The sequence below is a fragment of the Phaseolus vulgaris genome, chromosome 1 (genome assembly GCF_051622355.1).
Source record: "Phaseolus vulgaris cultivar YP4 chromosome 1, ASM5162235v1, whole genome shotgun sequence".
Taxonomy (NCBI): domain Eukaryota; kingdom Viridiplantae; phylum Streptophyta; class Magnoliopsida; order Fabales; family Fabaceae; genus Phaseolus; species Phaseolus vulgaris.
The window spans coordinates 40,409,972-40,482,060 of NC_143498.1; the positions used below are offsets into that span (position 1 = coordinate 40,409,972).

General features: G+C 33.3%; 6 protein-coding genes across 8 annotated transcripts; 3 read left to right on the forward strand and 3 right to left on the reverse strand.

Moving 5' to 3' along the window:
* Positions 1-1,790: 1,790 nt before the first annotated feature.
* On the forward strand, positions 1,791-4,535 carry LOC137816166 (DNA N(6)-methyladenine demethylase ALKBH1D). Its single transcript, XM_068619247.2, has 4 exons — positions 1,791-2,040; positions 2,193-2,816; positions 3,462-3,806; positions 4,122-4,535. The coding sequence occupies exons 1-4, from the start codon at positions 1,834-1,836 to the stop codon at positions 4,395-4,397; spliced, it is 1,452 nt and encodes a 483-aa protein (XP_068475348.1). The 5' UTR covers positions 1,791-1,833; the 3' UTR covers positions 4,398-4,535.
* A 5,623-nt stretch (positions 4,536-10,158) lies between these two features.
* Positions 10,159-18,961, reverse strand: LOC137814036 (folate synthesis bifunctional protein, mitochondrial-like). Of its 2 annotated transcripts, XM_090302371.1 has the most exons (4): positions 18,729-18,961; positions 18,572-18,622; positions 12,507-12,573; positions 10,159-11,667 (listed from the first exon to the last, which is right to left on the reverse strand). In XM_090302371.1, the coding sequence occupies exons 3-4, from the start codon at positions 12,571-12,573 to the stop codon at positions 10,190-10,192; spliced, it is 1,545 nt and encodes a 514-aa protein (XP_090158497.1). In that variant the 5' UTR covers positions 18,572-18,622; positions 18,729-18,961; the 3' UTR covers positions 10,159-10,189. The 2 variants fall into 2 exon arrangements, with proteins under 2 accessions (XP_090158497.1, XP_090158499.1); XM_090302373.1 differs by lacking the exons at positions 18,572-18,622; positions 18,729-18,961 and adding an exon at positions 12,845-12,975.
* On the forward strand, positions 14,289-17,184 carry LOC137815331 (protein MAIN-LIKE 1). The gene is made up of 4 exons (XM_068618476.2): positions 14,289-14,431; positions 15,424-15,704; positions 15,800-17,026; positions 17,101-17,184. Exons 1-4 carry the CDS (start codon positions 14,314-14,316, stop codon positions 17,182-17,184), a joined length of 1,710 nt encoding a protein of 569 aa, XP_068474577.2. The 5' UTR covers positions 14,289-14,313.
* A 1,297-nt stretch (positions 18,962-20,258) lies between the features above and the next one.
* Positions 20,259-27,897, reverse strand: EMB2654 (Tetratricopeptide repeat (TPR)-like superfamily protein). 2 transcript variants are annotated; one of them, XM_068616564.2, is made up of 10 exons: positions 27,442-27,897; positions 27,176-27,348; positions 26,671-26,776; positions 24,935-26,044; positions 24,737-24,842; positions 24,455-24,659; positions 23,631-23,763; positions 23,414-23,518; positions 21,930-22,050; positions 20,259-20,762 (listed from the first exon to the last, which is right to left on the reverse strand). In XM_068616564.2, the coding sequence occupies exons 1-10, from the start codon at positions 27,799-27,801 to the stop codon at positions 20,692-20,694; spliced, it is 2,490 nt and encodes an 829-aa protein (XP_068472665.1). In that variant the 5' UTR covers positions 27,802-27,897; the 3' UTR covers positions 20,259-20,691. The 2 variants fall into 2 exon arrangements, with proteins under 2 accessions (XP_068472665.1, XP_090158506.1); XM_090302380.1 differs by having other exon boundaries at positions 26,634-26,776; positions 27,442-27,886.
* A 2,627-nt stretch (positions 27,898-30,524) lies between these two features.
* On the forward strand, positions 30,525-31,943 carry LOC137815973 (uncharacterized). The gene is made up of 3 exons (XM_068619079.1): positions 30,525-31,337; positions 31,533-31,724; positions 31,797-31,943. Exons 1-3 carry the CDS (start codon positions 30,525-30,527, stop codon positions 31,941-31,943), a joined length of 1,152 nt encoding a protein of 383 aa, XP_068475180.1.
* Positions 31,944-57,284: 25,341 nt separating this feature from the next.
* Positions 57,285-57,818, reverse strand: LOC137815978 (uncharacterized). Its single transcript, XM_068619084.1, has one exon. It carries the CDS (start codon positions 57,816-57,818, stop codon positions 57,285-57,287), a length of 534 nt encoding a protein of 177 aa, XP_068475185.1.
* Positions 57,819-72,089: the final 14,271 nt, after the last annotated feature.

A 72,089-nucleotide genomic window follows, 5' to 3' on the forward strand; every position in this document is an offset into this window, starting at 1 on the left:
TCAAAACACACCGTTATGAATAAACAAGATAACAAAATATAATATAAGTAACCTTTTAACTCATTTATAATTTGATTTTAATATACACAGTCGTTTTTTTTTCCGTAATGTGAGTATATATATATATATTAATTCTTTAGATTTTAACCTTTATATTTTAAAATATTATGCAAATAAATTTGAATTTAAAAGTAATTCATATTTAAAATAATAAATTAATAAAGATAATTATAAATCAGAAATTTAATTTGAATTTCATATGATAGAAAGGGTTACATCATTTATGTTTAAATTTGATATAATAATATTGTGATATGATTAGCTGAAATTTAAAGTAAATATGTTAATATTATAGTAAGAAAAAAAAATAGGAAGTAAACAATCTCACAAAATTTGAATTAAAAACAATAAACAAATTTGTATAAATAAACATGTAATTGAAAAAACATTAGAAAAAAATTAATATGTCTAGAAATTGCTATAACATATAAGTTTTAATACAATAAGAACATTATATAGTATAAATATGCACATGTACATCTCCTACGCTTCCATCCCAATGACATTACTAATACAATATTTAAAAACACATGGAAGATAAAAGACAAATATAATCAAATAAAATTTACTGATATAAATTTTTATACAATAATATAATATTTATATTGTCAACTAATTGATGGTATATTTGACAAAATTAATTTATAAGCTAGTTGATCAATGATAACTTAATTTCTATATTTATAACTTAAAATGCATATTAGTATAAAATTGTAAATCTTCTTTCATCTCATTGTGGACAAAATATACTAATCAAACTATTATAAAATTTAACCAAACGGTATGAAAGAAATAAGTTAAATTATATAATGATTTAAAAGAATTATTGAATTTAATTATAGTCTAGTTTGAATGAATTAAGCCATATTAACATATATCATAAATATAAAATAACATTATACACAGATATCTATGATGAATATGAATAATCTAACGTACATTTGAAAATTGTGCCAATTTTGTACAGGTTGAAAATTTTAAATCATCATAACTTTCAATATTGAATCTTTAACTTTGAATTTGATATGTTTTTTAGTGACAGGGTAGATATACACTATACTGAAATGCACAAAAATGTAAAACTATTGAATATTATTTTAATGAACATAAATTCAGAATAAGTGTGCTTCTTGGAAACAAAAAAAAAAGATCATTTATTTTCCTAACTCCTTGAATTATAAGTAAACACAACATCACATAACGTGTAGGGTGACTGAAGAGTTACTTAGATTTTGCAAAATATAGTATCACACTTAGCATTCAAACTTTTCCCCCAAGATAAATTTAAATATTCAATACAAAGATTTTAAAACAACCAATATTGATAAATTAAATTATCTAATAAATTGCACTCTCTTGGTAGGAAATAAACTCAATGAATTATACTGATAAATTAATTGAAAAGGATTAGAAGAGTGAACGAACTCAAACTTTAAATTGTTTTTAGTTTTGAAGTGCTCTTGGATTGAAAGGTTATAGTGGAAGTGTGTAATCAAGAGGTGTAACTGCAATTCATTTGAATCATCACCATCAAACCAAAGTCGATAAGTTCCTTATTTCAATGTCCACTTCCTCAATTCCTGTGAGGAAACACACTATTAATTAGAATACAAATTTATCTAAGGTGTATGTTACTAACCTTATATTTTCCCAAAAAAACTATTGGTATTTACAATCTCAATTAACTCACTATCACATATTATTGGGTGTATCAAGATCTCATAGGAATCAAAACCAAAGGTGTTTTATGACTTGTTGTTTTAATTAGCATCCATGCTTGTTTCACACCCCATTCCTTTTAAGTTACTCTTTCACTCTCTACCTCCTCCTCTGTCACCAATCTGCCACCACTTCTTTCTCCAAATATCATTCATCATTTTGGGTTCCAACAAGATGGGAAAAATGTTCAAATCTACTACCAAGTCTTCACCACCTGTTGCAGACTCTGCTGTTCCTGACTCTGCTGTTCGCAAAGACCATGTATGATTCAATAGTTTTATGATTTGGCTTTGTAGGTTTGTGGGATTCAATAAAAGTTGTAGTATTAGGCTTTCTCTTCTGTATTTGAGATTACATTCTTTTTAACAATAACCATTTTCTGTTTTTGATTTCCATGATTTTGATGATTGCAGGTTGTGGCTGATCATGACACTGATAAATGTATCATGATTGGTAGTATTCCAGTATTGCTATCTAAAAAGTCACCTAGTTGCAATTCAATTGGTGACAAACAACACCCTGAGTCAATGTCTAATTCTAATCATTCAATTTCCTCGTCAAGGAACGCCACTAATGTTTTTAACCCAAGAAATTCCAAGAGGAAAACTCGAGTTCATTTAGAATCTGCCTTCAGTGGAGAAAAATACAGTGTACCAAGCTCCAATTTTGAAATTTCTAAGTTACCACTTCCAAACAAAGTTTCCGAGACTAACTTGTCAACTCCCCAAGATGAATCACTTCAAAGTAGTAAATATTGGTGGAAGAAACCTGATTCTTTTAATAGACCTCATAATAGTAACACCAATTCAAACTACGCTGCAGTTGGTGCTCCCAAGTTGAATTCTTCAGTTAACAAGCTACAGTTCAGACCATATGACATTTGCACTCATGGAAGAAGAAATCATGTTTTAATAGGAGCTACTTTGCCTGGAGAAAACAAGGAAGGTAGATTTGAGATGCAGGAGGAAAAGACAGAAGGGTTTGTGTTGAGGCCTGGGATGGTTCTCTTGAAAAATTTCATAAGCCATGATGATCAGGTACTTCATTTTCACTTGCTTCAGCATGTAGGATACTGTTTTCTAATTCCTTTTAACATAGAATAAGTAGAAATTTCAATTTATAACAAAAATTATTTTGCAGCAACCATTGTGTTAAATAAGACTCTTGTCATTATTACTATTACTATTTTAGGCAGAGAAGATGGTTTAACATGTTAAATTCTTGAATCAATAAGATAAACACATTAAACTGACTTTGCTAGTATAAACTTTTGATTCAATAGATCAAATTACTGATTTTTAAATCAATTGTATTTTGTTTCTCAACTTTAACTGCAGTTACAGTGCTTGGTGCATCACACACACTGTTTTCTTGGACACCAATTGCACAGTTTGATCAAACTTTATCTGATTTCGAGAGTAGGAAGAGGTTGACTACTTTGACAGCAACAAATAGGACAATAAGAAGAGACATATTTTTGGAAATCAGCTAATTGTGTTTAATATGATGCATAACATGCAACTAATTTGTTCTACTATCTTTTGTTGGATTGTTGCATAATGCATTTCATTCATAAAAGTTTCCCATGTATTCATTATGTTGCAATGTAATTTTATTACCATTTGCTGAAAAGTTGTTAATCATATCTTGTAACTTTAATTAATTTACTGTAACATTTTTAGGTGGGGATAGTGAAAGTTTGTCGGAAACTTGGTCTAGGCCCTGGAGGATTCTATCAACCAGGATATGCAAATGGAGCAAAACTTCGATTAAAGATGATGTGTCTTGGTATGGATTGGGATCCTCAGACCTATAAATATGGAACCAAACGAGCATTTGATGATAGCACCCCACCAAGTATTCCCAATCAATTCAGTGAACTAGTAGCACGATCAATCCAAAAAGCTCAATCTCTAACTAAAGAGGAATATAGAGTTCATGATGTGAACGATGTTCTTCCTTCAATGACTCCTGACATCTGCATAGTAAATTTTTATACAAACTATGGAAAGCTTGGTCTTCATCAAGTTAGCACCTAACTTCCTACACTACTTTGATTTGCTTCTCATTGTGGAAACTGATGAAATACATTGTTATTTATTGACTTACTCTTACATTTCTATTTTTCACTTGTGCTAATAGTAACTTTTCTGAATAAGTTTTTGGATTATTGATATGATTTTTGGTTGTTCTAGTCAAATCTAGTCTGAATTGTCTTATTGGTCTATTTTCACACTGCTAAATACTATAAAGCATTAAGCTTTACATTTTTATGTTAGTTGTTTTATGTTATAGTATAGACAAACTCCCTCATGCATCTAACATGAAACTGCTTAATGCAGGATCGTGATGAAAGCAAAGAAAGTCTTCGAAAAGGGTTGCCTGTTGTGTCCTTCTCTATTGGTGATTCTGCAGATTTTCTTTATGGGGATGAGAGGAATGAAGAGGAGGCAGAGGCTGTAATTCTAGATTCTGGAGATGTGTTGATATTTGGTGGTGAATCTCGACATGTTTTCCATGGTGTGCCATCAGTTTTACCAAAGTCAGCTCCAAAACAATTGTTGAGAGATTCTAATCTTTCTCCTGGTCGACTCAATCTTACATTCAGACAATATTAATGTTCTTCAAAGAATTGCTATTTATGTTGTTACAGACATCTTTTTTACACTCATTTCTTATTATTGTCCAAGTGAAATAGTTTAATGTTACATTGCTACCTTGAATGTCACTTCTTTATAATTATCATAGTTACATATGAAGTTAGCTAGTTGAATTTAGTTTACTATTTGATGTTGTGAGCACAGAAAAAAAAAATCTTGATGAGTTAATTTTAATGTCATGTTTCACCAAAATTATATGTTTTTTATGTTTTTCTTCTTTATTCAAGACCTCTGATGAAGATTCTGTTAGCATGAACTGTCCAAATAACTTATGGAATCGCATTCTACAGAACTTTGTTTGAATGTTTATACATGAAATTTTTTGAATATTTTGCTTGAATGAAGGTAAACAGTTATGTCTAGACTAACCCATTTCACTTTGTAAATTAAAATTTTACATTAACGTTTTAAGTTTTTATAAAAAATAAATAACCTTTCTTTTGTTATAAAGGTAAATATGTAAAGGCAGGTTCGTTTCATAATTTTGTTTTTATACATATTCTTTTATAAGCATTCTTCAAAACTAATATATTCTAATATTTTTAAAATTAGTTTGTCTTTGAACCAATAGAGTGTTACTTTAAAGTTTGGCTGACAATGAATATCTGATTTATCCAGATTTACTACTCACTTAATAAAAATTAATCTAATTCATTTTAAATTAATATTTGAAATTCTGGTAGACAAAAGGATTATTTCTGCTTGTGTTTTTGAGATTGGTAGTATTTGTTAATACTTTATATCTTGAATGATTGTTTTCAGTTTTTTATTAGGTTTTTACTGTTGGTTTTGGTTGCACTTTGAGAATTTACGAATCAATTTTGTCGTGATTGGATCACATGTTTATAGGAAAATATATCAATCTATATATATATTAGCTTCAAATCTTAATAATTATTGAAGATAAATAATAATAATAATCATCTCTTATAATTAGTGAATTTAAGTAAAAATTTATAAATAATAAATAATACTTTTTAAGTTAATAATAATAATAATAATAAAGAAGATTATTAGTTATCGATGTTATAGACAGAGTTTAAATATATGTAAAGTCAATTTTTTTTTCTGATATATTTACACCGTATAAAACATATACTTCACATTGTAATAAATAAATATTTTTATTTTTTTTAATTTAAATTATTATTATAATATTATAATGGTTTGTGAAGTGTATGTCTTTTAATTTTTTAGTTGTTAAAGATTTTTTTTTTGTTTAGTTAATATTACCGTAAATGTAAGGATTGCTGTGAGTGATCTTCATAAGATGTAGAAGGCAGTTGCTTCCTCCACTGGCGCCGACAAAATTTTTAAAATCTTATTATGTCCTTTTATTTTTTTATTTTGAAAAACGGTCTAGGGTAAGGTGCAGAGAAACTTGATTTATTTTTGTGATGGTTTGAGCTGTAGAGGAGGTGCTTTTAGTGTGGTTATGGAGGGACGTTTTCACTCTGAGGTCCGATTGACATTGTTGTGAGGTAAGAACATATTTAAACTGGTTTTTCGCATTTTGTTTGAGCTAAGGTGGTCCTAATTATCGTTATCCAGAAGCCTGGTTATTACCTTACGGATGCAAGTGTTCGAAATTCATTATTAGTCACTCCAGATATAGAAATCCGTAAGCAATTAACATTTGCAGTTGAAGCTTCCGGACACCCATGTCTGTAGTAGAAAAATGACTTAAGGATATGATTATCCGGAGTACGGTTCTGCATCTGGATGTACATATCCGGAATAGTTAAATGTGTTTCGGATTTGGGGATGTGGAAGAATATTTTTTGAGTTATGGATTTATATATCCAGAAGCTAAGTGATATTTTTTTTCCAGCTTGTCAATGGATACAACGGACTCATACATGGGAATTTCAGGGGAGATTGATGTGTGGGATGAATTAGATGATGTTGATATGGAGCAGTCAATAACTTATAATGGGTTAGATAATGAACATAGGGCACATGAGTGTAGTGAGGCATTTACTACAAATGAGGTATGGTAAATGTTAGGCTTGTGAATGTTATTTTTATGAATGATTTTAAAATTTGGCATATGTTATTGTAGGTATTTCGTGATCGAGATGAGCTGTTAGAGTGGGCGAGAAGTGTTGGCTATGGTTATGAGTTTGTTATTGCTATATTAAGGTCGGATACATGGACGGGGCAATGAGGAAGGATGACCTACGTATTATTAGGTTCTGAGAGAGGAGGTAAATACAGACGATATAAAAAATACTTAGATATCAGTCGAACGGGAAGTAGGGAGTGTGAGTGTCATTTCAGATTGCGAGGCAAACCAGTCAAAGGTGGTCAATGGTGGATGATTGAATTAATTTGTGGTTCTCACAATCATGATTTGGCAGAGACAATGGTGGGTCATCCGTATGATGGAAGGTTAAATGTAGAGGAAAAGGTTATGGTTGAGGATATGACTAAAACTTCAATGAAGCCAGTAAATATTTTACTAACCATGAAAGAGAGAAATGAGAAGAATGTCACAACGATAAAGCAAGTTTATAATGCAATGAGTGTTCACCAAAAGACCACAACGATGTCACAAAACAAAAATGCAACAGTTCATGTTGTTACTGGAGCAAAACATGTACGTGCATTGGTGTAGGTGTGAAGATGTGTCAAATGTTGTGCAAGATATATTTTGGACACACCCAGATTCAGTAAAGCTAGTGAACTCATTTAATATTTTCATATTGATGGATAATACGTACAAAATGAACAAGTACAGGATGTCGTTACTTGAGGTTGTTGGGATTACATCAACTGGTTTAACTTTTTCCGTTGCATTTTGTTTACTAGCAGTAGAAAAGGAAAATAATTTTTTATGGGCCCTTGACAAACTTAAAGGGTTGTTTTTGAGAGTTGATTCATACCCTAGGGTGGTGGTATGTGATAGAGATGCTTCCTTAATGAATGCAATTAGAATCGTGTTTCCTTAAACTTATAATTTGCTCTATCGATTTCACAATGATAAAATTGTGAAAGCAAAATGTAAAATGTTGGTGCATCCAAGAGAGGAATGGGATCAAGTAATGCAAGCTTGGGGATCTGTTGTGGATTGTGATATTGTTGAGGCCTTTGAAGATTGTGTCAATGCTCTTCAAGTTGTATGTTCTTCATGGCCTATATTTGTTGATTATGTGATGGTTACATGGTTACGTCCACACAAAGAAAAATTTGTGAAGGCATAGACAAATAAGGTCATGCACTTAGGAAACACAACAAGTAACAGGGTTGAGGCGGCACACTAGAGCCTAAAGAGAATTCTTCAGAATACCATGGGCGATTTATGTTTCTGCTGGGATTCAATCAATAAGATGATTATTTTACAACATAATGCAATCAAAGCTTCATTCCCAAAGAGTCTGCATGTGGTCGGACATCGGTTTAAGGTTACAGCTTACAAAAAATTGTTAGGTTTTGTGTCAAAATATGTTTTGAACCTTATTGTCGAAGAGCTTGATAGGATTAAATTAGTGGGATTGTATAAAAGGTATAAATGTACTCTTACATGTACTCATGGTCTTCCGTGTGCGTGTGAATTGGCTTCGTTTGGTGTGGGTAGCATACCACTTAAATTAGTAGATGTCATGTGGACTCAATTAAGCTTTGAAGATATTGCAACTGAACAATGTTCATTTGAGTTGTCAATTGACATAGAGTTTGAGGTGATCGCAAAGCGGTTCAAAGACTTGGACGTTGCAGGTAAGGTTAACATCAAACTAAATTGCAAGAAATTGCCTTTCCAGAGAAGACATCTATTTACGCACCACATGCTAAGGTCAAAACAAAAGGTGCTGTAAAGATTACTCGTCTACCAAATTCATGAGATCAACTAAGCGAATCCCTTCTTATTTTGAACATGTGGATTTCTTACACTCACAACATGATAGTTGTTCGAGTAAAAAATCTAATGAAGGACACTTACCACAAATTCTACCACCAAAATCTAGTCCTCACCATCTTACTATTCATAAATCCAATCAAAAATTAAAATGGAACACTATAAAAGAACAAATAAAAAATACCATATTACTAAGTGCCCTAATATTATAACACAAATTTTAAGGGCAGAGATAGTAGAAACATCAATGATCATAAAAAACCACTGCAAAAAAGCCTTCTAGATCCCTTCATCCGCAGTAAATACGAATATTAATATCTGAAATTAATTAATACACAAAACCTTTCACACGAAGTCATCCGCAACACATAAATCACTTGCGGATAATAATATCCGAAAGTCAAAAATCACTTTCGCCTAAAACTATCTTAAACGCACAGGGCATGTTAAAACTGACCTTGTCTTCTCCGGTGGCTTCGTTCACTGTCGTCGTCGAACTCCCTCACAAACGATGTTTCAATGACCACAACCATGGATGTCCTTCGCTCCTGGGTTTGTGTTCATTGAAGGACTCGTTCAAGTGAAGCTTTTGCTGCCTCAGAGGAGAAATGCAAACAGAAATGAAGGTGGCGATGGCGGCTGCTGCGTTGGCTGCGAAAATGAAAGAGATTGGGGGTTGTGATTGGGTGCAAATTTCACTTAACCTAATTTCAATTTCATTAACGACATTTTATTATTTTCGCATAATTAAATTATTTAGACGGGGTGCAGGGAGAATCAGCCGATGTAGGAATCACTTCATAGATCACAAAACAGATATAGTTGGCTTATAAAGAGAAGATGGCCCATAAGGGATTTGTCTTCTGGTGACTGCAACAGCAAACAAAATACCTATCACAATCCTAAACCAGAGATAAAGCTTTGTGATTATCTTTGTTACAATTTTAATGGTAGATTAAATCAATCTCTCCCATGGTTGCTGTCCTCCGGGGACCTACTGAGTAATTAAGCTGCTGAAAGCACTATTTGATAGGAAGCTAACTAAACCCTACTTACTCTTGGATTCCTAAATAAACATAATCAGAAATATTTTTTATTGTTACTTGATCATGATGACCCTACAATATCATCATCCAACAAAAATATAAACCACAAATATTATAAATATTAATTTTAATTTGCAAACAGAAGGAACTAAAATAAAAACAAAATATTATAAATATTATTTTTAATATTCTATTATAATCTTGTAAAATCCTTAAGCCACTTAATTTTCCTTCTCTTGGGCGTATTTAACCCGTAAGGTGGAGGAAGAAATAACCTTACATATATTTAGTGGGTCAATTCTTCCTTCTACCCTGCACTTTATTCTCCTACTAATATATTTACTAAAATACATTTTTCTATTACTAGAAAAAAATTCCTCGCTACTTTTAAAATATGTCAAACATCTTTCGAATTGTATGTTTTGTAAACTGAAACGATTTTCTACATTAAAGTATTCAGAATTATATTTCAAATTCTAAATAATGCAATTTGAAATATTTGTAATCCAAATATTCTAATACCATATTCCAAATTCCAAATTCTCAGATTAAACTACAATTCCAAATTCCATTATTTTTTATAACAAAATATACGAGAGAGGTAAGAAGAAAAGAGAGAAAAGTATAAAATAATTTTATTAATGTAATAAAACATAGTCTAGCTAAAAATGTTATAATATTTTACTGTGTAAACATTAGGTCTTTATTATATTAAGAAAGTTGAAACCATTTTTGTACTATATCAAGGGCCATGAGACTGGATCGAAATTCGTTCTTTATGAATTATGATTAATGTATATTTCTTAACAGAAGCAAATAAACAAATTGAAGCTCGCATAAATCCAAATTCAATGTCGAGATTTCATGTAAGAACTCTTCTGTCTTAGAATTGCATCACATACGTTCACTGCATCTAGATTATCTTTGACATTATGCACCCTAACAATATTAGCCCCTCCTAAAATACCAGCTGTGACAGAAGCGATTGTAGCAGGATCCCTCTCGGCTGCAGGACGAGGGCAAATTTCACCTAAAAACCTCTTTCTCGAGGGTCCAATTAGCATGGGAGCATGAGAGATGGACAAACTTCTTGTGCCAATCTCTTTTCTGATATCAGGTAGTCCCCAGAGGATTTCCAAATTGTGTTCTGTTTTCTTTGAGAACCCAATGCCAGGGTCAATGATAATCCTCCATGCTGGTATTCCTGACATCTCTGCCTCTCTGACCCGTGAGTATAATTCTGATGATATTTCTTTACAGACATTATCATACTTCAGGTTTTCACTATTTTGCATTGTAGATGGGTCCCCCCTCATGTGCATTGCAACATAAGGAACATCAAGATCTGCCATGACCTTAAACATGTTACTATCTAACTGCCCAGCAGATACATCATTTATAAGATGAGCCCCGTTACTCACTGCTTCTAAGGCAACTTCAGAGTAGAAAGTATCCACAGATATGAGCTTTCCTTCAACCTCGGGCATAGACACTACAGCTTCCAGGATTGGTATTAATCTACCTAATTCTTCTTCAACAGAGATCCTACTTGCCATCGGCCGAGTAGATTGTGCCCCAATATCAATCATATCTGCTCCTTCTGAAATCATTAACCGAACCTGAGAAACAGCAGACTCCACAGACAGGAAATTTCCACCATCACTAAAACTATCCGGAGTCACATTAAGGATCCCCATGACAGAGGTTCTCTGCGACCAATCAAGTAAACCATTTGCAACAGGAATTACCCTGTACATACCTTCCTCTCCAATAAGGGACTCACTGCCTAAATCTTCCCACAATCCAGAGAGTCCACCAGAATGGCCTGAAAATGAATGCCAGGCAGCAACTGTGTCACTATCAATAGCTGATCCCAATAAATCCATCAAGGGAGCCATAACAAACGGCCTTTCCCAAATTCTTTCATGAGGTACAGTGAGGATATCAGATCTGATTTTATATTTACCATAGAATAAAATGTCTAAGTCAATTGGCCTTGGACCATACCTTATACCATCTGTTCGGCCCAAGTCCTTCTCAATTCTTTTTAGCGTGGACAATAATTCATGTGGACCAAGTTTAGTAACAGCTCTAACTGCAGAGTTGATAAAGCGAGGTTGATCAGTAACATATGCCGGCGCTGTCTCATATAGGCAAGCATGTCTTGTGATGTTAATGCCTGAGTTCTTCATCAATTTCAAGGCTTCCTTAAAGTTATGCAGCCTGTCACCTACATTACTTCCCAAAGCAATTACTACTTCCTCTTCTTGTGAGTGAAGTTCCACGGAGGAATTTGGAGTTGTGTGGAAAGTGGAAAAACTGAGTACTGCAATGAAAATAAAAACAATATGGTAACTGGGTTTAATTGATTATCCAAAAATAACGAGCTGTAATTATTGTTCTTACTTTCACACACAAGTAATGATATACATGGATGCTTCAAAATTCTGTATAAAAGCTTGATTGCATTTTCTTCGAACTATGTATATTTTTTCTTTAAAAAATAAAAGGATCATAATCAGAACTTACATTTAACTTTTTTTTTTATTTAAATTTTATTACAGTTGTGCTTTTACGATAAACTTTTCAAGAGAATAGAGGCCTATAATCAATAATCAAGGTTCTTAGAGAGAGTCTATAGACTCGTGCAAACTCCCCAGACTTGTAAGGCTGAACTTCATATAAAAAATAGATATAATATCTCTAAATAATATAACAGTCTCACTTTCACACATTTCAAATTTTCAGCCAAAATGGAATGACATACCCAGAACGGAATGACAGACCCAGAGTAGACAAACCCATAACAGAATGACGAACTAGAACGAACAACGAACCCAAAGGAGACAAACCCAAAACAGATCGATGGATCTGGGAAACGAGAAACCCTTACCGTGAATCTGTTTGGGAGAACTGCTGAAAGAATTTATCTCGGCATTACTAAAATGTATAATATTCTAGGGGTAATTCCATTAACTTTCTACATTTCCATCCAAGTATAAGTTGATGGTGATCTTTGGGTTTAAGAATCTTCATCTAACGAAAAACCAATTCACTAACATAGGCATATAATTGTTTACTACTATAACAGCTTCATCCTCAGTTGCTTTCAGTATCAGATCATAGGAAATTCAGTTCACACGAGTTCAATTAGTTTACATTTACCTTTAGGATACTTTCCTGCAGCAAAAAGCTTATGCCTGGACGTCCCCAGATACTTCAAAATACTCATCTGAGGATAGACAAAGTGTATATTAAGGCAGTAGCCCAGCCATTGGTCACAAGGGTAAAACAATACCATAAAGAGTTCACATTCTGCTAGAAAATCAAACATCTACAGAAATTTCATACAACAGCAGTTAAATGCAGCCAAGAAACATCATAGTCATTAAAATTGCTTACTTCCGTTAAGATGTAACATCGAAAAACAAGATCCGAAAGTCTATGAGACATATCATCAAACAGCTTCCATTAAATAAGCAAAAAGTGATAACCATGCCTACCTCGCAAACACCCTTATGAATCTCTAAGGTCTGTTGCAATGAAATCTAACGGATGCGGTCACAGTCTCCAAAAACTTTAATTAATGTTGTTGAGTGCAATTTAGAACCGTTAGCAAAGAAAACTTGTTTCTGCAAGATATTAATTTGATGGTTATTTTGTGACTCTTAATTACTAAACAGTATTTACAATTTAAAAAAAAGGTAAATATCATTTTAACTACAAACATGAATATTGAATTATCTTTTTTGAGTAATGTACCAGACAGTCCGGAATGATTCAATCATGCGGTATCCAAAGTTGTCCAACCAGATAGAATTAATGTATTAAAATAAGATAAACTCACTACAATTTCCATTTCCAGTAATATGTGATAAATTTGGCAATGTTTAAGTAAAGATGTGATAAATTTGATAATGTTTAAGTAAAGATATATATTGAGTACGATTCATAAACAAAATAATCTACTATAAATACCATAAATAAGCATCATTATTATATAAGAATAAGATATGCTTTCATTAATACACCATTCATTCTAGTACAACTACAATACTTATTTGATTGTCGGGTAACCTTTTATATAGTCTGAAAGTCACTTCCAATCGAATTTGTTAAACGAGACAGCAGGATTTTTCAGGGTTTATGCAGAACGGAATGGCGATGACTCAACGTAGGGTTTACCAGTAAGCTCAACAAGAGAGGTTTTCTCATTTGCTCTTCTCCCTTTCTCGTTTCACTGATTCTCCATTCTCTCTTGGCAGGAATGTTTTGGACGGAATCAAGGGGAAAGCTTCTTTGGTTAGACTTTTCTTTTCGATGGAACTTTCTTATTGTCATATAAATTTGATTTGATATTCTGTTCTGACTTGTGTAATACCTCAAATTAATAAATTAAGACATGATACTGTAACTAGAACCTCATTGCCTTTAGAGGACTGTTTCTTCCTGCACCTCCATATCTTCTTCTCGTACCTCCATACACAACATGAAAATACATTTTTATCCTTCTTGTGCCACCCCAAAGAATAACTTCCGGATTATGTAATCCGAAAACGCATTTAAAAAAAGACTTCCGGATTACATAATCCGGAAGTTAAAAAAGACTTCCGGATTATGTAATCCGGAAAGTAATCATGCATTTGAAAAAAGACTTTCAGATTATATAATCCGGAAGCTAATTACAAATTTGAAAAATAACTTCCGGATTATGTAATCCAGAATATTACAGAGGGGCATTTTTGGAAATACGAAAAATCTATGGAGGTGAGAGAAGAAGGTATGGAGGTGCAGGAAGAAGCAGCCCGACAAGATTGTTATTATTGTCATATTTAATATTAGGGTGTTTCTTCCTGCACCCCCACATTTTTCTTCCTGCACCCCCACAGTCTTGTGCAAAGACAAAATTGCCCTTTAAAATTTTTGAAATTACAAAATTACCCTTGATGTAATAAAACCCTAAAAAGTTAAAATGATGGTCATTTGTGCGTGGTGGCCGGCCGTCTTCTTCGATAGCACAGGTCTTCTTCAGCAGCAATCTCTTGCAATAGCTTCTTCTTCCAAATCTCATCCATCTCTCATTCATAAAGGTACATTCATGTGTTTCGGATTTTGGTATCCGTTTTTTTCATGGATTGTTGTTTCCGTAAATATTATTTCACATTCCAAATCACAGAATCCGGTAAGTTTTCGAATTTGGGGATCCGGTAGTTTCCCGGATTTGTGGATCCGTTAGTTTCCCGGATGTAAGGATCCGGTAGTGTTCCGGATTTAGGAATCCGGTAGTGTTCCGGATTTAGGTGAAGTTTAACACCCTTTTTTCTTTCATTTTCACCCATGTCACTCCTTAGTACTAATTCTTCAAGCTGTAAGAGAGGCATCCACTAGTCTTGGAGTTGAAATTAGTAAAGTCTTGTAGTTATTGTTATAACATCTTTACCATATATGCTTATTCCTTGTATATTTTTCTCTGGTTAGTTTGAAGTTTTAATATTTATTTCACTTTCCAGTTTTTATATTCCTTTCAAGGAATGAATCTGTGTTATTTTTAACTTCTTTCACTCCCTCATTGTTAAGTCTTCCGATGTGCTCCAAGGATGCTTCCATCACTCATTCTTTTTTATTTCTCTACAACATAATATATTTTCCTGAAATTGTTATACTCTGGGTGTTTGTGTTGATCTTAATTGCAAGTATTTAATGCTAATTCTGTAAAGTATATTCAATGGCAAGATGTGAATTCGTGGTTATCAGTTTTACAATTTGAATGCAAATTGGAATCTGATGCATCAAAACCACTAATTAATAGTTGTACAAAATGTTATTTCACATTGATACAGAATCCGTAAATGACGATACCGGACTACCCTGAGCTTCATTAACTGTAATAACATTTAGGAATCCGGTAGTGTTTTTTGCTTCATTTTCGGCAACCAAGGAAAGGTTCATCAAATGTTCATGTATACTTTATAAAAGATTAGAATTAGATGACATGTACACTGTTAGTGCAAGGTACCACATGCAAATTTCTGCAGGTTTATTAATATAAGTTGAATCTAACTTGAATGGTGTAATTGAACAGAAATGGTGAAGACTAGGGGAGGAGGTTCACAAGGTGATCGTCTACGTCCCACAGCCTCTGTTAGAAGAAGAAGAAGACATGTTAATGAAGATGAAGAACATGTTGAACATGAAGATGGAGAAAATGTTGATGTTGAACTTGAAGAAGCTGAACCCCAAATGGAGGTGGAGGATGAAGGCGCACCTGAAATAGAAGGTGAAGGTTATCCTGGAGGTCCACGGGATGGGACACTATTGACAGGTTTTGAAGACCATGTGGCCATGCAATTATGGAATGGTGTGGTAAGTAAATATGTTGTAATATGATACTTGTTCATTGTTAATTTGATATGACTTTCGTTCATTAAACTGTATATGATTTTGGTTGGTTAAATTAGGATCGAGGAGAGTTAAAATTGGTGTCTCATGGCCGAAAAATGAGTAAGATGGGTGCTCCTCATCCTCGGATACTACCTGCAGTGGAGTTGTCAGGTTTAGCTGCACTTATTGGGACAAGCTATGACACGATAGACAAAGGACTGTTGTGTGCCTTTGTAGAAAGGTGGCACCCAGAGACAAATTCATTTCATCTGCCTGTAGGTGAGTTGACCATCACATTGGATGATGTGTCGAATTTGTTGCACCTCCCAATTATGGGGCAATTCTACACGTATCCGAGCTTGGATACAGCTACGGCGACCGATTTGCTTGTTGATTCACTTCGTGTAGATCGGGGAGTAGCAGCTGCTGAGACTCGTCATTGTCGGGGTGGACATGTGCGTCTAAGCTGGTTGAGGGAGATGTATGAGGACGCATGTACCAGGAGACAATGGACTGTTGCTGCACGGGCATATTTGCTCCACCTAGTAGGTTGCACCATCTTTGCAGATAAGAGTGCTACGTCGGTTAGTGTATCCTACTTGGGATTATTTGTAGATTTAAGGCACACCGGAGGATACTCGTGGGCAGCAGCTACTTTGACACACATGTATGAGCAGTTGGGAGATGGTTCCTATGCAAATACTAGACAGTTAGCTGGGTATGTCACGTTATTTTCATCATGGATATATGAGCACTTTCCGAGTATTGGACACCGACAGCTTCGGGATGCCTATGTTGAGGATGAGCCGCGGTGTATGAAATATGTGGTCGGGAGTAGGTTGTCCACACTTGCCTCAGTTCGAATGCAATTAGATAGCCTCTGTGTTGGTGCTGTTCAATGGATGCCCTATGAAGAGCATAGAGCGGTGCGTCCTTTTGAGTGGATTTCATTATTTTCAGGGTACATTCGGTTGAGGGGTTGTAGGCAGATGCATTTGCCTGAACGTGTACTCAGACAGTTTGGATATATACAGTGTATCCCTAGTCACCCAACCACCGTTCATCATGGCGATCCATCCACATCTGATATCGACCATCGATGGTTAGATTATAATGCTAACCTCGTACAAGGTGTAGTATTAGCAGCTGATGTTGGAACTTGTGTTCCTGCATATTTGGAGTGGTTCCGGTCTATATCACACCCATATATCATCCAGATGGCTGAGGATGATCGACCTCCGGTGATTACCCATTATGGACGACGTCAGGGCGGGAATGATACTATCTCTGAGCATCCCGCAGTGGTAAGAACTTATTACTTGCTTATTTAAATAATACATGCTCAATTGCAATTAATGTAATTTGTTTATAATTGTAGGGTCTTTGTAGAAGAATAGCATCCACCTTGCAGTTGATTGCAATTAATTGTAGAAGAATAACATTTTGTACAACTATTAATTAGTGGCTTTGATGCATCAGATTCCAATTTGCATTCAAATTGTAAAACTGATAACCACGAATTCACATCTTGCCATTGAATATACTTTACAGAATTAGCATTAAATACTTGCAATTAAGATCAACACAAACACCCAGAGTATACAATTTCAGGAAAATATATTATGTGGTAGAGAAATAAAAAAGAATGAGTGATGGAAGCATCCTTGGAGCACATCGGAAGACTTAACAATGAGGGAGTGAAAGAAGTTAAAAAGAACACAGATTCATTCCTTGAAAGGAATATAAAAACTGGAAAGTGAAATAAATATTAAAACTTCAAACTAACCAGAGAAAAATATACAAGGAATAAGCATATATGGTAAAGATGTTATAACAATAACTACAAGACTTTACTAATTTCAACTCCAAGACTAGTGAATGCCTCTCTTACAGCTTGAAGAATTAGTACTAAGGAGTGACATGGGTGAAAATGAAAGAAAAAAGGGTGTTAAACTTCACCTAAATCCGGAACACTACTGGATTCCTGAACACTACCGGATTCCTAAATCCGGAATACTACCGGATTTCTAAATCCGGAATACTACCGGATCCTTACATCCGGGAAACTAACGGATCCACAAATCCGGGAAACTACCGGATCCCCAAATTCGAAAACTTACCGGATTCTGTGATTTGGAAAGTGAAATAATATTTACAGAAACAACAATCCATGAAAAAAACGGATACCAAAATCCGAAACACATGAATGTACCTTTATGAATGAGAGATGGATGAGATTTGGAAGAAGAAGCTATTGCAAGAGATTGCTGCTGAAGAAGACCTGTGCTATCGAAGAAGACGGCCGGCCACCACGCACAAATGACCATCATTTTAACTTTTTAGGGTTTTATTACATCAAGGGTAATTTTGTAATTTCAAAAATTTTAAAGGACAATTTTGTCTTTGCACAAGACTGTGAGGGTGCAGGAAGAAAAATGTGGGGGTGCAGGAAGAAACACCCCGCAAAATGGGGCTGGTTTTCATGACCCGCACTGCGGGTTGGCCCGCAATAATGATAGATAAAAGGGGGACAACTACAATAACTACTGTGACTAACTAGTATTAGGGTAAAATTTCTCCCTTTTATTTCCAACATTACTCACTTATATATGTGACTGTTTTAGGTTAAGAGTTATGCGCCGACAGAGACCAATTACGTTCACATTTACTAACTGCCCTACCTATTCTATTGTGTAATCCTTTAGAATAAGATTATGTAATTTGGAAAAATATTCTAGTTTGTGTATTTACATAATATTTAGAATAACCTCAATTGAATTAGAATATTAAAATCAATATTGTAATACGATAACCTCTAAGCGGACCCAATAGGGAAGGGAGGAACTTACCACAGCAGTGGCGTCGTGCAAGACGGGAGTGATGGTCCACTCGCCTCTTTCCTGATCGCAAAACAAAGACAATTTGGTTGAGTCAATTCATCGAACACGTTAAGCGCAGTTAGAGACAAAAAACGTTGAGGACAAAGAGAGTGAGAAAAATACTAACGGAATTAGGGTTGAGGAGAGAGAGAACGCGGACATCGAGGGGAACAGAGGCCAGGGTTGAGGGTGGGATCGTGGTCCAGATTTCCGGTCCTTAGTTTCTCTTCGTAGACCTCTCGAGTACCCATTCCTCTCTCTCTGTCCTACTTCGATCTGCGTTAGTCACTGAAAAAAGGTTTGGAAAGAAGAAGAAGAATGAATATTCTCATTTTATTATCTTTTAGATCATTGTTTTCCATTTTATGAGATAGACATAAAAAGATGTTATAACTGACTATTCTTTAATATTATTTTTTTTGTAGTTGAATCATTTCCGGATCCTTACATACAAAAAATCCCCCCAATTTCCACCTAGGACTATATTGGAAAAAATAATAAATAATATAAAAAAAGTGTTCGTAAGTAAAAAAAATGAGAGATTATATAGGTGGGATGAGAGACCATTCGAAGATATTATTCTTAATGGCTTTCGAGCTAGAAAGCAAGGGATAGACAAACTCCCTCATGCATCTAACATGAAACTGCTTAATGCAGGATCGTGAATATCCTTCTGGTGACTGTAACTGCAAACAAAATACCTATCACAATCCTATACCAGAGATAAAGCTTTCTTTGTTACAATTTTAATGGTAGATTACAGGCATTGTAGAGTATGTAGCTTTTAGCTTCCTATAAAAATGTATCATTGGTTTCAGGATTCCAGCAGTAGAATAAATAAACCAATCTCTCCCATGGTTGCTATCCTCCAGAGGACCTACTCAGTAATTAAGCTGCTGAAACCACTATTTGATAGGAAGCTAATTAAACCCTACTTACTCTTGGATTCCTAAATAAACACAGGAATATTTTTTATTGTTGCTTCATCATGATGACCCTAAAGTATCATCATCCAACTAAAATATAAACCACAAATATTATAAATATTAATTTTAATTTGAAAACAGAGGGAACTAAAATAAAAAAAAAATATTATAAATATTACTTTTAATATTCTATTATAATCTTGTAAAATCCTTAAGCCACTTAATTTTCCTTCTCTTGGGCGTATTCAACCCGTAAAGGTGGAGGAAGAAATAACCTTACATATATTTAGTGGGTCAATTCCTCCTTCTACCCTGCACTTTCTTCTCCTACTAATAATATATTTACTAAAATACATTTTTCTATAACTTGAAAAAAATTCCTCGCTACTTTTAAAATATGTCAAACATCTTTCGAATTGTATGTTTCTAAACTGAAACGATTTTCTACATTAAAATATTCAGAATTGTATTTCAAATTCTAAATAATGCAATTTGAAATATTTGTAATCCGAATATTCTAATACCATATTCCAAATTCCAAATTCTCAGATTAAAGAATCCGAAATATAATTACGAATTATGAATTACTAAATCCAAAACTATATTCCAACTTATATAATCCAACAATCACAACAATATTCCACATTAAGTAATTTAATATATAACTTCAAATGACAAAGATAAAGACACGTGTTATGGGAGTGGAAAAGAAAATATGGGAGTGAAGGAAGAACTAGAAGAGTGATCCCAGTGGAGCTTACATTTACAGTACAGTCCAAACGTATTACTAGTATACATAGAGGAGCAAAACATGGTATTGTTTACAAATTGCAGCCTAAAATGAACAAAATGTCTTTGGAAAATGCTAGGAACACAATCATTTACACACCCTTCTGAACATTTTTCTATTACTCAGTAAAATTTATTGATATCACAATTTTTGTAAATATCACTTATTTAATGAGATCTTGTGGTTTTCGTCAAAATTTCATTCAATAATGAAATGTGTTAATAGCATTTTTCCTAATATTTATACAAGAGTAGCGTGTGATCCATCACATTGAGTTCCAACTTCAATCTTCACAAAATCTCAGGCAGAAGTTCAGCAAAAGTTGGACCGGTGTGTCACAGCTAAGCCAAAAAATTGTGATTCCATGACAGTGGTCAACTAAGAACAGGAGTTTCACCTGGTCGGTTGGCAGAAATTTGATCCTCAGATTTTCTTTTCAAGGATTCTGTACAAGTTTATTGCCATGATTATTGTATGATCTGAATCTATAAATAATGTCCACAAACTTTAACGGAATAAAGAAGTAGCTATTATTAAAACACAGATGAGCAATGAGCTATCATGAAAGCTGATAATAAGACAGAAAATACCAGGGCTTTTTATTAAAAATTATACAAGCAAAAACATGCTATTAAAAGTGTTATTCCCTTCTAAGTGTAAAAGAAATCATCACTTCCTCAAGCAGCTCCATTTCTTTTCCAGGAGTGAAACGAGAAAATAGGATATGTACAAGATGTCTATTGACGAATTTAAGTGTCATTTTCAGGCTTCTGTTGTGGACTTAGATGAAGTCAACATATTGTTTACCCTAATTATTTTCTTCTGGTTCCAAGGGATACATTTGCCATAATTCAAAGCTTAGATTCAATTCCCACCTGTAGCATTTGACCAAATGGTATATCTACCAACTCCAAGTAAACCCCATCACAGACATACTCTTGACAATTCTGGATTAGGTTCCATAAAATTCCTCCACTTACATGGTAGTAAGTGGGAGCACAAATAGTATCAGTGAGGTCTAACTGCTACCCATTTTCAGCATATAAAAAAAGTAGAAAAAAGAATTCCTTGATAAGAAACCAGTTTGAATAAGTCTAAGATTGCACCCACCTACATCACTTGTACACAGCAGAAATTGACTAGGATAACTGTCTGTCTTACACAAGGTAAAATAGGACATTGCAAGCAGAGGTTTGAAGTAGAGGATCCAGAGTATTGAAATTCTTAATATATCTGGCTAACACAAATTCATGGTTTCAGATCCAGGTAGCAATTTCAATCTCCCCCTTTCTGAGTCTATTAAGGAATCATCAGTTAATAGAATTCAAATTCCATATGACAAGCACCGATCATAATATAGTTGATAAGCATTGAAAGCAGAGGGACATGGAAGCATTGTTGTGCCATTAGTATTGAACCTGATTTTGGTACCCCCCCCCCCCCCTCCCCTCCCTCTAAAAATAACACTCATCCTGGTACATGCCTAAGAAAAATCACACAAATTAACTAAATAATATAAACCTCTTCAAATAGCAGAGTCTATTAAAAGGATAAAGCACATGCATATGAACATAAGGAAAAACAATCCTCAATGCAACATGAATTTTCATACCAAGTCTTTCTTTTATAACAGCAGCATTTTCGTGCCCACAGCATTTTTGAGAAAACGCAGATATATCGTGGTACATTTCATTTGATGGATGAATTCCTGCATCCTCCATCCATTGCAATACCTGCTCAGGATTTGGGTATTTTTCAGATGTGGTTTAATACAACGTGAAATGCCCAAAATGAAATTAAACAGCCAAATATCTACAGTCATGAGAAAAACAGAAGTTTTGATGGTTCTGTAATTTGATTGGTTCTAAGGTGAACAGAGAATGTATTTTTCTTTCACTGCTGCATTTTCAAATGGAGAGTACAATATTACTATATAGTCCACATAGTAGACTTTCCAATTCATCTCATCTGTTCTTTGATATCAACTATACTATAAATTACATTTAAAATCATACTATAAATAACATTCAAAACTAGAATTAAAGGTAATTATTGGTCATTCAAATTTTCACGGAAAACAAAATTGATGGCGGCTTTGAGTTTAATGCTTAACATCCAATTCATGTAATAGTTTTGTTCATTTAGTACTTGTTGGTCAACTTTCAAAGCAACTTGTTGGATTGGAGTAAAAAAGTTATAGTTTTTCTAGGGTGTTCCTAGTTTGGTGTTATTTTACTCTCTTTTTTTTATTTTACTATATATTTAATAAATAAATAAATCCTTATTTCTCCTCTTTGATTGTAACGGAAAAAATTCACGGTAATACTTCAAGATCAAAGCTAGAGCTTGAAAAACTAAAATAAGCACCTAAGTACTAGGGGAACCCACACTCAAGCTAGTTGAAATGTAATATATCTTTTGAATTTAGTTTGATTCCTCATCTTCTGTTCCTTAATTATGAATATGTAGTGAATTTTGGGAAATTTCCTTTTAAAATTTTGAGCACACATACATATAATTATTTAATCTGTAAGTAAAGATTTTGAATAGTGGTCATCCCTCTATGCACAATCCTGCTGCTACAGATCACTATACAAGATTGATAATTATGGTTTGATTAAGCGAAAAACTACCTGTTAACATAAATCCTAACGTGAATGATACTTCACGTTCACTAGTACTACTTTTCAAAAACTAGTACAATTGCCAGAGTGTAACAACTCTTCACAAACACGGAACTAGTATGGCATTGGAATTGGAAGTACTTTGGCAAAAAATGATAATATTTATTTGAATATTAGAATTCTTTTAAAGTTGGATTTTTTTTTTCTGTTAACATTGTTGTTGGGTTGGGTTTTGTAGTAATTGTCCTACACTGGTATTTCACCAAGATATTTACTATAGATAGAAATTTTAATCGCATTATATATGCATTTTATTTCGGTGAAATACACACTTTCCCCTCCTTTTCCATCAAAACCATATATTTTCAACTTTCAACTATAATCAGTTAGATGCAACTCTTAATATTTGTTCCAGCTATATATATAAACTTCTGTGCATTAAATTAATCTTAAAGAGAGAGCAAGATCTTACCTCTAAATACTTCCTCCAATTTCCAGATGATAAAAGGTTCTTCAATAAAATAGAGTAAGTGTTTAAGTTAACATCAATACCCGATGCCAAGATTTTGAAGAATAACTGCACACATGAAGAAAATAAAAAAAGGTAATGTAAAAGATTACAATGTAGTGGGAAATCATACTTATTGTTCTTGATAACATTAATATCTCTACGAGAATATTTGGCTGACCTTCAACATAGTTTCAATCTTTCCACTTTTTCCTAAAGAATGCAGGAACTGATTCAAACACCCGGATGAAATTACAGGAAGTGAGGACTCTATGTACTTGATCAAATCAACAGCTGTCCTCCAATCTTGTAATCTTATAGCAAAAGAGACACAGTCAGTTTGATCGGAACATAACAGTAAAAAACATTAACTAAAGAAAAAATATTATGCTAATCAAACCAATGTAATTTGAGTAAAGGCATCTCTCCTTTTGTTTCTTGCCCACTCTTCTCATTAAATTCTCAGCTTTGACGAGTAAATATGTACCAAAGCATCAAATTTCAGAATATATGAAAAAAATGTGATAATATCAATTCATCATAACACCACTCAACTTCAAGTTCCACCAATAATATAATTAACAAATTACAAATTCTTAAATATTATTGTGCAGAAATATATTTTCTGCTGAACAATAATAACAATAATTTGTGTCAAACAGTGGATAAAATGAAAACTACTTAATTGTTGTTAAAATAAAACCCTTTTACAGCCTCTACACCAATCAAAGCAGCAAATAATAGAATTCTAACCATGAAAAGTAGTAGGCATGATAATTTAGCATCACATTGAAAAAGTTCCATGATGTCTTGATCAGAAAGATACTAGCTAATTTCCAGCTTAACTAGCTCAATTTAGACTTAACATAGGAGGCACTATACCCATGGTAAAATGGACATGTTAGAAGTTTCAAGAAAGCCTACGAATAGTAAAACAGGGAAAGACAAGTTTAGTGTGCAATACTTCTTTTAAAATGAAAAATATATCATAAAATCTGAACTTACATGCTACAGGCTGATACCATTTCAAAAAATATAGTATCAGTGAAAGGAATTTCTTTTTCTCTCATGCTTTCTGCAAGATTAAGAACCCTTCCCGGTTGACCACCTTTATTAAAAGATCTCATTAGAGCTGCACAGGCAATGGTATCTAGCTTGATGTCACTTGCTTCCATTTCTTCAAAGAGTGCATAGGCTTTCTCCCAATTGCCTGATAGAAAATATTGTTATTCAGTATACATACATTAATAACATCCTAATATTTAATTCATTAAAAAATTATTTTACCAGCTGCACTGTAGGCATCAAGCATGGAGGTGTATGTAACCACATCAGGGTAACAACCAGATGATTTCATCAAGTTAAATGTAGATTCTGCTTCTTCAATTTGACCCTAAAACATTATCATGGAAAAATGTGAAGGAAAAGAAACAGAAGTCTCAAATTTCATGGATTCACACCACTAAGATCCATCTATGTACTTACCTGTTTGCTATAGGCACATATGACAGAAGAGTAGAGCTCTTTGGTCAAAGGAAGTTTTAGATGCATCATTTCTTTCATAAAAGATAGGGCTTCACCATATTTTGACATCTTACAACAACCACTTATCAACACAGTGTAAGTAACAGAATTAGTTTTAATTTTTTTCTTCCTCATAGATTTATACAAGTTTATAGCTTTGTCATATTCCCCTACATTCATATAGCTCCCTATAGCAGAATTATAAGCAACTGTGTTTAACTTAATTCCTCGCATCTTAGCTGCTGTTAGCACTGTGTCAATCTTCACCTTCCGACTGCATCGTCCGCAGGCAGCCAAGAGTGTGCATATTGAAACAACATTTGGTTGAATTCCATCTTGTTCCATTTCTCGCAAGACTTCAATTGCATCTGTCAGAAAACCACTAGATCCATAGGCATCGATCAGTGAATTGTAACTGACAAGGTTTGGCTTCAACTTGTTTGTCTTCATCATATCAAATATTTCCCTTGCTTTTTGGGGTTTTTGTGACCTTCCATAAGCATTAAGGAGAGACGTATAAGATACAACATCAGGCCGAAAACCATTTCCTTTTATCTCATTGAAAACCAAAAGTGCCTCATTGTCCATCCCACAAGCAGCATATGCACCAATTAGTGCATTATATGAGACTATATTAGGTTTCAGCCCTTCTGCAAGCATCATATTGAATGCAGCCTCACAATTATCAACTTGTCCACACACAGAATACAAGTGAATGATACTTGTGAATGTAACAACATCAGGGGTACATTCTGATTTCTTCTCCCTCATGGAATTAAAAATATCAATAGCTTTGTCATATTGTTGAAGCTTTACTAGACAATGGATAATAATATTAAGTGTCGTTGTGTCAGGACGAATATGAGTTCCCTTCATTAGTTCAAAATATGACAGAGCTTTCAAATACTGAGCGCCACTTTTAAATGCAGATAGAATAATATTGTGAGTAACAAGATCAGGCCCGACACCGTGTTCTGTCATTTTCTTGCAAACGTTGAGTGCTTCTTTCCAATTCCCACTAGATCCACAAGCATTTATCAAGTTGTTATAGGTATATCTACTCGGTGGAATCTGCAAAAATATGTCAGTGTGTCAAAAACAGCACTTATAGTTAACATACCCTACCACCAATTGAAATGTTTATTCTATAAATTGCCAGTTTACGACAACCTAGGGTCTGAAGAAAATGAAATTAAAACTAGCAAGATCACATTGATCACAAATATCTCATCTCCAGGATTAATCATTTATTTCTAACATGCAGTGCAGGTACTACATGATGCATAAAGCAATTCAACACTAACCAGAACAAAACCTATAGTGTTCCCACTTCCCAGGATTGGGAGATAGATATTCTCTACAATCTACTGAAACAAATTTAATTTACATGTATATAAACATAAAATTTACATATTACAATGTAATGAAGTCCTGCACACTTCATATATATATCTTAAATCATTAAGAACGTGGATTGCAAGAGGCGTAAATCACCATAAACTGGATCCCGCAAAAATATGTATCAAGTTACCGTTAAAGTGTCAAAGTAGTACAGCTATAAAATATGCTCTCTTGCTCCCTCTCCTTCACCAAACTTACTTAGCTACAACTTAAAAACCATAATTAAGTTAAAATGTTGATCACATCAAGTTGAACTCACTAAATATGACTAGGGAAGAAAAATGCTAAGTACACACAGCTGCACGCAGCATGTCATCCATGATATTCAAAGCCCAACGCCACTGTCCAGCTCGACCATGTGCGTTGATAAGAGCATTATAAGTCTCAACATCCGGTTTACACCTACAAAACCACAACAATAAACCCTTGTTTGAATAAACCTTTTCATAAGAACTTAAAATAATAAGCATAAATAAAAAAAATGAGAAGGTAAAATGAATATAGCTTCTCCCATAAGCTAAAATCAACTTGTGTACTTAAGTTGTATAAAATTTCTCTTAATTAACTCCAAAGCATTGAGGTGTGTAGATTGATTTTAATTAACGGGAGAACCTCGAATCATTTTGTCACGGTGCATGCTTGGATTTCAGCTGAGACAGTTCAAAAATATATTTACTCCAAAAACAACAATTTTTTTCTTAGTTTTGCATTGAAATTCAGAAATGTACAATGGAGTTCGCAAAAGTACTTTTTCCTCGTATGAAAATTTTACCAATCCAGAACTTAAATCCATTAATTCACCTCCATTCCTGCATCTCGAAAAACAATCCACGTGCATGGTCCGTTCGATTGTGGCGAGCGTGCAACCTAATCATCATGTTGTATATATCATTGCGCGCACAGTAGTTTCTCTGGTACTTCATCCACCTGAATACGCGATTACAGTGTCCAATGGACCCTCGCTGCGTCAACTCCTACATAATCGAAAACGAAAAACGAAATGCGGATTATATTGTAAACAAAAACGCTCAAACTCGTGCACACGAGAATCGGAAATTGCGGAATACCTTAATAAGGTAGGGAAAGTTCTTGCGTGCGAAGCGGCCTATCCAACGGTTGAGTAGGCCGTCGATGTCGTCGGAGAGGTCGAGCGAGAGGACGAGGTCGGCGACCTCGGACACCGTCCAGTCCTTCTGGAAGCGGTTTCCGGCGACACGGAGGCGGTAGTGGGTAGCGATGTTGTCCTTGCGGAGGCCGGAGATTTTGGTAGAGACCTCGTGCAGTCCTAGGTCGTAGTCCACGAAGCCTTCTTTCGTTTCCTTGAATGCAATCTTATCCGTTTTCTTCTTGCACGAAATGGAGGTTCTCCGGTGAGTCGACGCGGCGGCGCCGGGGAGTTGGAGACAGTGAGTTCCGGTGCTGGCCATCGACTATGACGTGGAGGGAGCGTAGTTGGAATAATGAATTGAGGATAACTGTGCTGGCGTAGATTAGATTCTTTTTTGTTACGACAAACTTGAATCGTAATTATAACTGGGCTACTTTGGGTTTGCCATTGGGCTTGTTTTATATAAATTGGCAAGACAGTTTCTTCCTGCAACCCTACATTTTTCTTCCTGCACCCCCACAATTTTGTAAATTCTGAAACTGACCCCCACAATTTCGGGATTTGGGAGTGTGCTACGGATTCATCAATCCGGAAGTGAATCATGTTGCATTCCAGATGAGGGGGTGTTCCAGAAGCAAAGTTTGCATAAATTATTGATTTTCAGATTGCTGAATCCGGAAGCCTAATTTCTATTACGGATTGGTGGATTCGGAATGATTTTTTCAATTATGGATTTCTGAATCCGAAATGCATATTTTGAATTACGGATTGACGGATCCGGAATGGTTTTTTCAATTATGGATGTTTTGCATTTTTTATTTTGGATTAACACTATCATTCATGTACTACCGGAAGCATCAATCCAGGAGATTACCGGATGCGTCAATCCAAGAATTTACCAGAAGCGTCAATTCGAAAATTTACCGGATTTCATAATCCAGAATACAAAAAAAAAAAAATGTACAATTTATATAGGGACACTTTTGTCTTTGTGCAACCTTGTGAGGGTGCAGGAAGAAAAATGTAGGGGTGCAGGAAGAAACTGCCAATTGGCAATTGCTTCCTCCACCCGATCAATTGTGACTGGCACACGACATACTTTTAAAAATCCTAAAATGCCCTTGTCTTCTTCACTTATGAAAATATTGGATGGTGAGGAAGAGGAAGTTCATGAATGTGTGAAGCTTTGCTTTGAGCTACAAAAGAAGAGGTTGTGCTTCGTTCATTGTTGCTAAGTTGAGTGTAAGCTTCGTTTGCCAAGTTAATGAGGTAAGTAATCCATTTTCGTTCGTTTCTGGTTTTTTCTCGAGCTCAGCTGGACCCGGATATCGGAATCTGGAAATATGTTTTTTTGCTTACGGATATTAATATCCAGAAGTCAAAATTTTCAATACGGATATTAATATCCGGAACTGTGGCTCATTGCTTCTGGACACTGATATTCATAGTTCATCATTGCCTTACGGATGAAAATATCCGGAACTAGTTTATGCAATCCGGATATATATATTTGGAAGCTAACTGTTGATATTTTTTTGGTTAAGGATTAATTTATCCAGAACTTAAGTGTTCATTTTTTTCAACAGCCGAATGGATACAACAGAGTCATACATGGGAGTTTTAGGGGAGATTGATGTGTGAGATGGATTAGATGATGTTGATCTGGAGCAGTCAATAAGTTATAACGCATTAGATAATGAACACAGGGCACATGAATGTAGTGAGGCATTTTCTACAAATGAGGTATGGTCAATGTTGGGTTGTGAATGTTTTTTTTTATGAATTATTTTTAAATTTGGCATATGTTATTGTAGGTATTTCGTGATCGAGATGAGCTGTTAGAATGGGCGAGAAGTGTTGGCTATAATTATGAGTTTGTCATTGTTATATTAAGGTCAGATACATGGACGGGCCAACGAGGAAGGATGACCTATGTATTGTTAGGTTGTGAGAGAGGAGGTAAATACAGACGGTATAAAAAAGAAGTAGATGTCAGTCGAACTGGAAGTAGGAAGTGTGAGTGTCCTTTCAGATTGCGAGGCAAACCAGTCAAAGGTGGTCAAGGGTGGATGATTGAATTAATTTGTGGTTCTCACAATCATGACTTGGCATAGACAATGGTGGGTCATCCGTATGCTGGAAGGTTAAGTATAGAGGAAAATGTTATGGTTGAGGATATGAGTAAAACTTCGGTGAAGCCAAGAAATATTTTACTAAGCATGAAAGAGAGAAATGAGAAGAATGTGACAACGATTAAGCAGGTTTATAATGCAATCACTGTTCACCGAAGATCACAACGAGGTCACAGAACAGAAATGCAGCAACTGATGTTGTTACTGGAGCGAGACAGGTACGTGCATTGGTGTAGGTGTGATGAGGTCTCTAATATTGTGCAAGATATATTTTGGACACACCAAGATTCAGTAAAATTGGTGAACTCATTTAATATTGTCATATTAATGGATAGTATGTACAAGACGAACAAGTATAGGATGTTGTTACTTGATGTTGTTGGGATTACGTCTACAGGTTTGACTTTCTCCGTTGCATTTTGTTTACTAGCAGCAGAAAAGGAAAATAATTTTTTTTGGGCCCTTGACAGACTTAAAGGGTTGTTTTTTTAGAGTTGATTCATGCCCTAGGGTGGTGGTATGTGATAGAGATGTTGCCTTAATGAATGCAATTAGAATGGTGTTTCCTGAATCTTATAATTTGCTCTGTCGGTTTCACATTGATAAAAATGTGAAAGCAAAATGTAAAATGTTGGTGCATCCAAGAGAGGCATGGGATCAAGTAATGGAAGTGTGGGGATCTGTTGTGGATTGTGATATTGTTGAGGCCTTTGAAGATCGTGTCAATGCTCTTCGAGTTGTCTGTTCTCCATGGCCTATATTTTTTGATTATGTGATGGATACATGGTTACGTCCACATAAAGAAAAATTTGTCAAGGCATGGATAGATAAGGTGATGCACTTAGGAAACACAACAAGTAACAGAGTTGAGGCGGCACACTGAAGCCTAAAGAGAGTTCTTCAGAATTCGATGGGGGATTTATGTTTCTGCTGGGATTCCATCAATAAGATGATTATTTTACAACATAATGCAATCAAAGCTTCATTCCAAAAGAGTTTGCATGTGGTTGGACATCGGTTTAAGGTTATAGCTTACAAAAAATTGTTAGGTTTTGTGTCTAAATATGCTTTGAACCTTATTTCGGAAGAGCTTGATAGGGTTAAATCAGTGGGGTTTGATAAAAGTAGGTGTGGATGTAGTCTTACATGTACTCATGGTCTTCCTTGTGCGTGTCCATTGGCTTCATTTGGTGTTGGTAGCATACCACTTAAATCAGTACATGTGATGTGGACTCGTTTAAGCTTTGAAGACATTGCAACTGAACAATCTTCATATGAGTTGTCAATTGATAAAGAGTTTGAGGTCATCGCGAAGCGGTTTAAAGAGTTGGATGTTGCAGGTAAGGTTAACATCAAAAGTAAATTGCAGGATATTGCCTTTCCAGAGAAGACATCTATTTACGCACTAGATCATAAGGTGAAAACAAAAGGTGCTGTAAAGATGTCTCGTCCTACCAAATTCATGAGATCAACTAAGCGAATCCCTTCTTGTTTTGAACATGTGGATTTCTTACACTCACAACATGATAGTTGTGCGAGCAAAAAATCTAATGAAGAAGGCTTACCAGAAATTGTACCAGCAAAATGTATTCCTTTCCTTGATCAGTTCCCTGTAGGGTATCATCCATATATTGTTGATGTTGTTGACGTTAAGGCTGATGACCTTTGTGGCTACCGTGTTGTTGCTGCCCAATTGGGAATGGGAGAGGAGTCATGGGCTGTTGTTCGAATGAATTTGTTAAAAGAACTAAGTGAATGGAGACAATAATATGTTCAACTCTTTGGTGGTGATGATAGATATGAATACTTGAAGAAGTCACTTCTAGTGGAACACATGTCTATGGTACCAACCACTAACACCATTTCATTTTTACATTGCATTTCTTTATTTAACTTTGTTTCTGAATTGTACTTGCAGGCAGGAACAGATAAGTGGATGACAATTCCAGACATGGGATATGTTATTGAAAATCGGTATAATGTCATTCTTGTTTCTTTGTCCATGTTACAATCATTGAGTATTTTTCCTTTAAGAACCCAAGCACCAAGTAACTTCCGTCATCACCGAATCATTGCAATTGGACATGTCCACGGAAATCATTTTGTGCAGGTATAAATTAAACCAATCAAGATTTATATGGTAAATTAAGATTTGTGTACCTTATATTTATTACCTTTATAGGTCAAGCTCAAAGATGGTAGTCCAATTCCACCTACGGATATATTGTGGGCATCACATCGTTATCCAGCGGCCCAAACTTGGTCAACATACTACACTAGCCGGATACAAGTTTATACCCAACTAATGTCCATTAGACGATATTTGTAATCATAACATTTGTAATAGCATAATTTAGGTTATGGATGTTTAGTACATTTGAAGCTGTCCTACACACAATGTTGAATTCAGTGAAGTGCCTGCGGATATTAATATCCGGAACTGAATATGTTGTCTGCGGATAAAAATATCCGGAAGTTTATTTGCTATCTGCGGATAAAAATATCCGGAACCCACATTTGTGCCTACGGATAAAAATATCCGGAAGTGTGTGAAGTGTCTACGGATAAAAATATGCGTAAGCCAGTGAGGTGTGTACTAAAATAGAAGTAACGTGAAGCAAAAACCAATAAGGTTCATATTGAAACATATAGATAAGGCTCAAATACATTGTCATGGATAAAAATATTACATAAAAAGAAATCGTAATACATCTGACATAAAAAGAAATCTTAATCAATCATTCCTACGTGCATGTCTCCTGACATAAACAGCTCTTTCATCAGTCGCTCCTCGTGCTAACATAATGGCTGCTTGTATGCCTTCCCAAACAGGGTTGCCCTCCACGACATCGCCATGATCAAGTAATGGTTGCAATGTCTTTGTAATTCTACGACAAATACCCTACAAGCATGAATGACATACTATTAGAAAAAAATAATACAAATTAATACGTTAACAAGGTTAGAAGCATACCAGAGCAGGATGTGACTCCTCAGGATGGCTTGGCACTGCTTCGTGATCACGTGCATCTGAGGGTACCGGTACAGGACGGTCATCCTCATCCGTATTAATCACATATGGATGTGATACAGCCCTAAACCAAGCCATGTACTCTTGAATGCAAGCGTCAGGATGAGGTGCTATGGCATAGTCATTTATGACATAATCATTGAAATGTAACCATCGACGGTCCATTTCATTTATATCCGGATGACCATGTCCAAGTACAGATGGGTTGCGAGGGATGATCTGTGTATAACCATACTGACGCAGAACACATTCTGGCATGTGCAACTGTGTACAATTTCCAAGCCTCAAATAACCACAGAATAAGGAAATTCACTCAAATGGACGTTCTTCCCTATGCTCGTTGTATGGACAAAATCGAATGGAAGCTGGTGTCAATGTATCCAACTGTGATCGAACAACAACAATTGAAGTACCTTTTCCAGCATCATACAACCTACACCGAGGTTGGTCTTCTGAATACAATGCTTGCATACGACTCATCTCTATAGACGAGAAGTGCTCATAAATCCACCCCTGCAGCAATGTCGCATAACCAGCTAGTTGCTTAGTGTTTGCATAACTACAATCTCCTAGCTGCTCATACATGTGAGTTAGGGCAGCTGCTGCCCAAGAATATCCCCCGGTAAGCCTCAAATCAACAAAAAATCCAAGATAAAAGACACTGACCGATGTAGCACTCTTGTCTGCAAAAATAGTGCAACCGACAAGGTGAAGTAAGTATGCTCTGGCAGCCACAATCCACTGCCTCCATGAGCATGCGTCTCCATACACATCTCTTAGCCAACTCAAGCGCACATGAGCTCCCCGACAGTGTCTTGTTTCTTCAGATGCAAGTGCACGATCAACACGGAGGGATTCTACCAATAAATCATTCGTCGAGTCTGAATCTAAGGTTTCCTGCGTGTAAAATTGACCGACAATGGGTAAATGCAACAAATTTGACACATCATCAAGAGTGATGGTCATCTCCCCAACCGGTAAGTGAAAATTGTTTGTCTCTGCATGCCACCTCTCTACAAAAGCACACAACAGTCCTCGGTCTAAACTCTCATAACTAGCATGAAGCAAACCACCTAAGCCAGACAATTCTACAACAGCTTGTATGCGTTCATAAGGTTCTCCTAACTTATTTATATTCCTCCCATGTGAAACCACCTTCAACTCACTACGATCCTACAATAATCAACATATATCATCAATAAATAGATACATACTAAATTCAAAAAATTATCTTTCGTTACTTACCAAACCATTCCACAACTGTCTGGCTACATAATTAACGAGTAAGGACTTATCCAATGGCCCTCCTGGATAGCCTTCATCATCCACTTCAACTTCTTCTTGTTCAATATAATCTTCAAACTGTTCATTTAGAATTGACGTACTTGGGCCACCTCGTTTTCTTCTCACCGATGCAGTTGGTCGTACACGGTCCAAATTAGAACTTCTTCCACCTCTGGTCCTCACCATCTAACAATCAATCCAACATATATAAAAATTTATAACACATATAGCATAAAAGAACATATAAATTAATCCATACAAGCAAAACAACAACATTAATACGGATATTAATATCCGCAGAACAACAACAAATTTTGGATAAAAATATCCACAACACATAACCCTATTACGGATAAAAATATCCACAACCCTAAACTATATTCCGGATAAAAATATCCGTAAGTCAAAACTCACTTACGGATAAAAATATCCGGAACTCAAAACTCATTTACGGATAAAATATCTGGAACTCCCCTTACGGATAAAAATATCCACAACTCTCAAAACTCACTCACAACTCACTTACGGATAAAAAAATCCGCAAGTCACAACTAACTTATGGATAATAAAATTTGGAAGCATGAAGTACCTTCGACTTCAGAAGCTCTGGTGCTCTGCCTACGATAATGAAGGTCACGGTGGCTGCAGAAGAATGGAGAAGAAGGTGGCTCACGGTGGTTGGACAACAATGTTGCTCACGGTGGCTGGACAACACGGTGGCTCACGGTGGCTGCGGCACTGCTTCACGCACAATGAAATGGAAGAAGAGAAGAATAGGGTTGGTGCAGGAAATTGGGTGCATATCACAATTATACTATTCTGAAAATCATTAAGGGCATATTTGTCTTTTACTAATAGGTGATTGGGTGCCAGTTAGAATGTGTTGGGTGCAGGGAGAATGTGCCATATAAATTGAGAGGCCATTTCTTAAGCACTATATAATTTTGCAACCTGCATTGTATCATATAGGTAAAATGACTGAAATACTCTCATATAAGTTTTTAAAAAGTTTTAGGGTTTTGCTGTTTTCCTATGCATTGAAGAATACTATTATGACGACTGTGGGGTGTAATTTCTTACAGTTTTGAGTGTTTTGTGTGAGTTATAAGTGTTGTTGGTGGTTCATCGGTGTATTTATAGGTGTTTTTCGGTAACTCTCCAGTCTATTCTCAAACATAGTTCGTGGAGAAGAAGAGTGAACTGCTTTTTTTTTGCTTCCTAGTTATTTTGTGCAGAAGTTTCCCAGTTTTGTTATCCGTAGGTTTAGTTGAAAGTGCTTCCATATTGCATTTTGGATTTTATGTTATGTAAGACCTTTTCGCATTAGGCATTTCAGAATAGCTTTTTTGGAATATGATTCCAAAAATGGTTTTCTGCAAGCATATTCTGGAAAGGCTATTCCAAGAAGTTCTTCCATAATGCCTAATGCGGATTTTGTTTTTGTTTTTTCAATTAACTTTTGAGATATTATTCATGTACATGCAGAGTAAAATAGTTAGAACCAGAGGCGAAAGTTCTCAAGTGGACCAGGTACGACCAACTGCATCTATTTGAAAAAGAGAGTGTGGTGGGCCTAGTAATATTGTGGAAGGTGATTTGGGTGAAGAAAATGTTGAATATGAGGACGGACATGTGGAAGCACTTGCAGAACCACATATGGAACTGCATGTGGAAATGAAGGCTATATTGGAGAGCCATTGGATTTACTTGTTACTTATGAGGACTATCTGTCAAGGAAATTATGAAATGGTGTGGTAAGTAGTAATGTTGTTAAGCAATTGGAAAATTTTGTCTATTATTTAGTAAATTGGAATTCTAAAATGATATTCTTTGGCTATTGTAGGATCGTGATGAACTTAAAGTGATTTCTCATGGGAGAAAGATGATTAAGTTTGGGACACCACATGAGCACATAATTGTTGCAGTACAATTGTCTGTCATGGGTGGTATTATTGGTGCTAGTTATAATACGATAGACAAAGGAGTGTTGTGAGCCTTTGTAGGTGGTATGTAAATACAAACACATTTCATCTTCCTATTAGGGAGTTGACCATCACATTGGATGATGTGTCAAATTTCTTGCACCTTTTGTTTATTGGGCAAATTTATACGTACCCTACCTTAGATGTAGCTGCATCGACAAATTTATTGGCTAAGTCACTCCATGTTGATCATGGAGCAGCATTTGATGAGATAAGACATTGTCGGGATGGTCATGTGCTTCTAAGTTGGTTAAGGGAGGTATATGCAAATAGTGGACAGTTGTTGCTAGAGTGTATTTGCTTCACCTAATTGATCACACTACTTTTGCAAATAAGAGTGCAACCTCAGTGAGAGTTTCGTATCTGAAATTTTTTGTGGATTTGAAGCTTACGGGAGGATTCACATGGCAACAACTAGATTGACCCACATGTATGAGCAGTTGGGACATGCTAGCTATGCAAATACAAGGCAGGTAGTTGGGTATGCGACGTTGTTGCAAACCTGAATATACAAGCATTTCCCATCCATATGTGTCAAACATCTGCGGACTGAGTATGAGGAGGATAAGTCTTGGTGCATGAGATATGATGTTGATATACTCTCATCATTTGATTATGTTTGATTGAGTTACAGAGGATCAAATTACATGAAGTCAGATTTACCTCTTATGACGACCACAAGGCAACTCATCCTTTTGATTGGATATCCTTATTTTCGGGGTACATTCGCTTGGGCACACGCAGACAGTTGCACTTGCCTGAACGTGTTGTCTATCAGCATGGATATGTGCAGTATGTCCCTTGCCACCCATCTGTAGTCATAGATGGTAATTCGTCTATATTTGAAGTTGATCGGCAATGGTTGCATTTTAACAATTACGTTATCCATCATGTTATTGTTGCACCACAACGCAAAGCATTTTTTGCAAGATATATGGAGTGGTATTAGTTTGTATCACATCCATATATAAACTAGATGGGTGAGGACGGACCCCCTGATGCAAATGTAGATGTTGGACTCAGTGGACCCTCTAAGACTCAAACTCGGCATCCCGCTGTGGTATAAATTTGTCATTATTTATTTATGGCTTTTATATGTTCACTTCACTTTAATATAATTTTGTTCATTGTTGTAGGGCATATGTTGAAGGATTGTAGAGACGTTGAAACTCATGTGATGTCATTGAAGGTACCCACGCATGGGAAAGGATACGCACAACCCTCATGCTAGCCCGATGAGCCTATGTGATATGGTCCTCACAAATCACAACGAGTTAAATAAATAAAAAATGCAAACTTTGTTTTTTATTAATAGGAAATGAACAATGAGTTTGTTTGGCTCAATAACAGACACCATGGTAGCCATTTTATGAGAACTAGAAACAAAGGGCAACAAAGTTAAATATTAATGAGAATGATGTCTCAAGCGTTGATGCCACAAATCGAAATAGGAAGAACCTTGAATCGCATTTGCAGAAACTGATTAACAAGGCACATACACCCCCTCATGTTCAACACCATGTGTAATCATCCTTCTCGTTTGCAGGTCATATAGGAAACATGTAGAATTATTAAATATGGCTAATATAGTTGGTACCATATAGCAATTGAGAAATAAAAATCAAGTCAAATGTAAGAGATAACATATAAAGAACATTGGTAAGTAACAATAATGAGATAAGTTGAACATCCAAGGGTACAAGCATCATTGGGTAATGCAACTAAACAAGGAAAAATAGTGTGAATATTAAAAGGGAAGGAGATAGTCCCAATCATAAGTTGGGAAACCCTATTGTCCAAAAGTCAATGTTGTAGGAAAGATACTATACTCGATAATTTTTCGATGGATGGTTTGGAGGAAACAACAATGGACATAAACTATTGGAGCATGTCAAGAGTAAAGTCAGCAATAAACAAAGGTTTGAAAGAGCTATCATTATTGTTAGATACACTAGATTGTGTGGCATGAGCAGAAACAAAAGCAGGATGACCTAGATTAGAGCAACCTCGTCCACAACCACGACTAACAGGAGGGTGGTTAGGGCAGTGATGGAGTTTGTAACAATGAGAAACATCATGTTAGTGGGTGCAAGTGATACGTGGCTTAAAAGAATCATTAAGTGCAATAGTCGTGACATAGTAAAAAATGTAAGTAGGAATTTAAGAAGAACAAACGTTAAATTTATGGTATTTTTCTTGAGTAACCATTGAGAAAACTCGATTAATATTTAGAAGTGGGTTGTTGTTGTAGATTTGAGTGATAAGAGTGTCATTTACGGCATGATCAAGACCCATAAACATGATCATGTTCTTGTGTAGGTGGACTCTAGTTAATCCCAAATGGATCGAAGCTTCAGGTTGTAACCAGCAATAGGCACACCATGCTGTTTCATAATGACGAGGAAAACTTTGAGATTAAAAATATAAAAAATGTTAGAAACTATAAATCATTCCTGAAGATCCTTCTAAATTTTTTTTTTAGTTTCAAAACACTTGATAAATGGCTACAGTTAACCATCAATAGTGTTATGAACTCAACTACTAATCATGGGATAGTTCAGGGACCAAGCATATGCCTAATAAAAAATATAATCAATTTGACAATAATGTTGTTCTAAATGAAACCAAGCTTTATTCTTGATTTTGATTGCGTTACACATTAACTTTGTCCAATTTTCATAATTGGATTGCCCACGTAGTAAAACAGTTATGAAAATGACATCATGGTAATAAGAGGAGAAAAGAAAACAAATTTGTGAAAGTCATGATAAAAAAAATAATGTTAGATCACCGAGCTTTAATACAAGGAAAAAAAGTTGCTTATATAAGGAACTGTCAACTTATTTTATTATTCATACATATTAAATATTATAGAGACCTTTCATGTAACATCACAATTTTTAACAAATAATATTAAAAACTTAACGGAAGTATAATTATTATATGAAAATTGGTATTTGTTTATTATACTAGTAACAATATGGTTGATACGTGTTGTGTTAAAAATATAGTTTACCCTTTTTTTATATGCAAACAAACTTTATTTATAAAGAGAATAATGTAGGGTAGAAAGGCACCCCACCCTTACAACTCCATCAACCCTTGCAATAAAAAAAACCACAAAACAAATCAAACTCATAAATACTAAACCCATGTATAATATCCTTCCACATGGTAATGAAAATGATTATGATAATGATTCAAGAATGACGAAATCTATCTTATGCCTTTCTTTATGTTCGCTTATTCTCCATCACACATGGCTTTCCAAAACTTTCTCCCAAATAAGAACAAGAGAACGAATAACATTGCATTGATCAAGGATCCTAGAATAGATGCTATTATATTATTATGTTAAACTCAAACAAAAGAATGATAAAATGGAATAAAGGTGATACACTAAAACCATTTTTATTGGCTAGGAGTACCTTTGACCAAATAATGCACAAAAGAAACTTCAAATTTTCATTTTCATTCAAATAGGGGAAAAAATTAGAGAAATCGCCGCAATTTTTTTACCCTCAAACGTGCTCAAATATGAGTAAAGGTTTGTGATTTTCCACTTTATTGGTCGGTTTCAAACCCACATGAGTACTCAATTTTGACTTGGTGGCTTCATCAACAACACAAACAGATCATCAAATTGCACAAGTGCTTTGCACTTTGCCAAAACTTTCAACGCAAATAATTGGCTAAAAATTAGTAGTTGAATGAAGATGTGCTGTTGGATGCACATGAACACAGTTACACAGATTTTACTTACTCATAGTTTGGTAAAAGTTATATGTATATTCATAAGACTTAAATTCGATTTTCTCATAGAACAACATGTTAATAATATTTCTTCCTACAATTCTACATCTTATTTTTTTTATGTTCTTTATTTTACAATTCACACCTCTCTAATCCCAAATAAGTAATTTTTTAGTTCTCATATGAATGGCTGAAAAGTTATTCAAGTTTACTTATTATAGTTAATTATTGAAAAGGAAAGAGTTTTCGTTTTAAAAAAAAAAATCAAGAGAGAAAACAAGGCAATAAGTATTTAAGTCTTTTATTTTTCTCTTTTATATTCCAAGGAAATTATTAGAAAAAATGTTAAGAATTTCAACATGTATAATGTGTCATATTTGAAAAGTTGACTTGTTTTTGGTACTTTCTTGTCTCTCTCACACAACTAGTTTCCATATTAAAGAGTTACAGTGAACCTGACATACCATTACTCAAGAAAAGGAGAAGAAAAGACCAAAATAAAATTGAGTAAGTAGAAAAGAAAGTAGCTTTCAAGTTAAGAATAATTAAATAATTTAAAATCTTCTTACAATAACTTTTTGCTAAATAATGAAAGTGTTTATTTTTTATATTCTTAAAAAATTAAATATTCTTGTTAATATTTTGTTTATAAAGTACTAACAATGGAGATTGAAAATAAACACTCAATTCCAAAATTATATTTTATATATTTTATTTTTGTTCATTTTAAAACTAGTCATTTCAAATACCGAGGTCCTCGTCAACTATTCCTTTTCAGTGATGTCCATCATTTGATAATGGTAGGGACAATTAATTTAAAGTCACGTCAACTTCTTCCAGGAAATAAGAGAAAAACAATATTTTATTTAGATGGATATAAAAAAGAATGAAATAGAAAAGAAAAAAATAAAAAATGGAAAAAAAAATATTTAGATTATATAAAATAGAATGCAAATTAGTGTAAAGTGAGATAAATTATTTATTATTTTTAATTAGGAGTCCAAATTTACACTATATTTCTTATTTAATGTCTACTTTTGTTCTTATAAAATTTTAAAACAATTGGAATTAATAATGCACCGAAATGGCAATAACTAATCTATTCTTATATTTGTTTTTACTTATAATATAAATAATTAAGGTGGTGAGAAATTGAAGGAATTGAATTAAAATAAAATATAAAAAGAAAGACAATTAATAAAAAAATAAACACTTCAAAATATATTTAATACAAAAAATCTAGAGGTGTTTATGTTAGTTTTTATTCATCCGAGCTAAGATTTTTAAACTACTAATTCTTTGAAATAAATAAGATAGATTTGATTGTCATATAAACGAGGTAGACTTTTATATATATATATATATATATATATATATATATATATATATATATATATATATATATATATATATATATTAGAGTGTTAAAAGCATGCAAACAAAACATAAATAAAACTGTTTAACTTAATTTTATATATAACCTAGAAAGAAAACGAAAATATGTACACACGTTAATTATTTATTTAACAATATAATAAAACACTATTATAAAATCAATAAATAAAAATCAATTTTAAAAATAAAAAATTATTAATTATTAAATAAATCAGATATTATTTTATTTATTAGTCTCTAAAATATTGTTTAATTTAATTAATATAATAATTAATTTTTTATTTATTTTTTAAATTAATTTTTATTTAATTATTTTTTTATAAATAATTTTTTTATTCCCAAGAATTGAAATACAATAAGTTTACACTATTCATACTATTAATACTATTAAGGAAATAAAGTAGACTCCATTTACAATATTAATACTATTAAGGAAATAAAGTAGACTCCATTTACAATGATAATAGTAACATTAAGTTTGTTGGATGTAGTGAGGTATTTCTAGTTGAATGATAAAAATTAATCTCATGGAAAATCTATAAGAAAAGTTGACTTCCTCTCAATAGATAAAAAAAAATCGAACGTATACTAATTAAGGGTTAAAATATTGCCTCCCATCAATAGCATAATATATTAGTATATTATAATTACTTACGAAATAATTTTAGAACATAAGTGATATAATTAAAATGACACATGAATATTTTATTATTAAAGTGAAAAGTTTATATAAATAAAAAAATCAGTTGTTCAATTTTAGTTTTAATATAATCATCATCTCTCTATAAACTTTTAGAATAAAAGAAGATAAGAGAAGAAGAAGAATATTATTGAATATCTTATTGTTACATGTAGAAGGTGCATGCCAGAATATATAGGATTAGAACTAACTAACTGAAGCTAATAACAGAAGAAACTACTCAAACTATATTAACAGACTAACATATATATTAACACTAACATCTCCCGTTAAACTTATGTGGGTGGAACACCAACCATAAGTTTACAGCGGAAATCCAAGAATGCAGGGTCAGAGATGGACTTGGTGAGAATGTCTGCGATTTGGAACCTTGCAAGGAAATGAACTAAACTGATTTTGTGTTGTTGAACATAGTCTCTGACAAAGTGAAGATCCAGTTCGAATTGCTTGGTGCGTGAGTGCATTATAGGATGGCACTAAGAAGGACAACACCTAAGTTGTCAAAAAATAGTTGGGGTTGAGAGATGGGTAGGTGCAACTCATATAAGATATATTGCAGCCAAAGAACTTCAATGAGAGCTACGACAATGCTTCGATATTCTTCTTTTGTGCTGCTACGCGATACAACTCACTGTTTGTGAGAAGACCACACAATGATGTTGCGACCATAGAAGACACAGTAGCCCATGGTGGATTTGCGGTTATTAGCGTCACCACCCCAGTCAGCATCACTGAATGCACGAATGGTTGGAGAAGAACACTGTTGAATAATCAAACCATGGGTGCGAGTACCAGCGAGGTAACGGAGGATGCGTTTGACCGCTTTCCAATGATGATCTTGTGGACTATGCATGTATTGGCACACCTTGTTTACAACATAAGATAGTTTAGGACGAGTGATAAGCATGTATTGGAGTGCACCAACGATAGACCGAAAGAGAGAGGGATCATGCATGGCGGAGGAGGCATCTTTTTTAAGATGAAGGTTAGTTTTCATGGGTGTGGGAAGAGGTTTAGTTGCATCCATTTTTGTGCGGTGAAGAAGTTCAGTGATGTATTTTTGTTGTGATAGATGGAGACCACAATTTGGTAGATGCGTGACTTGCACACTGAGGGAGAAGTGAAGAGGGCCAAGATCTTTTAGAGCAAAACAAACACTGAGATTCGAGATGAGCTGTTGGATTGCTGTCATGCAAGACCTTGTAATGATAATATCATCCACGTATATTAAAATGAATATGGTGTTTGAGGAATGAAATTTAACAAATAAGAAGATGTCACTTTTGGTGGAATGAAAACCAAAGGATTGAAGGGTTGCACTTAGCTTGTGGAACCTGGATCGTGGAGCTTGTTTTAGCCCATATAACGCTTTGTGTAGTTTACAAACTAATTGTGGAGAGTTGGACACGAATCCTGGTGGTTGAATCATGTAGACGTCCTCCTTGAGATCTCCATTCAAGAAGACATTGTTGACATCAATTTAATGAATTTGTCAGTTAGACATGAGACAAAACAAGGCGGATGGTTGCAGGTTTAACAACTGGGTTGTAGGTGTCAGTGTAATCAGTCCCAACGGTTTGACTGAACCCCTTGGCAACTAACCTGGCCTTGTGACGTTGGAATGAGCCATCTGCATTGTATTTATTTTTGAATAGCCACTTGCATCCAACGACTTTGGCACCAGCAAGGAAATAAGTTAAGGACCAAGTATGATTGTTGATGAGGGTTGTATATTCATCAGTCATAGCTTGCAACCAAGGAGGAGAAGACAAGGCTTCTTTGATGGAGGTAGGTATGGGTGAAGTGGTGGTGACGTGAGACATGAAACTTTTGGGTTTGAAGATACCAGCCTTGGAGCGAGTTGTCGTGGAGTGTTTATTTGCAGGACCATTATCAGTTTGGGAGAGAGGCAATGAGGGAGAAGGTAGAGGATTAGGAGGAACAGAGAAAGAAGATTATGTGTTGTTATGTGAAGCAGGCACATGCATAGCAGCAGGTTGACGAAGAACAGTAATATGATGATTAGAGCAGTCAGATTCAGATGGTATGGTAGGGGTGGGGGTGAAGTTATATTCAGGTATATTGTAAGGGAAAACATTTTCATTAAAGACAACATGTCTAGACATATAGATCTTACCCGTAGGAGAGAGACATATGTACCCATTATTGTGTAGGTTGTAACCAAGAAACAATTAAGATGCAAATTTAAAATCCAATTTGTGTTTGTTATAAGGCCGAAGAAGCGGGTAGCAAGTGCAACCAAAGGTTTTTAACTAAGTGTAGTTTGGTGTAGTGTGAAAAAATAAAGCATGGGGAGATTTGTTCTGAAGAACAGGGGAAAGTAAAATATTGATTAAATATGTTGCAATAGTAAATGCTTCGCCCCAGAATTTTATGGGTAAGAAAGCAGCAACAAGCAGGATTAAACCCATATCAAAGATGTGTATGTGCTTGCGTTCAATAGATCCATTTTGTCCGTGTGTGAGGGCAGGTGAAGCGATGAAAAATACCATGCGATTGAGTAAAGGATTTGAAGCATAAAAATTCCTTAGCATTGTCCGTTTGAATAACACGTAGCTTAAAGCCAATTTGATTTTCAGCAAAGATTTTGAAGCGAATAAGAGAGTTTAAAGCTTGAGACTTATTATGCAGAAGGAAAAGCCAAGTATATTTAGTGTGAGCATCTACGAATGAAATATAGTAACGAACACCATTGGAAGCACAAACAGGAACTGGACCCCATATATCAATGAAAATTAATTGCAAAGGTTCAGTGTATTAAGTAACAGAGGTGTGGAAGGGAAGCTGATGAAGCTTTCCACGTATGCATGGAGCACAAAACTATTTTTGAGAAATGTAAGAAATGTTACAATCATTTAAAACATTTTGAACAACAACAAAGTTACAGTGTCCCAATTTGTTATGCCAAAGCTGTAAAATGGGTATCTGAGGTGTATAAGAAGCATATTGAACATAATGAGTATGCGTAGGAAGAGATGGCGGAAACACATAAAATCCATCTTTAATTACTCCTTGAAGTAAAATCTGATGGGTTGCCTGATGTTTGACATAGTAGAGGTTAGCATGAAATTCAAAGTAAACATTATTATCTTTGACAAATTGAGATACGCTAATCAGATTTTTAGTGATAGCAGGAACATGCAGCATATGGTGAAGTTTGAACATGGTGTGAGAATTAGGGTCAATATAGACAGCAGAACCCGTGTGAGATATATTGGTACCTTGTCCGTTGCCGAGCTTGAGATCATCATGGCCTTGATAAGGTTGTTTTTTAGTAAAGAACTTGGAGTTTTTGGTGATGTGGTGTGTGACACCCGTATCAGGATACTAGAGGGGATCTTCTATAGTGGAGGGTGCCCCAAGAATTGACGGTGTAGAGTCGTAATCCATGGGAGATGTATAGTGAGATATATTGGCATTATAAGACTCAGTAACAAGAGGATCATACATGCGCCAACATGCATTTGCAATGTGACCAAATTTGTGTTTGACAGATGGGTTTTGTAGAATTCCAAGAAGCATCAGGGTTGAGAGGAGAACGAAAGTGTGGACGAGGATTGGTTGGGCGAAACCTAGTAGGATGTGGTGATTGGCCTCCATGAAAGTTATAGTTGAACAATTTCTTTTTGTGTTGGTTTTTGAGATTCCAGGAAGAGGAGACAGTATTTACCGAAAGAAAGGAGTCTTGCGCCAGTTTGTGCCCTTTGAAGCGTTCTTCTTGTGCGAGAAGCAGGGCTTCAAGATCATCCACCGTATATGGATCTTGGTGAGAAAGAATTGAATTAACGAATCCATCATATTCTGCAAAAAGCCCATAAAAAATTGCATCCACGTGATCTACAGTAGTTATTGGAGAACCAACCGCAGCAAGGGAGTCAGCAATTTTCTTGATGTTAGTGACGTATGTGGTGATAGATTTGTCGTTCTTTGGAGTTTTGAGGAGAAGCCGAAACTTTTTAACCATGGCTCGAGTGTGTGAAGCAAAGTGAGTGAGAAGACGACACTAGGTTTCAGCAGAGGAATCTAGACCAACCATCTTGGTTAACATAGAAGAGGACATGGAAGCAAAAAGCCATGCCACCAGTAGTTGATCTTGTTGCTGATAAGTGAAAAACTCAGAATTTGGCACAAATTGATTCTCTTGAGTTAGGAATTCAGAGGGAACTTTAGTTCCATCCAAGAAATGCATAAGTTGGAGACCACGTAGGGTGGCACTGACCTATTATTTCCATACAAGAAAGTTGTCATTTGTAAGCTTGAGGGAGATTGGAGTGTGAAAGTGATGAACGGCAGACGAGGTGATCATTATGCAATGGTCAGAAAGGGAAGATGGAGGAGAAGAATGTGAGGAAGAAGACATCACAGGTAACAAAAATGTTTTGGCTTAGGATACTGATGACTTTTTACATCAAGTGCACCGCGTTTGTCCGAAGTAATAATTGTCCCTAAGGACGGATATCGATCCCACAAGGAACAGTGAATTATCGAGTACAATAATCGCTAAATATAAAAACAGAACAATAAAAAGAGTTTTGAATTAATTGTGTTGGCACTGATCACTAAGAAAACAGACAAAGAATTGGTTGGTTCAAGTTGGAAAAATAGGGATTAGGTTTCATCTTTCTCACTCTTATATATTTTGATTAGTATGTCAATATTAAGTTCATTGATTGAAATTGATGCCCGTATAAAAATCATTTATATCGATTCCTCGTATATAAAATCCTTAAGAATGTTTTCTAACTATCGATCCCTCACATAATTATAAGAACAACTTAGAACGATGCTCAGACGTTAATGGCAATTAACATTTCAAGTCTATCCTTAGCACTCAAATATGTTAAGTATTGTTGTTTAGGTCCAAACCCTAAAAATACCTTCCGGTCAGATTTAAGATTCTCAATTTGTCACGGAAAATTAAAAGTAAAACAACAATACCAATAATTAATCAAGAACTTAATATTAATATATAAGATATCACCTCAATACATAAGAGTTTGAGCAGATTACTCCCAATCCCAAATGGTAGAATTAGTCACGCATACTTCTAACACCTTCCATTCTCCCAATTGGGTTACAATTCACTCTATGGTGGTTTCCTCTCAATCTGGCATACCAGGGTTAAACCTCTAGCCCCCTATTTATCCTACTTTTCTAGGGTTAGGTGGCTTGTTGTGTTGCGTTAATGGGCTAAGTGATAAAACATAAAAAATGCCCAATCTTTCTTTGCATCTTTTTCCATTCTGGGACCTTCCAACTTTCTCTTTTTAGCTCAAATTATGCTCCTTTACTCTAAATCTTCAATTGTGCCTAAAAATCTGCAATTAACACCAAATTTGGGAATAAAATACTCTTATTCAAATAAAGATAATAAAAAATGTAAAAAGGTATAAATTCATAAATTAGGGATTATTTTATATGTAAATTAGCAATAAATCTTCATAAGTGTCTATATTTTAATATGAAATATTACTGAAATTAGACACTTATCAGATACCATTTTAGAATAAAGGAAGATAAGAGAAGAAGAAGAATATTATTGAATATCTAATTGTTACATGCAGAAGGTGCAGGCCAGAATATATAAGATTAGAACCATCTAACAGAAGCTAATAACAGAAGAAACTACCCAAACTATATTAACATACTAACATATATATTAACACTAACATAAACTTTTCTTTTTTCTTCTTTTACTTTCTTTCTAAATTTATAGCTCCATCATTTATCATATTGACGATCAGAGACCACCTTTGGACTTCTAGTAGTTAGTAGAGTAAAATTGTCCAATTAGAATTTTGATTAGAGTAAGTTCATTTTGCTCATTTTTCCTTTGAGATAGTTTTGTGGTATGCCTAGATATACTTGTTTGCATGTGGTAGTTATAGCTCAAGGATTAGTCTTTGTTAACGTTAGTTCAGAGTCCTAGTTATATGCTTGGATAATTTATCAGGACTTTTTGGTACATGTTAAACTATCCATATATTTTCTTTAGGAGTTGTAACTCTTTGTGAGTATGCCTACTTCTAATCAAGTAAGGGAATCTAGTTTTACTTTTCAATAGAACCCTAGGTTAGAAGATCTAGATGTAAATGTGAAGTGATCACAAGTTTCAATTTTTTCTTACAGGATTTGTTGTTAAGTAAATTATAATATTTTTATTTAGATTAAATGTTAAAGTATAGAGATGGTAAATTTTGTTGATTTGGTAAATTACAAGTTGATTGTAATGTGAACAAGATTCTTGAATATGTTTGAATTGTATTATGAATCATTTGAAATGTAAATATTGATGAATATTGGTTTTTTGAATCTGGATGTTGAATTTGAATAAATTGGTTTATAAATCATGAATATATAGATATATAGTTTTACATGAGAGCTTTATGCGAGTACATGTCCAACTCTGAGTAAGGTAATATTGTTTTTGTTTTAGATGATTTATATAATACAAGTTTGAGTATTGATTTTTTGATGAAATCTTGAAAAGTTTTAGTTTTATGATTTTTTTTTCTTTTAATATTTTTGCTCAATTGAAAGATCTTCCCTCAAGCTAGATGTGACATTAAAAAAAATTTTGCTCACTAGTAAATTTTTGCTAAAGCAAGAGGATTCTTGCTCAAGCAAAAATGAAGTGAAAATTTGGGTTGTTCTTGGGTCCATTTTCACTCAAGCTAGGGGATTCTCGGTCAAGCGAAAATAACACTAGAACTGAACTTACTCTCGACCTCATTTTCGTTCAAATGATGTCAATTTTCGCTCAAGCTAAAAAAAACATAAACTTTGAAATTTGCTCTTGAAATACTATTTGGTAATAGTTTACTATTTTAATTAAATTTTATGAAATTTTTTTATTTATATATGCATTTGAAACAATTACTTTATGTGTTTATATGATTTTCTTTTATATCTTTGAATAGTTTAATTTTATTTTTTTTGTGATTGAATGGTATGACGATGAATGAGATGAAATATAAATCATGTGAAATTGTCATTAAGACATAGTATTTTCAGAAAAGCAAATAACGTGTTGAGATTGTTAGGATATGCATTGACTAGGGATTCCTCTGGAAGGAGGTATTCCCACTCTACTTGTATATTAGAATCAAATAGATGAAGATTATAAGGTGGTGAGAGTCGAATGAGGTTCATATGACTTTGTTTGCGATTTGAAAAATAATCTGGTTTGGCATGTCATATGAATAAACCCAGTCATATGAGGTGATTTGATATTGATATTCATATGCGAATAGCTGTGTGAATTCATAGCAGGGTAGTATGACATGTGCAAATCTTTGAATCTGAGTCAATGCACGAACCTTCTAGAAGTAGAATCAAGTGTCTATGTATGTTGGTCAGTGGAGTTCTAACATGGGGAAGATTGATTATGAATTATTTATAGACACTTGACTGATTTGTTAAAATGTAATGTATGGAAAGTGGTGAATTACATGTTTATGATTGAAAGTTACAGTTAAATTGAAAGTTTTGAAATACTAACTTACCCTACTTTCTATTTTGGATTTATTTTAAAATTTGTAATGATCGTGTTTTACACGAGAGTAAATGATGTTGCAGGTAATAAAACTTCATATTAAGTAAATGGAGTATTCTATATTTCTTTTGTTGTTTTATTTTTAATATCTGTATATATTTTAAATTTCCTATAAGGAATATATTTTGTATATTTTGTAATACTTTATGAACAATATATATGTATATATAATTAGATAATTATATGCATGATATATTATTTAGATGATGTAACTAGAGATGTTACATATATCAACTTTTTTTAACCCATAAAAAATAATTTTTAAGGTATTGTTTGCTAATTTAGTTTTTAAATAAATTTTAAAATCTAAGAAATCTATCAATATATAAGTATAAATATACCAATATATTGTTGGCTTTAAAATGCTATTATTTTTCACATTACTTTGTCAAAGTATACATTTATGAGAAAGACCAATTTCCTCACCAACCTTGTATGCATTTGCATTAAATTTGTTCACTTATATAACATGGACATTGACCTAGTACTAGTAACATGAAGTTATTTATTGGAATTTATTTTCCGCCAAATTTCTTGTTACATGTGAACTAGGGTTAATTATAGTATATATTACCCAACGGTTTGGTGTGTCCAACTCAGTATTTTTATGAACAAAGTATCTTTTTTAAGTTCATCTGAAATTTCAATTTATCATGTATACGTTTGTTTTAATGAACTTTGTTCGTCCCACAAAGCATAAAGTAAAAATAAAATTGGGGTTTGTTTCATAAGAGTTTGTTCTTTTAAAAAAATGGTATAATTAATACTATAAAGTTTGGTCCCTCTTCATTGCTTGGCAATACAAATTAAAGGAAAATAATTTCTTACAATTTCTTTGTCTCAATCAGGTAAACAAAAGTTACCATACTTAGGCAATCATGATTTATTTTAATTAATTAATCTATAATTGTAATTAATCACTATCTAGTAGCTTATAAGATAATTAATATCCTATGTATATATAAAATATATACAATCAAAGTTAATTACTAATAGTTTAGTTGCTAATAAAAACTTCTAAACTATATGATACTAATATCTTTAATATATCTTTTTATTATATATCTTTACATACAAAGTTTCAAATATTTAGAAATACACACCTCTACCAAATGACATAATACATTTTTTATACTTATTTTATATTGGATTAAATATCATATCTTTTTTATACTTATTTTATATTAGATTAAATATGTATTTCGTCTTACATTTTCACGCAAAATTGATTTTCGTTCTTAGTTCAAACTTTATACCTTCTGGATATTTCTAGTAAGAAAATTATTAGAATAAGTCATTGTCAATTTTTTTACGTGACAAATGAATCTCCAATGTGGACTATGATGTTAAAATATTTCATATTGACTCATCGCTGACGTGGATATTATAATATTGGTATACTTACCTTATTGGTCCCTATATTTAGGATCAATATTTAATTTAGTACAGTTGTTTTTAAAAAAATCATTTTGATCTCTGTGTTTTTTAAAAAGTACTCAAATTGGTCCTTTATGTTAACTTTTCCCCAACAACGTCAAGTATTGTTGATATGGCAGAGATGTGGTAGAAAGAATAGAGACACATTCGATTGGGTGTTGTGTGAGGTGGCAAGTTGAGGGGTTTTGCAGAGATTAATAAAATTCAATATTGAGGGTTTAGGGTTTCTACCCCCTAGTTGCCACGCTTCGCCTCCGCTCAACCTCACCCCACCACCTCGTTTGCACCTTTGTCGACTGCACCTTCCGTCGACTGCAACTCCTCCGTCGTTTTCACCTTCCATCAACTGCACCTCCTTCGTCGTCTGCACCTTTCGCTAGTAAGGGGACGATTATTGGTGTGGGAGTGATTGTTGGCATTGGGGTTCTCTTGACCATTCTTTGGTCAAGGAAAATAATGTTGGTATCAGGAAAGGTTGTGGAGGGTTCGTTGGTGGCATATGGGTACAGAGATTTGCAAGATGCAACAAGAAATTTCGCTGAGAAATTGGAGGAGGAGGGTTTGGTTCTGTTTTCAAAGGAACGTTGGATGATTCCAGTGTGGTAGCAGTGAAAAAGTTGGAAAGTTTTAACCAAAGAGAGAAAGAGTTCCAAAAAGAAGTTCGCACAATAGGGACCATAGAACATCCAATCCAACGTGTCTCTGTTCTCTCTTCCACATTGGAGAAAGTTAACAGAAATGACCAATTTGGGTACTTTTTAAAAAACACAAGGATCAAATTGATTTTTAAAAAATCATTGTACTAAATTGAATATTGACCCTAAATGTAAGGACCAATATGATATTGATTTTAAGTTTGCATCTCATTTCTAAATATCCTTTTCTTTTATTTGAATATATTTATGTATATAATATGAATATTTTTTTGATCACCCTAAATCTCAAAACCTAATTATACCGTTAATTTAAAACCCAACATCATCTAAAACTCTTATCACTTAACAATTTCCTCATGCATTTGGTTTCAAGAAAGAGGAAGAAAAAAACTGAATGTGCATTTCTTTGGGTTGAGCCTCATGTTCGTCCGTTTGAGGGCTTAGAAGACCACTACAAGGTCTTTGATGTGCTGGTAACACAAATCGGACTTCACCACGATGTCTTCCACGTAGACCTCCACACACTGACCAATAAGACCCTTGAAGATCTTATCCATCAGCTGCTGGTAGGTTGTTCCAACACTCTTCAGATCGAACGACATCACCTTATAGTAGTAGTTGGCGTCGTCCATCACGAAGGTTGTCTTCTCCTTATCCCAAGGATGCATGCTTATCTAGTTGTAGCTAGGGTAAGCATCCATGAAATTAAGGATCTTATGGCCAGCCGCTCCATCCACCAGTCGGTCGATGTTGGGAAGTGGATACAAATCCTTCGGGTAAGTTATGTTAAGGTTTGTATAATCCATGCACATTCTCTACTTGTCGTTCGGTTTGGTGACCATGACCACATTGGCCAACCATGTCACGTATTGGGCTTCACAGATGAAGTCGGCCGACAGGAGCTTCTCGGTTTCTTCCTTAGCTGCGAGCCTCTTCTCCTCACCATGATTTTTCTTCTTCTATGTGACCGAACACGCTTCCTTGAACACTGAAAGCTTGTGCGTGATGACATCTGGGCTTACCCTCGACATATCAGATGTTGTCCACGCGAAGAGGTCCACGTTCTTTTTCAACGTTGCGTGCATCAGCTCGGCCTCGACAGGTGTTGTGGTTGTGTCGACACGGGTGTTGTGTTCTTCGTTAAGAAGGGGCACTCGGCACAACTCTTCTCTGGCCTCCAACCTATCCTCGGTCGTCTGGGGATCTAGATCCACTAGAGCGACTTTGTGCTCCATCAGTGTAGGTTGGACTTCTCTACAAGGAGACTTTGGTCTCCTAGAGGATTTATGCTTAGGGGACTGGTCGTTCCGCATCGGTTCTACCTTAAGGATCTCAACATAGCATTCTCGTGCGAGCTTCTAATCTACATGCACTGTGAGAATGTCCCTTGACAGTGAAAAAAACTTCATTGCCAGGTGGGGTGTTGAGATGATCGCCCTCAGCCGGTTGATGGATGGTCGTCCCAGGAGGATGTTGTACGAGGTGTTAGCATCAATAACCAAGTACCAGACCTTGATGGTTTTGTTGTTTTTCCGCTCACCGAATGTGGTATAAAGTTCAATGTAGCCTTTAGTATTGACCCTTTCGCTCACGAAGCCAACAACATGGTCATCGTACAACACCATCTATGCCTTTGGTATCCTCATCGCCTTGAAGGTTTTCCAGTAGAGGATATCTACTGTACTTCCTTGGTCCATCAATGTTTTCATGATGGTGAACTTATCAATGTCGACCCACATCACCACCGGGTCGTCATGACGATAATCGAAGCCCTTAAAATTGTCGTTGGTGAAGGTGATGGGTGACATCCTCGGTCAAAATGACACCATGTTCACCTGGTGCACTGCTCTAAGGTGCTTCTTTTGGGCGTTGTTGGAGCTTCCACCACCGACAAACCCTCTGACGATGGTGTTGATTGTTGAAGATAGGCTTTGATGTCTCCAAATCAATTAATATTGGTTGAAGGCTTTGTTGCTGGTTGTGTTTGGGTTTTGGGTAGTTTGAATTTGTAATCCACTCATAGAATTGATCCAAGGTTATTTGATTTTAGTCCTTTTTGAAAAATATCTGTTTTCAAAGAGAAGTGGAAAATCAACCTGTTGAATTGTCGTTTCAACCGGTTGTTTTACACTTAGAGGTTTTTGAAAAAGATTTGAAATTGTTTGACTTTGGTTGACTTTGTTGTCAAACCAATTCAATTGGTTGTTTCGAAAAATCAACCGATTGTTTTTTGAATTTGCTTACCAGAATTCTGTTAAGTTAGTTCAATATGTTTTAATTGATTTAAAATTGATTTGACTGATTGGAGTATATATAATCTGTTTTACACTCCTAGTTGTTATGGACTCAAAAGAGTGCTTTGAAATCAAGTTTTTCCAAGATTGTTTAAGGCTTTTGATTCTTTCTAAGAGTGGAATAGGAGTCCACTGTATTTTCTTCTTTTCAATTTGTGATTGTATCAGGTGTGATCATTCCTTTTCTCTTAACAATTTTATTTCTGTAATAATTGTTGGTGTGCAGATTCAGAGGGTGTTCTAAATTCCGGGTTGTGTTTGCCAAAGGAGGTTTGTGTTCTTGAAGGGTTCAAGATCACCTGTGTGTGGTTTATAATCAAGGTTATTTGATTGCTTAGTGAAATACCCAGTGGTTTTTGGGGACTGGATGTAGCTCTTGGTATAGAGTGAACCAGTATAAAACTTTTTGGGTTGATCTTTCTATCCCTTATCTCATTTAAATTTGTTCTGGTTTTGTTTTTTAACAACTGTTGATAAAAAAAACCGATTGTTTCACAAAAATAACTGGTTGATTTTTTGGAAACACATTAAAACATATTTGTTTTTTGGCTGAACAGATTTCTATACCTTTGATTCCTCATTGGCTTTCAATCTACCTTCAATAATTGTGAAAATATTTCATAAACAATTCACCCCCCCCTCTTGTACATTTCTAACAATTGACATTAAGAGCTAGGTTCTTGAAAGTCATTCAAGTTTTGATGCAAAAATCTTTTTTCTTGGCTGATAAACTACCGTTTGGGGAGAGTGCATCTATTAATAGACCACATTTGTTTTGTGGTGTAAACTACCAGTTCTGAAAGGTAAGGATGGAGATCTTTGTAGAATCAATTGATAAAGGAATTTGGGATACAATTAAAAATGGTCATTTTGTTCTTATGCTTGAAAATGATAAAGTGATTTATGAAAAACCTTGGTCTCAATGGATTGAGCATGAAAGCAAAAAGGCTCAATATGATTGTATTACAAAGAATATTATTACATCTACCTTAAGTTCTGATGAGTTTTTCAGGGTGTCACAATGTGAATCAACAAAGGAAATGTGGGATACTCTAGAAGTCACTCATGAAGGAACAAATGACGTGAAGAGAGCAAGGAAGCATGCTCTCATTTAAGAATATGAGATGTTTAGGATGCAGAAAGGGGAGACAATTGTTGAAGTACAAAAGAGGTTTACCCATATTGTCAACCACCTCATGAATCTTGGGAAAATGTTTGAAAAAGAGGAACTCAACATCAAAATCCTCAAGTGTCTTGATAGATCTTGGCAGCCCAAAGTCACAGCCATTTCAGAATCTAGAGATCTAACATCTTTGACAACAACCTCACTGTATTGAAAGCTTACAGAACATGAATTGGAGATGAATAGGCTGGGTGATCAAGAGCATCAAGAGAAACAAGTGAGGAACATTGCTTTGAAGTCTACTGGACACAAAAACTGTCAAGAATCAAGTGAGGACAGTGATGGAGAAACCCTTAGCTTGCTGTCAAAGAAATTCAGTAAATTCCTAAAGAAGAACATCAACAAAAACCACTCCTCTAACAGGTATAGTAGTAGGAAACCTAATGATTTCAATACTAACAAATATACTTGCTTTGACTGTGGTGAACAAGGACATATAAAAGCTGATTTCCCCAATAAAGAAAGCAAAGAGAAAGGATCAGGCAAGAAGTTTGAGAAGAAGGACAAATCAAAAAAGGCTTACATTGCTTGGGATGACAATTATGTATCTTCATCAAGTGAAGATGAAGAGGCAAATTTGTGTCTAATGGCCAAGGGAGAGTCTGACACAAGCAGTGTAAGCTCATGCACCTCAATCAATTTTGAAAATTATAGCCAGCTTCATGAGGCATTTAAAGAAACTCATGAAGAAGCTAATAGGTTGACCCTCTTGAACAACCGATTGAAAGGCTTGAATAATTGCCTGGAAAATAGAGTCAAAGCTTTGGAAGAAGAGCTGGAATATTCAAAAAATGATTTTGAAAATCTGGAACTGATTTACAAAAACTCTTCTTGCAAATGTGACTCAAGTTTTTGTGAAAAATGTGAATCTCTTGAAAAAAATGTTTAGTACCTTATTAAAACTGTGGATAAGCTTTCAAAAGGAAAATCAAACTTTGAGACTGCTCTTGCATCTCAAAATTGTGTTTTTGGAAAAGCTGGATTGGGTTTTAATCCACACAGCAAGCATAAACCAGTTTCAAAACCTTTTTCAAGCTTTTTTGAAAAACAACCGATTGAAAAGTCGAAAAAACCAGATGTTTCATGTTTTTATTGTATGAAGAAGGGCCACTCTGTTAGATTCTGCAGAGTTAGAAATTTTTTTGTTCCCAAGGGTATTTTAAAGTGGGTTCCTAAGAATTCTAAGGTTCCTAATGTTCCTACTAACACTCATGGACCCAAATTTACAAGGGGACCAAATCTTGCTACTTGATCTTGTTTTTTGCAGGGTTCTTTGACAGCAAACTAGCACTTATGATACCTAGCACTTAGGATTGCACTGTATTTTTTTCTTTTCAATCTGTGATTGTGTCAAGTGTGATCATTCCTTTTCTCTTAACAATTGTATTTCTGTAATAATTGTTGGTGTGTTATAAATTCTGGGTTGTTTTTGCCAAATGAGGTTTGTGTTCTTGAAGGGTTAAAGATCACCTCTTTGGTGTGTGGTTTGTAATCAAGGTTATTTGATTTCTTAGTGGAATACCCAGTGGTTTTTGGGGACTGGATATAGTTCTTATTATAGAGTGAACCAGTATAATACTTGTTGTGTTGATCTTTCTATCGTTTATCTCATTTAAATATGTTATGGTTTTGTTTTTTAACAACTTCTGATAAAAACAACTGATTGTTTCACAAAAACAACCGGTTGATTTTCTGGAAATACATTAAAACAAAATTTTTTTTCGGCTGAACAAATTTCTATACCTTTGATTCCTTATTGACTTTTAGTCTACCTTCAATAATTGTGAAAATATTTCATAAACAATTCACCTCCCTCTCGTTTAAGGCCTGCATTTCTAACATTGATGACTTCCCAGTCACCTCTCCTCATGTTCTCCCGCGGGAGGTCTTCTCTACGTGGAGGGTCATCCCTCCTCCGTCGACGTTCGGGTCAGCAATCATCTCCTGCCCTTGGAAGGGAGTGGTTCCTTCGCTTAGCGAGCTCGTCTCTCCTAAGGGATCGTTTTGTGCCTCGGCTCCCTTGGATGAATCGCTGCAGGTGCCCGACCTGGATAAGTTCTTCTATCTTATCCTTAAGGGTCTAACATTCCTCGGTGGAATGTTTGTTGTTCTTGTAATATCGACACTGTTTTCTACGGTTGGCATTATCTGGGCTTGATGCTTTCCTGGGTGATAGGATCAGCTCGGCGCTGAGAGCCTCGTGCAAGATCCTCCCTCTCTCGGTCGTCAAGGGGTATATCTTGAGAACTGGCTGCTCCGGTTATCCCTGTGCGTGTCTCCCCGATTTGTCGATCGACCTTGATGTTTCTTTTCCTCCTTCCCCTTCTCGCTGCTGGCCTTCGCCCGAGCTTGGTTACGAAACTCTCTCAATTCCTCCAACTACATATACACGGAAACTCTCTTCCAAAGCTCGTCCAAGCTAACGGTCTGCTGCATGCAGAGGTTGTCGGCAAACGGTCCCAGCCGTAAGGCTATCAGTATGTGGTGCATGGCCACATTTGGGCTGAGGTTCTGAATGCTCATTGCTACCTTGCCGAACCTGCCAACAAAGGTCCTCAAGGACTCTCTCTTCTCCTTGCGGATGCCAACCAGGGCAATGAAGGTCAGGTGGTGCGGTAAGCTTGTGGCAAACTGCGTCTCGAGCTTGGACATAAGCGTTGGAAAGTTGTCAACAGTTTTGGGAGGGAGCTTTGTGAACCAAATGAGAGTTTCTCCCTTCAACGACGTGGGAAACACTCGGCACAGAACCACATCGTCCGAGGTGTACATGCTCATGTATGTAATGTACGCATTCATGTGCTCATCTGGATCGGTCGTGCCATCATAGAGATCCCTGTTGAAGCCTTTCCACTTGTTCGACAATGGAACTCTGATGATAGAATCGGTGAAAGGGTGTCGGCGCACCGAATCCATGGTATCGGTCGTGCATACCAACTTCTTAGGACAAAACTCACCATCCATCTCCTAAGTGGGGTCTTGTCCTTGGTCTTTTCAACTGTTCTCGGGTTGGGAGGGGAGGTGAATAACCTACCGACAAGGTTAGTCGGCACAACAGGTTGTCCTCCCTCGACCAACTTCTTCTTCATATCCTTGTTCTCCCTGCGGAGAGCTTGGATCTCCTGCTCACTTCTTCAGCTCAACCATCTCTCTCTATAGAGACAATAACAGCGTCATCTGGTCAGCTTCGATCATCCTCTCACTTGTCATCTGCGGGTTGATACCATCTACCAGCGTTCTTCACTCAATTTCTCTTGGTCCCACAGTGGACGCCAATTGTTCTAGTATGAGGGTTGGGGCCTAGAGAACTATTGAGAGAATTCTTCTATCTCCTTTTATCGGTCGATCGTTCGTACTGTCCTTTAGCTCCCTTTCTTGCAAACTCCTTGCTCTTCCTTCCTATCCTTCGCTCTCGGTCTTCTCGTAATCTAGACTCAGAGGATACTTGCAGAAGACACTCCAACACTTAAGTCAGCAAAGACGTTTGGTACTCGGTTCCCAGAGCACTGTATATGATGACATACCTGATTATTGGAATATGCGTTATTTATATTACCTTTGGTGGACTTTCCTTATTAGACCAGATTAAGGAGTTAGACCGCGTTTAGGATTGCATTACCTAACTCTTAATCGTGGATTAGCTTCGATGACCTTCGATAACCTTGATTGAACGTAATTGAACTTGTTTCTTATAATTATATATTATATTGACGCCATTTTCAGTTGAAATATAAAATTATTGATAAACAATAAATTAAGCTTACATATTATACTTTCTTTGATTAAGATATTTAAGAACAATTCGAATGTTAAAAGACTGTAAAAATGATTTTCATTTTAATTTTTAATATTAAAAAATTATGATTTTATATATTTTGAATATCATCTTATATACAGCAAAAATTTATAATATTTAATAATAATACTTTGATCATAATTCAACCAAAAATGAGCCATTAAATTTATTGAAGTTGATACAGTAATCTGTTATTATAAAAATATTGGTTATCAATAATTTAATTTCATTTTCATCTTTCTCATTGCATAGCTAATTGACAGAGGTTTGAATTATTAGTAACTGTTTTGTCAGATTCGAATCTTTAGAACACAGAATGTACTTTCGGAGAGAACCGACAAGAAACGAGTGGTAGAAGGACAAGAAAAATAAAAAATCAAAATTAATTTACAGAAGTAATTTTACATAAACTTTTAATTTTTTAATAGAAGTTAAAGTTAAATATCTGGAGAAGTTTTTTATATTTCATTAAATTTTAAATATTTTATATAAGTTGATTGATAAGTTAGAAAAGATAAATATAATACTCAAATCTGTTGACAATACAATAATGAAATACTTAAAAAAATATAAATACAAATCTGTTTCTATATAGCAATTAATTTTATAAGAATTCAATTAAAATTAATTAAATTTATAAATATATTTAAATTTTAATTAATTTTTTAAAATTATGACTTTCAGAAATATTTCTTTAAAATATTTTTAAAAATATATTTTTACATATTTATTAATGAATTATGAGTGGCTGTTAAAATAGTACTATTTTTGTACGAGAAGGAGAAGACCTAGTAGTCACTATTACCACGTGCATCATGTTTCCTCTTACCTTCCTTTGCATTGCATCTAATTCTCCAACAAAATCCCATCATGCCTACACCTTAAGCTTCGCTTGGGACCCTTTTTTTTTTTCATCAAATGATAATAATAATAATAATAATATATGCCAATTAATAATTCGTAAGATAATAAAAAAACATAGTTTTTTAGGGTTTTCTCACCGACAAAAACATATTCTATTAATGTGCAATTTTTTTTGTCTGATAAATCTTCATCCACGCTTTTATTTTGATGTTCCATCATAATCGAATGTGCAGTTTTTTCTCTTAAGAAAATTCTTCTCTTATTTTATCATTTTTTTATGTTACAGTTATATATTATACTGTTGTTCATTTGTTAGATGCCCAATGTTACAGATTGAATTATATATCATTGCGTTTATGTCATAAATAAAAATGTCATATATTAATATTTATACAATAATTGATACTTGTCTCCCAATATAGTTTCTATCTAAGTATAAACAACTTTGTTTAGGCGTGTGATGTATGAAAATTGATGGCCTAGTAATTTCTAGATAAATATATTGATTAATTTTTTTAATAATAATTTTATTAATAAAAATAATAATTATTGCTCATCTTAGTCACGGAAACTTTTGTGTAATTTATTCCTTTATTTTTTTTTCCAAAAGGGTAGATTAATTCCTTAAGGGACAATACTATTACTTTTTCCTATAAAAATTGTTTTAAGAGACATGTCATTTGTAAGTTACTCCTTATTGCTTTTGGTTTTTTAATTTGTTCTTCTATTTCTTTCATTTTCTTATATTATTATTAATATTATTATTATACCATCATAATGTTCTTTATTTTATATTTTAAGGTTATTTTTGTCATTTTTATTTTATCTTTCAAAAGAAGTGACTTTCTTCCATCAACTTAAAATTGAACTTATTTTTCTTTAAAAAGTTAAAAATATTTTATCCTTTCACCAATTTATATCCTGAATCTATTGTAACTTCCCTTAAAAGAAGAGTGTATAAGAGAAGTTTTGATATAATACTTTTTAATTTTTCTCTTTTCTCTTTTTCAACCATTTAACTGACAATAATAATCTGTCAATCTTGTTCTTTATTTTTTCATTAGGTTTAAATCAAGTGAATCTTCTTCCAACTAATAAGATGTGTAATAGCTCCATATCTTCAATAAACTCATTAAACACATTTATATAGGCACTTATATTGTCCCTATTTTAATCTCATCATCTAACACTCAGTAAAACTTCCTACCACACCATATTTTGGATTTTGGTATTGTACTACCTTTACACTTTTAAGTCATTCCACATTTTCCTTCCACTTTGATACTATAGTCGGTGCATAAATATTGGGACAAAAATATCTTTATTTATCTCTCTCCAAACTCCTTCAAAGACCAAAGAACCTTCACCCTAAAAAGTTTATTCAACATTAAGGAGTTACTAATTCCAAATAATAAGTCCTTTAGCTAAGTATTTAATTAGTTACAGGAATCACAAAAATGCATTCCTCTCGATTAAACACATGTATTCACTAATAAACTCCCTTTAATTTCTTAGAGATGCAAAACTTCAATGCCATAACTATTAACCAACTTAATCACACTTATCCATCAAATTACATGATAGAAACTTCATAATTGACTTCTCCACCAATTTATGTTTACCTATTCTCTAATTCTTTTTAATCCCTTTTCTCCATGTCCATAAACCTCGTGATTATTTTTTCTTTCCTCCTCTCTAAATGTGATTTCCATTTTCTTTTCCAAACTTTACAAATTGTATGCTTCTTTTATATTATTCTTTTCCCAAAAGTTGTTGCAATCAACAATGTAACAATCTAACAAAATATTGCTAAAATCAAAGCTATGGATTATAGATTTTTTAAAAGACAAACCTTCTAAGTCTACCTCGTCCAAAGAGGATTGGGATATGAAACTCTACCTTCTAATCGCAACCCTCGTGAAGCTCCTTGTGTCGACGACTCCCCTTTTTGAATTGAAGAGTTGACTTGGGTTTTTTAATGAGTCAGGTCAACATCATCCACTCTCTCTTCTTATAACCCTTCATACCTCCACTTTTTTTTGTAAAATTTTCTAACCTAGAATTCATGAATTTTTGTTTGTTCTCATTGCAATTCATTTTTTCGTTATTCATTTGTGTCTTCTTCACTATATCATTTGTTTGTGCAAGCGGTTTGCCTACTTGAGTTGAAGCCTTTTTCAGTAACAACCATCAAATTAAGATTGTTAGGTTGATGGATTCGTTGAAGGCTCATGTGTGATATGACTAATGGTTCTCACAAATAGACTTGCAGCCCCTTCCATAATTGCTTTGTGTACCTTTCCTTGTTTAAGTCTTCACTGGTATCGATTTCTCTTTCAAGTCTATTATAAAAACAAACAAAATACACAAGAAAAAAGTATTGAATTGTGTATTTAAAACTTTTGAAGATTTTTGCTAAACAAGCGTATGATGAAAGTTGTTAGAAGATGTTTTAACCTAATAGATGTAATGTCAAGAGGTTTTCGTAAGATCAACGTCTGATGAAGATAATTACACACAATTTTAAATTGATTAACACATTGTCAAAATATTGTTGTAAATCTCATTTAGAATGAAGTCTCCTTCTTTGGTTAGTTGCAATTCAATAATATGTAATTTAAAGAGTTAAGAGTGAAGACAAATTTAAGCTTAGTTATTTTATATTGGTGCATCTGTAAACTGAAATTATGTCTAGTTCTTGATCAACCTGATCAAGTTTCACTATAGAGACTACCACTGTAAATATAAATAAAGTATTATTTAGACCCATTTTTGTTAAAACTGAGTATTATTTGGATCGAAACTAGTCTTAGATAAGACTAAGTATTATTTGGAACATGATCATTCTTAGCTAAACAACCTGATAAGAGTCATATTTCAGTAATATTTCATATTAAAATGCCGACAATTATGGATATTTATTGATAAAACAACTATAATATAACCTCTAATTTAGGAATTTAAACATTTTTACATATTTTGTGATTATAATATGAATAAGAACAGTTTATTCCTAAATTTGTGTTAATTTCAGGATTCTAGGGTAAAATAGAGATGAAAGGGTAAAAGGAGAATATACAAGGTAAAAAGGGAAAGCTAGAACGCTGCAAACACTCACCCAAACTCGCCTTAGCCAAAAGTTGTTAGAGGATCTCGCCCATGAGAGCTTAGTCACGTCCAAATGAGATCACTCCAAAGACATTGGGCCTGTTTTGTCCAACTCGCCCAATCACACCTAGGCAAGAAGTCACTTAACCCAAACTCAATTAGATTAAATATAAGGTGTGAGGACTAATCCTAGACATTCATTGGGAGAATAGGGGGTGATAGAAAATCCTAAAGAAGGCAGCCGTCAAGGAGAAACATCCTGGATATTTTTTTTCTTGCTTTCCATGCTTGTAATGGCTAACATGAGTGACTAATTCTACCCTTTGGGATTGGGAGTAATTTTTTCAAACTCTTATGTATTGAGATGATATTTAAATATAATATTTTGTTCTTGATTGATAATCGGTATTGTCATTTTATTCATAAGGCTTGTTTACCATAATTTTAAGTTTTTGACCTAAATGGTAATGCATAACATATTTGAATGCTAGGAATAGATTTGAAATGTTAATTGTTATCAACATCTAATCATAATGATAAAGAATTTTTATAAATATGCGAGGAATCAATATTTAGGAGACTCTCTTAATAATTTTATATGCGAGAAATATATATAAATGAATTTTATGTGGGCATTAATATCAATCAAAGGATAAAATATTAATATGCTTTTCAAAATACAAAAGAGTAAGAAGGATGAACCCCAATCTAAATTTTCTCAATTGAATCAAGAACTCTTTACTTTGCTTTTATTTAAATTTCCTACAAAACTATTGTCAATATTAAATCAAATTATTGTACATATTCTTATACTTAGTGAATGTTACTATTAGGATTTTAAACAATTGTTCCTTGTGGATTGATGTCCGTTTTTAGGGACAAATTATTACTTCTGACTCAGTACACTTGCCGTAAAAAAGAGTTATAATAACCTGGGTATTGTTTAGAACACAACCACTTGTGGCTAAGACTAAATATTATTTGGAACACAATCAATCCTAACTAAGACCGAGTATCATTTAGAACGCAATCACTCCTAGCTAAGACTGAGTACTATTTAGAACATATTCACTCCTGACTAAGACAATTGTACATAGAGAAATTGATCTAAAAGATTACATGTTCGTTCACTTAAAGATGGGTAATGTCCTAAGACAAATACACATAAAGTACACTCTTTAATATTAGTTAAGGAACATAAACAATGTCCTTTCTTCACAGTTGAGACAGAATGATTCTTCAAGACTGCAAGAGCATTAGAATTGTTATTGTCATCGACCTTTCTTTTTCAAGGATTTCTTTTATTTATAGAGGATTGGAAGAAAGAGTTGTTGAGAATCCTTTCTAGCCATTGAGAAATCTTCAGAGAAGGTCTTCTTCTCTTGTTTCATGTCTCTTCTTCAAGCAAAATTATAATATGTTATATGAATTATCAGGCCCATGTTAGATAGCTTTTCTCCAACTGGATAAAAAAGCAAGATTGTATGAGGCTAATGGTCTTTGCAAAGTTACCATTTAGTCTTTTTTGAATGGTTGTTGATGTGAAGCAATTTTAGTGTATTATGTAGACAAGTATTCTTTGAAACATAGAATAAACATTTATAATATTAGAATTGTACCATGAAATACTTAAGACCACTTGTCTCTATAGTTTGTCCAAGCTTCAGCTCCATTAATGGCAAAAACTCTACCCTCAACTCTGGGTTTTTTATTATTATTCTGTTGCACTCCAGTACTATTTGGGACCAGAAGTCTGGCACGACAGTCCTTCGTAGCATGACCATATCTATGGCATCTATCACATGTAACGTTTGGCATTGGATGAGGAAAAAATTTAACTATGTGTTCCCCACCGCATCTAAAACATTTGACATTTGGTAGCAACTGAGAAGTAGGGCCTCCACTCCTGAAGGATTGAGGTATGAAATAAGGCTTCCTTTTATCTTCATATTTGGGTGTGCTTATAGAAGGTCCTCTCACCATTTGTGGCCTAATGGCTCTACTATTACTCTTCATACTCTCCACCACCTTTGCCTTCTCCATTAGAGCAGGGAAATTTCTAATGGACATAGGAATCACCTCTTCTTTAAGCTCTTACTTCAACCCAAACTCAAATTTTCTACATCTCCAAGCCCTAGTCATGGTCTAGGTGTAGAATCTAGCTAGGTGTTTAAACCTAGTAGCATATTAAGTGACTGAAAGATTTCCTTGTTCCAACTGCATGAATTCGATTTCTTTTACATATCTGACACTATCAAGAAAATACTCCTCTAGGAATCTTACTTTGAAACTATCCCAAGTGACAATTTATTCTTTGTCCTCCATCATCTGTTTCATACCTATCCACCAAAACTCAGGTTCTTCAACAAACATATAGATAGCATAAGATAACTTTCTTTCTTTAGGGCATTGAGTGGCTTCAAAGATTCTTTTTATGTCTCTCACCCACTGGTTTGCTTCATCTGGATTTACCTTCCCATTAAATTTGGGTGTATTGTGTCTCAAAAAATCCTACAGACCAAAAGTATGGGGTTGTTGATGAAGTTGAGACGTTTCTGCTGCTAATCTATTTGTTTCTAATTGATGAAGGGCAGCCTAATGTTGTTGTGTTATAGTAGCACTTTGTTGTTGTAAGGTTGTTGCCATATTGTTCGAGTTAAGTTGGGCATATCTACTGGTGGAGGAAGAGTAGGTGGTCTACGTGCCATCTTCTAATCACATAAAGAATTGGATTAGAAATTACTAAAAATTTCCAACTACATATTTAAGACAAATTAACTTCAAAGAAATAATCATACGAAATAGGTAAAAACCAAAATTTATCTCTAAAATGTACTTTGGCTATTTAGAATTAAGATAGAAAGTTATCTTGATCCAGTCATAAGTGTGCACCCTCACCACTCTATCAATATTTTTTTCATTCTTAATACTTTCATCTTTATTCATAACAATTGATTTGACTCAAGCACAAACAAAATTTTAAGAAAACAACTTTGTTAAACATCCTATTAGAAGCTTTTAGCTAAGTCTTGAAGCTAAACTTAAACAAAAATCTACACGCAAGAGAAACACATTAAACCCACTACCCGCAGGTTATCCGAAGGATGAACTGCTCTGATACCATTTAATGTAACACCCTGGAAAATAACATCTAACTATTACAATACAGGTTATACATATTTCTATACAAGCTTAGAATTTTTCAAAACATTCCTAGTGCATGATTAGGACATATAGAAATACAAATATTTACAATATAAGTTTTAAAATCAACACCCTAAAGCTTCAGACCCTCAGATACCTGTAAGATCGTCTGCTCGTGTATGTACTATAGTCATTGCAGTTCAAACACAAAAAGAAAAGCAAGGGTAAGCTAATGAAAAGAAATTCCATACATATTTAATCCATGCAAAAAGAACCAATCAAACAAATCATTTATAAACATTTCTTTAGATGTTGTCATATAAAATTTCAATACCAATTCCCTCATTCATATAGACCACACATGGATCTATTTTTAATCACAATCATTGAATTTCATTTCAATCCCACTTCGTCTTCCGGAAGACTTATTAAGTATGCCCCTACTAGAGACTAACACTTAATCCAAAGATTACCAACGAATCCAATAGAAAGGATCAGGGTAAGTTCAAACATCCAATACCGAGTGTCTACATCGGAACTTGTTGTGTATGAACTCCCTCTTAGCTTCTCACCACCTGATATCTTAGTCTACATGACTTAGGTCATCAGTGAAGCCAGAGGATCTCCGTTAAACATAGGCTTTTCATACTTAATGTGCCATCAAACAACAACTCATACATTATCCCAAATGTATGACATCAATTTCATATAATTTTCATCATTCATATATAATACATATCATTCAATCACAACATTTTAAAAATGTATAACATTCAAGAACTTTTCCAACATAAAAAAACAATAATTAACTTTCAAACTATCAAAATATAATATTTATACATGTTCACGTAACATAAAATCAAACAATTTTATCAACTAACAATCCCTGCAAGAGAAATTGAATATTGAGACAACATCCCCTCCACATCCAGATTTTCTAGCCTAGGGTGTTATTAAAAATTAAAGTTAGCTTCCCTTACCTTAATTGTTTGCTTTCCAAGCAACCTCTACAAATTTATCCTCCTACTTTGGATAAGCTTCCAGATTAAGGGCCTAATGCAAGTTATCCAAAAAGAACAAAAATTCAGTATATAGTAGAATAAGTTGAGATGTTTACTCTTCTCAACTGATCCCACAAAGATTGATGACTAAATCCTAAGGAAAAACAGAGAATAAATGATCTTTAGAGTAAAAATGAACTTACTCTTTAAAATATGATCGGGTAGAAATGTTCCTTAACTCCTTAGTTATAACATGGTGCGATCAAATTCTAAAATAAATGAAGATTGAGAGAAAAAATTAAAAGAGAAGGAAGAGAAGAGAATATGGAAAGAGAGAAAAGAAAGAAAAATAAAATATGTGGTGGGGCGACTCTCTACACCTTTATTCTTCTTCTTTTTTAAAGTTCTTACATCACATATAGATATGCATGTGTAGAACTCAAAATTACATATGAATTATTATCTATGCATCTTTATCCATAATTTTTTTTAATTTACATACAAATTATTATCCATTATAATTAATAATAATAATTATTAATATTGATATCATTAATAATAAAAAACAATTATGATAATATTATAATATTATTAATATAAATGATATTATTAACATTATTATAATATTACTAATATTTTTATTAATAATAATTATATTATTATTATTGATATTAATATTATTCATTTTATTATTAACATTATTATTATTATTATTAATATTTATAATAATATTAATTAATATAAGTATCATTATAATAATAAGTTATTATTACTATAATCTTAAAATTGATCTAGTATAATGATTAAAATTTAGAGATGAGTATAAGTGAGAAGTAGATAAAAGTATGTACAAAATTAACGTAATTTTTTTTCATCGCCAGTTAGCCATAAAACTTAAGTTATTAACGACTTTTCAGTGTAATACTAAAATTATTTAATTGGTGTAATACTTAAAATACAGCATTTAATATACATTTGCAGAGAACACAAAATTTTAGCTATATCTTATTGAATTCATTATTCGGTTGTGAATAAGCATGGTTTTCAACATATTTTAAACTGAAAGTAGGAGATAAACACATTTTCCTCTAAAAAATATATTTTATTTATTATAAAAGAAAGAAAGAAAAATAGAATATAAAAATATTTAATGTTATACGATTTCTTTTTGGTAGTTGAAGAAAACCATTTAATGTTGCTAGTTGTAATAATTCTACAAAATTACAATATAAAATTGGTGGGAACATTAACTTAATTGATTCAGTTGACACAGAAAATGTTTGTTTCAGAATACCATAATTTATGATTAAAAAAATATCCTTAACTGCTAAACGTTTATATTGACTTTTTTTGTTATAAAATTAAATGAGAAAAAATATATTTGTTCCTATAAAAAAAAAAATAACTTGAAGTGAAATTCGATGAGTACTGGGTTTCTCATAAAATTAATCTAATTTCTCTTTTTCATTGAATACTGAAAAATATAATAACTAAATAAAAATTACACGGAAAAAACGAGTGTCGGCAGAAAAAAATGAACAGCATCATTTCTTGGATCTTTTTGTCCTATTTAAATGGGAATAATAATTGCTTCTACATGAAAAAATTTAAACACACATATGTTGTAAGAAATTATGATACTATTGTAATTATATATGATAATATTATAGATGGAATTGTAATAAATTTGACTTGTGACACTTGTAAGGGAAATTCAAGAGAAAAGTTATATTTAACATTTAACTTTAATGTATCTTCTTTAATTCACAATTAGTACAAAGTCAAATGACTTTAGATTATCTGCAGTTATAAGAAGAAATTAATGGATATTAAAAAAAATATTTAATAGTTCAGCTCGTAAAAAGTATATATTATTAGATTTTTATTTATTATAAACATTTTTATTCTTTTTCATCCTCATTAAATATCATTTTTAAAATATAAAACCATCATAGTTATTATATACATTTTCATTATTTCATTTCATTCCATGAAAATGTTTATTATAATTTTAAATAATATATTAAAAATATGTAAAAAATTAGTTAAATATGTAAATTATTTAAACTATTATTTTTATATTATTACTAGAATACATAATTTGAAAAGTATTACTTCTATTCGCCTCACTCTAAAGACAAATGCAACATCCAAAATAAGTATGTCTCAAACATTTCAAACTAGTCTTATTTTATCTTTACCATCTTTTTTATTTTTAACCCTTTCAATTTACTTTATTTTATATTTTTTTAAATGATATTAAATAATTTAAAATTTATATTCTAATTTATTTTCTAGTATAAATATAAATATAGTTTATGTATGTTTCAAGATGTTTGCTTATTATTAATTTTAGTTATAAAATATTTGATTATATTAACAAAATATTTATATATATTATAAATTTAACTTCGTAAAAAATAAAATATTTACTTTGTATAATATATATATATATATATATATATATATATATATAAGGTAAAATAATAGTGAGTGAATGGCTAAACTAACTATCAAATTATGTTATTTTGCACTAATTTAGTAATGATTTTATGAAGCATTTTGAAATGAATTAATTTAAAATTTTGTTATTTAATTTTAGTTAACCTAACATTGTGGGGGAGTATTAATAATTAAATAGGACTAGGGTTTGTGACTTTTGTTCTTGGTTCTTTAAAAGTTATTGATTTGAGTTTGGTGTCATGAAGTTTCATAGCATTCAATGTTCTGTTCCCCAGATCAATCATACTACTGCTCTTGTACTCTTTATTTTCAACCATAGAATCATCCATTTTATCAATGCAACATTTTATTTTATTTTTCCATTCATCAAATTCTAACTAAAAAAATTTCTCATAGCATGTGTATTAGTTATTACAAATAAATAAATAAAGCTTATTAACATTATATTGGTTATTTAGATTTAGTTCAACTCAATATAACTGATCTGATTTAGTAAGTTTATTATTATAATTATGTTACACGAATCCAATTATTCCTTTTAAACTATCTGAATAACCTTTTTTTTTGTTACTACAAAACTCATTACTAGTTATAAAATAAAAATAATATCTTAGATTTCACCTACTTAACAAGAGATAGATGATTTAAGAAGAGAATATTACTATTATTTATGATTAAGATTTAAGTGACTAATATTATAAAAAGAATAGCAAAATTTTATATTTGATTCGTGGTAACCATTATTACAACTTTACTCAAAGTTAATGTTGAAAGACTTTGTAAAAGAACATCTTTCCAACACAAGTCTCTATTGAATTTAATAATTTTTTTATTAAATAACAATTAATTTTAAAAAAATTAATCATTATATTAATTAAGTTATATACTATTTTATAAATTAAAAAAATATTTATATTTAAAATAATTTATATTATTAATACAAATTTATAAAATAGTTTCTAAATTGATATATAATATTATATATTAATATTTAAATTTCTAATTACTTTAAATTTTAAATTACTTTGTAATTATAAACTAGTAATTAATTTAGAATAGTGTTCGATATTAATTTAAAAATTAATTTAATTTTTTTTATAATAATAAAAACTATTTTAAATATAAATAATTTTGTAGTTTATAAAATAATATTTAAGTTTGTTAATATAATAATTAATTTTAAAAAAAAGTTAATATTCAATGATTTTTTTAGTGGTTTGGGATTTTTGTAAGTAAATTTTATGAGTAAGTTATTCTTTGAAAAATGTTGAGTTTTTTTTTAATGTGTTTATATAAATAGGGGATGTGTTTACTAAGAATTTATTTTTACCATCAAAACGAGAGTTACAAAATTGAGTTAGATAATTCATACATTCTTCGTTTGATATTATTTTATACAATAATAAAAAATTCTTTTTAATACTATGTTGTTTTATCCTTTTAAAAATTAAATTGATTAATGTTTTTTTAATTTTCAACAAGATGTCAATTTTTTTATTTTTTATTTTGTCCTAAAAAATTACTCATTATGTCTCAATAAAAATACTGCATGTATGGAAAGAATGAAGCTATTTTAATAAAATGAGTTCAATAGATAACATAAATGAGACGGAATAAATATGTGGCACGTTCGAAACATATAAAGTTAGAATTCTTTCTTATAATGTAGAATGTGAATTATAACAAATTTGATTTACCGTTGTACATAAATGATGAATATTAAAGTTAAACGTACCTATCTTTTAACTACAATATAATAATATGTAGTTCTATTTTTCCATAATATGAAGAACCTTGTTTATTATACAAATTTTTGACATATAAATTAAAATATATTATTAATTAAACATCTTCGAATGTTTAAATACTATATATTAAAACATTTTTCATTATATTAATGAAAATATTTAAGTCATTAAATTTATAAATATTACACTGTAATAAAATACATATCAATTATTTAGAAATAAGCTTATTTTTTTTATTTATTTTTTCATAATTTTAATCTTATACTTTTCTGCAACTTCAATCTCTATATTTTAGAATATATGTAATTTTACCTTTTATTTTTAGTTCAATTAAATCCTAAACTTATTATATTCATTTAATATACACCGCTACGAAATAATTTAATTAATTAAAAATATAAGACATAAAATCTATGCATGAACAAATTGATATTAAACAAAAAGTTTGTATATTTTCTAAAATTTTAAAACTAAAACGTGAAAAATATAGAAGGATGAATATTAAAAATTAAAGAGAGAAAAAATTGTAATTTGGCCTAAATCATACTGTAGTATTTTTTTTAATATCTCATCACTTTGTATACATATTTTCTTATACTTTTTCATTAAGATTTGTTATAAAAAAAAGTATGTTAATCATATAATTTAGTTTTAGTTAACTTTCCAACATTTTTAAAATTTACAAAGTAAAAAATGTGCAAATTTAAAAGTGATAAGCGAATATAAATTTTATTAAATATTATATATGAATAATTAATTTTAAAAAATATTTTTGAATTATATAAAAAGGATAATACTATGAAACAAATATATATGAATTGATCTCTAACATAAAAGGGCAATGTATATGCTATTTGAATAATTTATGGAGGATCTAATAGCATATCTCAAATAATAAAAAACACTTTTTTTATTTTTTGAATTTGGAAAGAATCCATTTTGGATATTTAAATTTGAAAAGAAAACTAGAAAATTGACCCAAATTAAATAAAAACTAAAACATGGCTAAACCTAACAAAATTTATCATCCGATTATATTAAGTCTAACTCTAACTATCTAATG

Excerpts from the sequence above, each read along its gene's own strand:
- EMB2654 (XM_068616564.2), bottom strand. The coding sequence starts at position 27,801 with ATGGCCAGCACCGGAACTCACTGTCTCCAACTCCCCGGCGCCGCCGCG. Across the intron at positions 24,843-24,934 it reads TATGTGCCTATAGCAAACAG|GGTCAAATTGAAGAAGCAGA; the intron begins GTAAGTACATAG and ends ATAATGTTTTAG. Across the intron at positions 24,660-24,736 it reads TGATGCCTACAGTGCAGCTG|GCAATTGGGAGAAAGCCTAT; the intron begins GTAAAATAATTT and ends ATTTTCTATCAG.
- LOC137814036 (XM_090302371.1), bottom strand. The coding sequence starts at position 12,573 with ATGAGTATTTTGAAGTATCTGGGGACGTCCAGGCATAAGCTTTTTGCT. Across the intron at positions 11,668-12,506 it reads TGCAGGAAAGTATCCTAAAG|TACTCAGTTTTTCCACTTTC; the intron begins GTAAATGTAAAC and ends TTTTCATTGCAG.
- LOC137815978 (XM_068619084.1), bottom strand. The coding sequence starts at position 57,818 with ATGGATTCGGTGCGCCGACACCCTTTCACCGATTCTATCATCAGAGTT.
- LOC137815331 (XM_068618476.2), top strand. The coding sequence starts at position 14,314 with ATGATGGTCATTTGTGCGTGGTGGCCGGCCGTCTTCTTCGATAGCACA. Across the intron at positions 15,705-15,799 it reads TGCAATTATGGAATGGTGTG|GATCGAGGAGAGTTAAAATT; the intron begins GTAAGTAAATAT and ends TGGTTAAATTAG. Across the intron at positions 17,027-17,100 it reads TCTCTGAGCATCCCGCAGTG|GGTCTTTGTAGAAGAATAGC; the intron begins GTAAGAACTTAT and ends TTATAATTGTAG.
- LOC137816166 (XM_068619247.2), top strand. The coding sequence starts at position 1,834 with ATGCTTGTTTCACACCCCATTCCTTTTAAGTTACTCTTTCACTCTCTA. Across the intron at positions 2,041-2,192 it reads CTGCTGTTCGCAAAGACCAT|GTTGTGGCTGATCATGACAC; the intron begins GTATGATTCAAT and ends TGATGATTGCAG. Across the intron at positions 3,807-4,121 it reads GAAAGCTTGGTCTTCATCAA|GATCGTGATGAAAGCAAAGA; the intron begins GTTAGCACCTAA and ends TGCTTAATGCAG.
- LOC137815973 (XM_068619079.1), top strand. The coding sequence starts at position 30,525 with ATGGGGGATTTATGTTTCTGCTGGGATTCCATCAATAAGATGATTATT. Across the intron at positions 31,338-31,532 it reads GAGAGGAGTCATGGGCTGTT|GCAGGAACAGATAAGTGGAT; the intron begins GTTCGAATGAAT and ends TTGTACTTGCAG. Across the intron at positions 31,725-31,796 it reads ACGGAAATCATTTTGTGCAG|GTCAAGCTCAAAGATGGTAG; the intron begins GTATAAATTAAA and ends TTACCTTTATAG.